We start from the raw sequence: 72,089 nt of genomic DNA, 5'->3' as shown, positions 1-72,089 counted from the left end.
CTGTTATAATCTTGGAACAAAAAGGAATACAGAAGAAAAGGAGAATTCTCCAGATATTGGGATAAATCTACAAGACCAAGATAATTAGGACAAAATCTGAACCAAAAAATAATGTTCAGGATTAGCAATCATTTACAATTGACATAATTTATAATGAATTACCTTAAATCCCCAGTTTTTCATATTTAGAAATTGCTTTAATTTTATCATAAGCAGATAAATGTTTGGCCAAATGAACATGAATCCAATAGGACATTTATCTGCTGATTGCACATAAACAGGATTAACTCCCCACTAACTAGACACTGAAAGATGTTTCTCTTGCACATACTGGATGAGCCTACGAGTGAATATATATATAAACATACACTCCTAAAATAAATGAAGTATTGGAATTGTAGCTAAACAGGAATGACAGAATAAAGCATATTTGTGACATTAATCAAGCCACAGAAAGATAGTTAATTCTTGAGGATGTATTTAGCAATTTATGTCCCAGTTCAGCCAAGCTATTTAAGCATGAGAGCAATCACGTTGAACCATATCCCAATTTTTATTTCAAGGACAGGGCCACAACAGGTTAACCCTCAGAAGCAGGCAACTGGTCATGGCTCTCTGACTGTCCCCTTCAGCCCATGCACTGGTTGGATCTCAGCACAAGAAACAATTTGGGACAAAGTAATGATTTATAAACTGGGGCCCTGATCCTGCACAGCACTTAAGCAATTTTAATTTTGCTCCCATGAATAATGTCATTGAAGTCGATGAGGGGCACTCTATGAGCAAAGCTGTCTATGTCCTCAAGTGCTTTGTAGGATTAGGGCCTAAATGACTGATGTTTGTACCAATTTGTTATATTTCCTACTATAGAGGTAAACACTGTTCACGTAATGAGGCCAGTTATAGGTCGCAGTCTGGCAGAGGGATACGTACAGGGATCCATAAACGCCAATGTGACTCCAAACAAGCATGAAGAATCACCAGCACAGACTCCACTGCAGAGCCTGGTCCATTGTCCATTTCCCACTGCGATGTGTGTGAAATGAGTTGGTGGGCTCAGGGTTGTTGCTAGTGGGTAGTTGTCCACATCACAAAAAGCACCATCACCACTGATGAGAAACTGTGGGCCAGCTCCTTGGCTGGCATAAATTCAAATAGTTTGACTGATGTCAGTGGCGCTATGCCGATGGACACCAGCTAAGGATCTGGCCCTGTGTTTGGTACCTTTGCTTTGTGGTCGGCCTCAGCATAGGACTGAATGACTTTCTCCCTTTCCTGCAGAACAAGGTTAAGACACATCGGCGGAGTAAGGAAGCGTGTGTTACTCTCCCTGCTCTGTGGATCAAAAGGGGTTTACAGCACTGGTGCTCGAACAGACTTCAAAGGCATAAAATTGTACTTAAAAAAGCAAGCAACCAACCAACCAACCTAAAAGATACATGTTTAGTATCTCAAATCACAGTCAGGCATGAAGTCCCCGAATTACCTTTCCCCCATTCTCATGGTGGCTGCTCCCTCTCTGCTGCGTTTTCTCCCAGCTGTTAGGCTCAAGGTTGATTCAGCATTCAGGTTAGATAAACCTCAGACACTCTCCTTTGGAGGCCTCATGTTTTATTTACATGTATTGTTCTTTGTACAGTGCGCATCCTATTTTCCTGAGTAAAAAAGCTGCGATTGTCACACCCTTAGAGAGCATTCAAAAAAATAAGATGAGCAATATCTGTTGTTGTAAATGAGGATTTTCCTCAATTGTGGCAATCAGGAGTGTGGGTTAGAATTCTTGCTTCATCAGTGAACACAAATATCTCCATACACATGGAAAGCCACTTCCTGTAATGCATTTTCTTTGCCAGATAGACTTTGACTTTGGCCCGGATGACAGCACCCTTTAGACACACAAGGTTGTCCCAGGTACACTACTGTACCAGAAAGAAGCATTATGTCAATAAGGCAGGTTCCACCATTACAATAAATGACCGAGCACCTGGCCCAGTGCTTAGTGGAGATCAGGGCACAGAGGAGAGCAAGCTGCCCCAGGCTCAGTTCAGAGAAGGTTGGGGGGTGATGGTGGGCTGGGAGATGTCCCACCCAGGTTCTGGCTGCATTATGTCTGCCCCCATGATTGAGGATGTGCTCAGAATTTAAAGGTCCAGTTGGACTAAAATCTCCTTAGCAGTAGCAAATAACTGCTTCTCACCAGGGCAGCATTCTTCCATCTATGTTGTGGCCTTTCATGGGGCCACATCATATGTCTATTACTAGGTTGGAACTGCTGCAGAAAGCGGCTGCCCACCAGGTGCTAGGAAGCTCATGACATATTGGAAGCTCATGACATCTGTGCTCTTTATTGGTTGCCTATTAGCTTCTGGGTTGAATTAAAAGATGGTGGCTTTAACCTTATCAAGCCCTAACTAGCTTGAGATCTGCCTCTTTCCCTGTGCTGTTTTGCCGTCTGTGATGGGGTGGTATACAAACCCCACTCTGGACAAGAAAGAGTTAAGGAGCAGCTCAGAGCTAAGCTAGCTCCACCCTGCCACACCTGCAAGACGTGCACAGGCTGGAGGAGAAGCTTAAAAGGGGAGCGGAGCAGCTCACTTGTTGGCAGATCAGGGAAGAAAACAGACCTTCAACTCCTGAGGAAAGGCAGGAGACAACTGTGGCCTGAAGGCCCCTCCCTGAGTAGTAAAGAACCTGTGCTTGTGGACCATGGAAGGAAGATAGTGATTTTCTTCACCTCTCTTTTAGCTCTATAAGTTTCCATGCCAATGAACATGTATGGTGGGACTTCAGTATTGGTCTCATTCTCAGCGGTTACTTTTAGGCCAATGCTGGGCACTTCTGAAAATCCCGCCCATAATTTTCACCTGTATTGTGCTTCCTTTTCAGGTCAGTCTTGTCCCCAACATTTTAAAAGTTGGCCACTTGTAGGTTTAGGAGTAATAGCTTTCTGTGGCAAAAAAAGATGCTTGATATTTATTATGGGCCACCTTCTGCTACTGTTATCATGGGAAGGCTTCCCAGTGAAGTCAGTCAGAGGGTTGTACAAATATAAAAGCAGGATAGATGGCCCAGTGTTGTTTGTTATCGTATTGATCCTTAACTCAAACCCAAAGGGTGAGGGCGCAGGGGTTGGGGGTGGGAGGGGGGAAGGCATTTTCCACAGTGGTTATATGAGAATTATTCAAGTTTGAATTTATAAAATCTTAAGATCAACAGAGGCAGCAGGATGGAATGAATAAATCATAGGCCACCAGCTTATAGAGCTGCCAGGAACAGTTTGCCAAAAATGTGAAAAGCACTATCATAGATCTAATCTTCTTACTTTTTAGAAACCTATAACCCCATAACCTGACAACCTTCTAACCTTCACGGGGAATCAGTCCTGAATAATTCCTCATATCTGTCTGAACAAGTTTCACTCAGACTATTGTGTCCGTGTGTGTGGAATAGTGAGGAGGCATTGAGGTGGGGCGGGGGGGGGGCGGGAGGAATGTTGTTGTTTTGCTAAGGAGCTTTTTCTGCTGGGCTGCTATATACCCTGCTCCTTGCTTGCCCCCCATAAGGACCAAGCTCTCTGCTCTGGGGACTATTCCATCCCAATTCCTTTTAGGCATAGAGTGCTCCAACAAGCGCAAAGAAGGGTCAGAGCTGTGGCCCCAGGCCTTTATACACCCGGGAGTGTCTCCCACAATAAAAGGTAGGAACGTAGGAATTGCCAGAGTAGTTCAGACTGGAGGGACTCCAGCTACTCTATTATCCTGTCTCTGACAGAGGCCAGTACCTCATGCATCAAGGGCTGTTAAGAATCCTGCAACAACTAGAAGTGAGAACATCTGTGCCCCTGATTCGGTCCCATCCTGACCTCTAATTAAGATTGGCTTAAACCCTGAAGCATGAAGGTTTAATATTCCTAAATAACTCTGGATAGTCTTGTTATCCATATAAATGGCCAAGTGTGTGTGTGTGTTCCTTTCTTCTCTCCCAGGACCATGCACTGGGACCCTCTCTTGTTTGCTACTGTATGCTAGCAGTGCTGTAGTCTATGTTAAACACGCTGGTGTGTGTCTCTCAGGCCAGTTTCAGCGGGTGTGTTCACATCACAAAACCTGCATTGCAATTGGTAGTGACTGTCCTCCTAAGGCCAGACTTTTACTTGCATGTCACATGCAAAACTACTATGTACAAACATCATGGAGCATCTTGTACTGAAGTCAGGGGTAGAGTACAGCAGTTTGGTTGGCACTCTCAGCAGCGAGGTCGGTGACTGGAGGTGTAAATTATTCTCTTATCCAGAGCTTGGCCTTTCTGGGCAGGCTTGGAGCAGGGTAAAGTGGGGAATCTTGTGTCACCACTACGTATGAGGTCCGTAGAATTATTATGTGTATTAGAGTCCCCAACTAATATCAGGTCCCCTGAAATGTCCGAGGCACTGTATATGCGCACAGAAAGAGACAGCCTCTTCGTTGAAGACAGACAAAGGGTGGGAGGGGAAACAGATGGATAGAAGTTGAAGTGGTTGGCCCAGGCGGTAGAGGAACAGGCCAGTGATAAAGCCAGCAGTAGAACTCAGCTCTCCTGACTCTCAGTCCAGTGCCCTGTCCACTGGACCTTTTCGGTAATGCCTCTCCCAGCATCAATCACAAGCACTACGTACACTGTAAAAGACCCGTTTAAAAACAGGGGGAAATGAAAATAATTGCTCACACTGTTTAAAAACAGCCATGGAAAAATGGGCCCAATTCACCCGTACACTCCAGCTGCTTTGTGCTACGTCGGTGATGCAAAGCAGCTGTAAACTAGATAATTAAGCCACATTTATAGATGCTTCGCATATCCAGAGGGATGTAAAGCAGCCAGGGTGAACCTGACCCTTTGCCCCCACCAATGAAATTGTAAGTAGAACTTACTCTTTCAAGAACTACAGTACCTCCACTATCTCCTCCCTCAGGAAAGCAGACAGCATATATAGTACTGAAGATATAAAGTACTATAAAAATAGTTCAAATGTTTCACCATGTTGCCATTTGCAAATTCACAGTGGCAATGGATATAAAACTTAGATCCTTCTCCAAAATCAAAGAGTTCTACTATCTGAGCTAAAAGAGAATCTCCAGTAGCTGCCATCCATAAAGGGCATATGACATACTACTGAGCAATTCTGATTCCAAACACTAAAGGACACACATAAGCACAGGCTAGTTCATTACCACACCACATCAGAATTGTTTCTCAGAAGAAGCACAGAGTGATTAATGTGCAGTCCACAGATATTGCAGCTTGCTAACTATTTAAGTTGCTTTCAAATAGTGTGTGACACATATATAATTTTCCAGCTAGCCCCAGTGCTGCTAAATTATAGATTATTTCTAGTTAATTCAAAGTGTTCTCACTTCAAAAGTGTGGCAATGCCACAGGCCAACCTGCAGGGATTGTAATGTCAAATGAGAAAATTACTTCGTTATAACCACGATCATGAGGGTGGGCACTCAGTTGGTCTCTACCCCCTGAATGCTATTGTATTAGCTTTGATGGACACTTCTCTTTGACTCCTAGTCCCTATAAGCAAGACTACACGCGTGAACTTCTGCCATTATATTTCACTAGACATATGCAAATAATTTCTTCATTTTAAAATCAGGTTTTTTTTCATAGGTAGTGCTGATAAAGGGGCATGTTTTGCAGAAAGGTGACCTTCCTTTCCTGGAGGTAATTCAATCGCGGGCCTAAACTGGAGTAGCTGCAACACTAATGATCAGTTTGCGCTTGCTAACGCTACAGTGAGGTTAAATAACTTTCCCAAATTCACATAGCAAGTCAGTAGCACAACCCACAATAACATTTGGGTGGTCTGATTCCCATACAGGTAACCGGAACTGCAAATAATCAGGCTTCGGACCTCAATCCGTTTGCTGGGTGGAAAAATTCAGGCACAAATCTTGCAGGCATACATTGCGGCCATAAGCAATTCGGACAGACCAGTCTACCTGAAAATATAAGAAGCCTTATGACCTAATGATAAATAAGAGACAGGGGAGTCAAGACACAAGATTTCTATTCTGGGCTGTACTATTGACTTGTCATATGACCTCGGGCAAGTTATTTGCCTCTCCATGCCTCAGTTTCTTCATCCGCTAAAGGGATTATAAAATATGCGTCTATCTCACAGACAAGTTCGAGACTTAGTTACTCTGTTTTGCATTCCCTGGATAAAAAGTGCCATGTAAATGCAAACTATTTGTGTATCTCAGTCCTGCAGCCAAACTTTTCACTTGCCTAGTGGGAACAGAGTTTCATTCTTTCTTAACAGGGACTCTGTGTTAGTCGATGAAATTCCCTCCACAAGGTAGGAAATTCCCTCCAGGACAGGTGAAATTTTAGGAGTCCAGGACTGTGTGTATGAGTGTAGAGGTGACTATCTCCTGTACAATTTATCACTGATCCATCTAGCACCAGGATTATTTCCAATTCTGAATTAAAAACTCTCTGAGCCGTAAAAACAGATGGCTTTTTTTTTGCAATGAATTTTCTCCCTTCTTCTCTTAAAATATGGAATTTACTCTCAAAATGCCCTGAGATGCAAGTCGGCCAGCAGTCAGTCCTGCAGTAGGGGCAGGCTTCTATCTTGTGACAATGTAAGGCAAGAACTGAGACCTTCAAACCCTTGGAAAGAGGAAGATTCCAAACTTTCCAGAGGGGTCTGGGGCACGGGTGCTACAATCTCCCAAGATAACAGACCGTAAAATCCTGACATTATTTGTGTAGGGAAAAGCTATTTTAAATAATTGTCAGAGGTCCAGAAAAAATGAACAAAGAGAGCACAGCCCAGTGGTTGGAATACTTGAGTATGATTAAGGGGACCTGGAGTCTGTTTCCACCGTTGCTACAGGCCCATTGTATGGTCTTAGAGAAGTCGTACCTCACCATGCCTCCGTTTCCATTTCTACCCTTTTGCTGCTTTGGCTATTTAGACTATAAACTATTCAGGGCAGGGGTTTTCTCTTACTATGTGTTTCTACATCACCTATCACAGTGGAGTCCTGACCTCAACAGGGACCCGTGATCCTGTAATACAAATGATAATTTATTTCTCCTTCCAAATCCTATACACCTGGATTCCTGGTACTAAAGGAGGCTGGGTTTAGAGGTGGAGGCATAAAAGAAATAGTCCCAATCATATTTTTAAGGCAACTTTTCTGTAAACTGTGTTCCGAATGCCTGATATTGTGGTGACGTATAAAGGTTTTATTAGCATCATCGGCGTATCTCAGTTATTTCTTTGTCGCCATCCCAAGTTCATGCTGATGAGATCGTTATTTCACACCGTCATTCATGCTCTCTTTGCTTGGCATATCCATGGATGTCTGTATATAAACTGTAGATGAGTCTATGGTAGCCATGTTCCATAAAATGGCCCCAAACTACTCTGACATTTCATAAGTGATTACAAAAATTCTGCCCCATGCCGACAGATTTGTGAACCCTAATGAAATTGGCAGTGTTTCTCGAGCTACTTACATGGTGAAGAGATTCATTTCATGCCATGAAACTTTTGCCCAGCTTTCCGAAGCACAATAGCCTCTGTTTGCTAGCTACTGGCACAGTTCATTTAATTTGTTATCTCGGCACGTCATTTGGAAGATTGAAATCCTTCTCCTGCCGTCATCCCCAGTGATTTCTCCACTTTAATTAATTGAAAGCCTGCTGGCCCATTAGAGAAGTGGGTAATGACCTCTAGATTCAAGTCACATTTGGCTAACACAGCTATTCTATAACATTTGCCAGACAAAGCATGAAGTAGGAGTGCCCTTAATCATAATGAAAACTGCACTCATCCCAAACAAATTTTATTAAAGCAGGAAATTAGATTTCAACAGTTAAAAAAAAAAGGGGGGGGGGACACAGAAACTACCCCTGAACTTGCAGCTTCCTGTTTTCAAAAGACTCAATGTTTCACAAAGATCAATTTTTATTATTAGCTGCATTAAAATAGAACCTAGAGACCTCAACTGAGATTGGAGCCCTTTGATCCAGGCACAGTACAAACACCTAGTCAGAGACAGCACCTGTCGCCAACAGTTTATAATGTAAATAGGTTAATCAAGGGTGGGATGGGGATAGAGGCCCAGAGAGGTAAAGTTACTTGACAAAGGTCACACTGCACATGAGTGGCATAGCCAAGAATAAAACTCCAGTCTCACGACTCCCAGCCCAAGGCTCTGTCTACTAGACAACGCTGCCTGCTTAAATTAAATATTTGTTTATTGGTAACAATGCTGGTTGCCTAATCCAATAAAAGGGAGATCAGTTAAAGAATCTCATGAGTCTGGAATCTATCACTTCATTGGCCAGTCCCCTGCTCCCATAAAAGTTGATGCAAATGTTGCCATTAACTTTCTACAGGGCAGGAGTGGACAACAAATTGGAAAGTACAAGACCAGTGGGCAAGTGTGGGCTGTCCTCTACCCCTTGGTGTCAATACCACTAGATTCATTTTGCTGAAATTATAAACACTTCTTTAAAAGAAGTGGAAAAACACTGGGTGAAATCTTTGCCCCACTGAAGACAATGGTAAAACCACTGGGGTGAAGATTACATCCGTTATGGTTTTAAGTTTGATTGATTGGTTTGGTTTAGTAGCTTTAGTAATTTACTCCACAAATTATCCAGTGTATTTCAACGGGACTGCCCAAAAAAGTAAGTTACTATTCAATGGGTGTAAAGGTGTGAGAATCTGGCCCCACATATGCATAATGGAAAGTTAGCTTTTCAGAGAGTGATTGCATTTGAATTCTCTGTTTCTTACAGATGAATGCAAAGCTATATTCAGAACTCAGTCAAAGTCATTCCTTAATCAATTCAGTTTTATAATGCCAAATAACTCACAATAATTATAATTAGGTCTCAGGTACTGTCTATTGATGAAGGCTCACAGTGAGTGCAAACTGTAAAATGAATAATCAAGGCTAGCTACATGGGGACTATTTTTTTATTATATTATATAAAGTTTTATTGTCTTGCTTAATTAACAAGTAAATCAGCTGCTCAAAAAGCCATCTCCAATAGGTGCTGAGCACCACCTTCAACTCAGTGGGGTGTTGAGGGTGCTCAGCTCTTCATGAGGAAGTGCTTGGGATTGTGTAGGATCTGGCTCACAAGTAGCGCTGGGCAGGAAATGGTTTTTCCCATCTCAAATCAAGACAAAAAGTCAAAATCTCAAAAAATTATGCAACCCAACAATCCATTTTTTTTTCAATTCCAGTCAATTGAAACACTGCATTTTGATTTCTACCTTTTGTATTTTTGATTTTTTGTCAATCATTAGTTCAAATTTAGAAACAAATAGTCTTTTCAAGACAAAAAATGGAATTTGTCTTTCAGAAAATATGGAAATGGAAGTTCTGACATTTTTTAAACCTTTTTTCCACATTTTTTTCCAAAATGAGAAATGAATTGAAATCAACCCTTCCCTATGAACAGTTTTGATTCTGACAAATTGTATTTTTCTGATGAAAATACCTGTAGTCAAAAAATTCCTAAACAGCTGTATTCATATACCCAATTACAGATGCTGTGTTGATGCAAAATTTTTGTACAGTTATACAAGCTGTACAAACTATACAGCTTGGATCAAATAACACATCCAAATGGCTTTGGACCAAGCTGAGGGATTGCCCCTCCACCATGCATGCCATACAGCCACAGCTGTGGTCAGCAGAAATGCTTGAGCTCGATCCCTATAGTTATAAGAGAGAGGGGTTTGCTGGCAGGGCATTCTCTGTGAGGACTCTGGGCCTTATTTTCTCCCTTGTTCCAAAATAGGCTGCATTTTGTGACTTTCCAGACACACTGCAAAAGATGTCTGTTTGAGAGGGTTTTTAGAGGGGGTTATATCATAGAATCATAGATGTATGCTTCCCAAGGATGAAGGGGGTGGCTAGCTGGTCAGCCAAATTCCTGGGGAATTGATTATTTCAGTGCTGCTCAAATTTAATGGCCTGACATTTTTCGCCAATTTTTAATTAAAATAAATAAATAAAAGGACATAGGAGGAAAAGGCGAGTGGTCTTTTCTCTGCTTGAGCTCTGAGTTAGACACTGACTAGCATCCCCCTGTGCAAATAGTTTTGGGGCACACCATTTGACACAATTGGCAGTAGAGATGGTTGGAACATTTTTTAAACATTTATTCATCGATAGGGCTGTGTTGTTGAAACATATCCCTTTAAACAAAGTTTTTGATGGCAAGAATTCTGAGGTCTCGGGTGCACTCTCCAGTCACAGACAGAGAGACAGACAGACAGACTGAAAACTTGATTTAATCATCTGAAAATGGATATTTGGACACAATTCAATTCCTCAGACATTCAACAAATTTCATTTTCACCTCAATGCAGAACAAAACAAATTTTGAAACCTCAAAAGTGGTTGTGAAATGGAATTGTCATTCTCCAGCCAGCTCTGATTGGCAGTCTCTATTCAAAGGAGATAATGCTGAATTGGGGGGATTGAAGTCAGGAGGCTGGTGCATTGGCAGAATTCTGTGGTAAATTTTGCTCTGTCGCCTGCTTGTTATTGTCAGCATTCTGCTCACTCCCCAGTTTCATTTATTAAATAAAGGAATGAGTAGTTTTGCCAGATGGGTTTTTGCGTGAGAAGATCCTCTTCTAGCACTGCTATCCTTTATTGGTAATAATCCAGGCGTAAAATGTTGCCTACAGACAGGTTTGAAATAATAATTCTATAAGGCTTATAAATCAAGCTATAAAAATAAGAGACAAGTGCCTCACCATAATAAAATATAAAGAAAAAACACCCTAGGAATCGTAATTAAATTGTGTGGCAATAATAGACTTAGAAGGCCATGTTGTTCAAGCCTGGGTACAATTCTCTAGGTGTACGTTTTGGTGTGGACAACATCCAGCATCTAAGACTCTCATCCTGCAAAGATTCATACGTGTGCTTAACCATATGTAAGAGTCTTTCTATGTGACTACAGTGGGTCAGCTCATACTCCAGAAGGCTGGGAACTACCCAGCGTGCATAAAGCTGAGCATGTGTATAGTCTTTGCAGGGTTGCGGCCATTAGCTTTTACTTGCACAAAAGCAAAAAAGGAAGAAAAGAAACCTATGCAAACTGTGCATGTAAAAACTTAGATAATACCTCAATTCATACATCTGGAGACCTGACTGAGCTCTTTTTAAACATATGGTCTAGAATGTAAATCTCCAGTAAACCTCACAAAGTTATTTATATTTTCTCCATAGAATTAATTTTCAGAAACATAATAAAAATTCCTATTCTGCAGGTTAGTTCTGGATAGTCGTGTGATTGGGGAACATGCCAACAGAGATGATTTGCTGGTCCATATTTTCCCCACAACACAGGGTTGCCTACTCGCAAGAACTCACCCTCCCATACCTTTCTGGAATTAGCCCTTTAAATTTGGCAGAGCCAAACTACTGCTGCCTAAGGTGGCCATTTTGTAATTGACTGTTGTTGCTAGCTGCAGGTTCCACTCTTCTAGCTTGTAAGTATCTTTAACTTCTATTACAATTCTTCCTAGCTTTCCCTTTTTTAAAAAAAACAATCTTGTCAGCATGGTATGTTTTCAAAAGTGAGAAGTCTGATTTTGCTTAAAAGGCCATTCCAAAGCTCAGTGTTTGTTTGTATCAACAAGCAATAGAGAAGACCTGGTATGCTCAGAGGAGGTTTGTGTAACAATATAAGTTTTGCTCAACGTATTCATAATGAGCAGAGTCACTTTTGTTTGTTGTCAGGAATACAGGCTGTTTATCTCTGACCACTCTGAAGTTAATGATGGAAGTACTATATATGGTCTACCTTGTTAGAAATTGAGGATGGTTTCATTTGAGTTGTGATCAAAACATATACTCTGCTCATCCTTCCTTTCACAAAAGCAGGAGGAGGAATACATGCTGGATTGTGGTGCTCTGTGGTGCATATGGTAAGCTGATATTTATAGGGCCCAATCCTACTGGTATTCCACACAAGCAACTTGTATTGACTTCATTGGGGGTTTTGTGCTCAGAGGCTCTGGAGCATTTGACCCTAACAATGTAGGTAACCACTATTTTTTTCCTTTTTGTAAAACTATTTAGTTATGTATGTATTTATAATTCTTCCTCTTTTATTTTCCCATCATTCTCCTTTGTAGGCATTAGGGAGGTTTCTGGGTATTTTCCCCACTTTTGTTACATTTCATTTCAGTTTATTTGTACAGCACTTAAACACTAGTTCAATAAAATTTTTCATTTAAACCCATTGGACAGGGATAAACCTTTCTGGACTTGATTCTGCCTTCACTTTGTTGTAAATGAGTAGTAATTCCATTGAAGTCAGTGGAGTGACACTGTGGTGTGAGACCAGTATGAGTCATCGTGTTTAAATATGGACAGGAAATGTCCCTGTAAATTTGGATTTTAAGAAAAAAAAATTTATATCAGATTGAGGGTATAATTAAGAGGATTTGGTTGACCTTCCCCCCCCCCCCAAAAAAAATAGATCAGGCTGGAGATTGTAACCTTTGTTTGAATGACAACTGAGGCTACAATGGTGAATATTTATATAGAAAATCTGAATTATTCATGTACTTTTCAAGATAGCAGAGTTTAACCTAGTAGCTTCTTGTCTATTTGTTACACTGTAAAATAGAGGGTGATACAGTAGCTGATTTTAGACAATTCCTGTTTGACATAAAGAGTGCAGTATATATGGGGAGAGCAGCTTTATGTCTGAGTTTGTATCTGGAACAGGTGCAAAGGCTAACAAATGCAAGCTGTTCTGAATAAAGAACATTCAAGTGCGTATAAATCACTGATCTAACTTTATTATGATACGATGGTGAATTATGTTGGTTTTGCCTCTGCAATTAGATGGTGCAACAGATGGTGAAGATTTACAAAAATTGTAACATTCTTGGCAAAGCGAGTTTAACAAATTTGTAGCTAAGTAGTCTCAAAACGGATGAGAATATTTGCGCACAGAGACAAAATAGGTGATTTCTTTTTTGGTGCTTGTCCAGTTCCACTTTAAAAGCCGAACTTGAGGTATTTACCTAAAGAGTGGTACTCTTAGATTACACCAGTATTTTCCATTCATACGTGCACTGCTTTGGTGGAAACTGGCATGGTAAAAGAACGAGTACGCCTGTTTCCAAAGGGGACATGCACAGCTGAGAGGAGTTTTATGTGTGAGCATGTGGTGTGTTAGGAATATGAGGGAGAGCAAGCAGCTGGTAGCATGATAAGTTTCTGTATTACTTATAAAGCCAATCTGCATCTAAAGAGAGGTGAAAAAGAGAAACTAGTCTATACATAGCCCATTCATATTTTCTCATTCTACTAATTTATTACTGTTTACAGTAACACTTTATAATACAGTGACTGTAATTACACTGTAGTTACATTGCAGTTACAGTGGAATTACACTGGTTTTGCTTTTCAGTACATAACTGATATAGCTGAAAAGTTAACTACATAACTAAATAACTCCAAAGGAGTTATTCATAATACTTACACTATTAAAATCCAACTGCATTGTACTTACACTATAATTATGTTCTGTCATGTAGTGAACTTTCCAGTCCTGGGAATCAGTGATAATTATAGGAATCAAGAAGCATAACCATAGTGTAATTTCACAGTAATTGCTATGTAACCATGGTATAATTACAGCAAGTTGTATTATAAAGCATGACCAAATCTATACTTACTAGTACTATAATTGTACTGCTGTCTTCAAAGCATTTGTGTGACCTCTCAATCTGTAGAATCCCACTTTCCATCCACTGTGAACAGACATACTGCAAAATCATTAGGAAAGGTTTTTGAGGGAGAGCCCTTCACCACATTCAGAGCAGTGAGTTTGAGTAGGTCACATGCTCCCTGTAACCAGCCACTTACTCAGATTACACTAGAGGAATTGAGTTAAACTATAACATTTCTCATTGCCTCAGAACTAGTCACTTTCCCCTGTGCCCGCTATGAATTGTGTCTGTGGCTTGTTTCCTTTGAATTCTGGCAGTAAGACTCATGAGGGGTTGGGAGGAACCCGAAGGTAAAACAGATTTTTGTGTGTCTCTCTTCCAATTCCTCGTTGTCAAGAAGAAAGAGAAATAGACATTTTTACAGTGTTTTTCTCTCGGCTCCTGCATGCAAAACAGCTTTGTCAGCTTCACGAGGTGGTACAATCCATGCCTGCCTAGCTGTCAATAATCGGCCACTCCCTTGAGGCTAAAATGTGTAAAATCTTAGGACTAGATTCAGAAAAGGATTTAGGTGCCTAAATCCCAGAACTGGGCCCCACTGGCATTCCCAAACCCTGATCAGCTGGCACGGAGTCCTGTAGGCACCTAAACTCATCCCACGCCTACGTTTTGCAGTACAAATTCCCTAGGTGGAATTGCTTGTTTCCACCTTTGGACATGCACTGTGCAGCCTCACTCTAGGTCTCCTGATGCCGAAGCCCCAGAGCAATGTGCGAGCTGGAGAAAGATGATTCCTTTGTGAATCTACCCCTTCATGACTAAGGGATAGATTGACAAAAGGATTTAGGCGCCTAACTGCCACTTCAGTAGCATTATTATTAGAATGGGTGATAATTATATTTATGGAGTGAAGCGATTAAGGCAGTCTCGTTATTGTGATCGCTGATACAATGAAATGTTCCTTATGGATAAAGTTTCTCATTTTCTCTGCGATCACTACAAGGGCAGAGTGAAGATAGTTGGATGTCTGCTTTGTGAACTGCAACCTTAGCTTGCATTTCATGGTTTTCTAATTTAAAAAAACAAAACAAAACAAAAAAATCCACCTGTAACATTCCTGGAGGGTAACACTCACTCCGACCACTGATCTGTCTCTGCAGCCGTAACATTAAATGTGTTTTTTGTGGGGGACGTGCACACATTTTGAAGACGTGTGGGTATCCAAGCAACTCAGACATTTCAGTCCTTGCCCTTCCCTAAGAGCCAGGCAAAATGCCTCTTGAGGATTTCTATGTAACTTTCTCATCAAGAAGAACAAGAGTACTTGTGGCACCTTAGAGACTAACAAATTTATTTGAGCATAAGCTTTCATGAGCTACAGCTCACTTCATTGGATGCATGTAGTGGAAAATACAGTGGGGAGATTTATATACATAGAGAACATGAAACAGTGGGTGTTACCATACACACTGTAATGAGAGTGATCAGGTAAGGTGAGCTATTACCAGCAGGAGAGCGGGGGGGAGAGGGGAGACCTTTTGTCATGATAATCAAGGTGGGCCATTTCCAGCAGTTGACAAGAACTAAAACTTCTCCAACGCATCATCAAGGATCTACAACCCATCCTGAAGGATGACCCATCACTCTCACAGATCTTGGGAGACAGGCCAGTCCTTGCTTACAGACAGCCCCCCAACCTGAAGCAAATACTCACCAGCAACCACAAAACAGAACCACTAACCCAGGAACCTATCCTTGCAACAAAGCCCGTTGCCAACTGTGTCCACATATCTATTCAGGGGACACCATCATAGAGCCTAATCACATCAGCCACACTATCAGAGGCTCGTTCACCTGCACATCTACCAATGTGACATATGCCATCATGTGCCAGCAATGCCCCTCTGCCATGTACATTGGCCAAACTGGACAGTCTCTACGTAAAAGAATAAATGGACACAAATCAGACGTCAAGAATTATAACATTCAAAAATCAGTCAGAGAACACTTCAATCTCTTTGGTCACTCGGTTGCAGACCTAAAAGTGGCAGTTCTTCAACAAAGAAACTTCAAAAACAGACTCCAATGAGAGACTGCTGAATTGGAATTAATTTGCAAACTGGATACAATTAACTTAGGCTTGAATAGAGACTGGGAGTGGATGGGTCATTACACAAAGTAAAACTATTTCCCCAAGTTTATTTCCCCCCCACCCCACTGTTCCTCAGACGTTCTTGTTAATTGCTGGAAATGGCCCACCTTGATTATCACTACAAAAAGTTTTTTCCCCCTCGCTCTCCTGCTGGTAATAGCTCACCTTACCTGATCACTCTCCTTACAGTGTGTATGGTAACACCCACTGTTTCATGTTCTCTGTGTATATAGATCTCCCCACTGTATTTTCCACTACATGCATCCGATGAAGTGAACTGTAGCTCACGAAAGCTTATGCTCAAATAAATTTGTTAGCCTCTAAGGTGCCGCAAGTCCTCCTTTTCTTTTTGTGGATACAGACTAACACGGCTGCTACTCTGAAATTTCTCCTCAAGCATAAACTTTTGCCAGCACTGCTACTGAGACAAGAGTGACATGAAGTTTTCTATAGCATCAATCTAGCTACAGAATTGGCATCACTGCATCACTGGCACCAGTTTTCAGGTCTCTGATGTTCTCTTTAATAGATTTTTCCATCTGCTATTCTGTCCTTTTATTGGTGTATAACTATATTACCTTATGTAACTGTCTAGTGAATCAGCGTGCAAAGGGTCTCCAGCCACAGTCTGACAGTATAATTGAGTTAGAAAACTGCCATTTTCAATCTCAAATATCCTTTCTTGTTTATTTCACACAATAAACTCCAGTGAAATGGTGCTGCTATCAAACTGCAAAATGCGCCGATATCAAAGGAGCAGTCTGTCTGAAAGCGGGAAATATCCAAAGTACATATGTAGTGTCCGTAGTGGAAAACGAATAGATTACGCAATCGGACGCAGACTTGGTTGGACCAGGGAGAGTGTGTGTGTGTGTTTATTTTAGAGCTCTGCTACTTGCTTTACGTGAGTGGGAGAGACACATCCATTACTGCTGCAGTACTGGTTGACTGCTCCAGGGATAACAACCCAAGAGATATTTTCAAATGAAATCCCTTTAGGTCAGATCCTGTCATCCTTACTCTATAGGTAGTGCTATTGCAAGTAATGTCCTTATGTGAATAAGGGGAAGCCGAGCCTAAACAAGGTGTTCCCATATTGATAAACAGTGATGAGCACTTTCCAAAGCTATTCAGAGGTTTGTTTTTAACATTGCTTATGCTGCGGGTAAGTCTCCTTGATATGATCTACGTTTGCTTTTAACGCTGGTGAGGCAGGTAGGGTGAGTATTTGTCTTCTTAACTTGATCTGAATGTGTCCCCAGTTAGAGAGACTACAATCATTTCAGGCTTTAAAAATAAACCCAACATTTTCTATGTAAAAGTTCATCTTACATATTTTTTTTTATTTTAAACTTTCAAAATATATTGCTCCTTTACAGCTGATCTCTCTATGCTCAGTCTACAGAAAATTCAGCTGATTGCATCGTTACGTGTGCTTCAAAGGAAGAACAAAAAGCAACAAGTCTTTCTTTTATTTGTTGCAAGAATAACTTGAGTTGAGTTTTACAGTAGTTGGCCTTACAGCAGAAAGTTTCTAAAGTTCAGACTCCATTACCTGGATATAATATGATCCAGGGGAATCTTTTTTTAGAGAAAACCTGCTGTCCAGATTCCCCTTTTTGTGCTTTTATTACTATCTTGCTGTGTAAGGTTTTTCTTAACAAAGTAGCATATTTTCCCCTAGCTAATATAGATAATAATACTTGTCATACTCATAGGTACATATGTAATAAGGAATGCACTCCAAATACAAAGTCATACAGAGTTCAACTATTTACCCATGTCATGCCCTGAACAAATGTACAGCTGAATTATCTCAGACTGTGTATTTTAGTTCATTTTAGATCTCCCAGAAATGTTCAGTACAAGAATTAATTTGTGCTTCTATTTGGACTGAGAAAAATTGAATCTACAAACTGCAGTTATCCATATTAACAAATAGTGACATTTCCTTGTGATAAAATCATTTTAGAAGAAGCTGATCAAGCTATTCACCTGCAAAAGTTGATTGGTCCAAATTTATTCCTATAGTAGGCTGAGTGAAACCACTAGAATTACACCAGGCATTAAGTTGGCCCATTTTTTCCAGCTTGACACCTGTGAGCAGCTGACTTAAAGGGGTTACAGAGGGAAATAGCCCTCTTGCTACTTTCCCAGGACGGTTAAGAGAATCATCGGGTAAGAAATGGATGCTATGTTGCTTATACAAAGGTCTTGTGATTCTCTCTCACGCGCCATCCTCAGATAGGAGGGTACAGAGAGACAAGAGATTTCTAGTTCTTCGTTCATAACTGTGTATGTAATTGTCTGGGTAACTGGTAGAATTCTGAACTTAAACGTTCTCTCTTCTTCTTCTTTTTTTCTTTTTTTTTTTTAATTAGGACTGATAGGCTTTAATTTTCCCTAATGTGACTCTACAACAAATGTAAGTTGCATGAGAATGAGTTTGTTAAAATAGTGGAAATTGCTACTTTTAATCCAATGGAACTTCATTTACTGCTGCATATGAGATCAGAAGATACATTTCCTCACATCATGGCAAGACCTCCCATTTTGGACTCCCATTTACCAACAAGGGCTCAGTTACTGATTTTGAGTTTAAAAAAAGTTCCTGTCTTCATGATTTTTAAATTAACAATCATAATTATCTGTGTTGTATTTTTTTTCAGCACTGTAAACAAACTTTAATCCTTAATTTGTGTGGTATTTACTGGATAGGGAGGGTGTTGGGGAGATAAAGGGGGATGTGCAGCCTGGTTATACCCCAAATGCCGCGAAGGAAGGCTGAGCCCTGTAAATGAAGCAGGTCCTGCTCCCCTGTGTCAGAGCAAGTACTCCCATTTGGCCAAGAGGGTATGGTAGCACCTGGGGCTATGAATGGGCAGTGAGACAGAGTCAGTCAGGAGACAGGAGGAGGTCTCTAGGGCCAAGCTGCAGAGACCAGAAAGCTCTCTGCAGGCCCTCCCTGGAAAGAGGGAGGAATGTAAGGTTGGAACAAGGTTGAAGGTAGGAGAGCAGCAAGAGGGCTGGCTGACATCCCCAAACCAGAGAGCCAGTGTCGGAGAGGGCTGAAGACAGGCAGAGCAGCAGAGGGAGTAGTCTGCTGACTCTAAACTAGAGCCAAAGGCCAGAAAGGGCTGAAAGCAAGGCAGCAGTGGAGTAACTTACCCACTGACACCTCAGAGAGCTGGACCTAGAGGAACCAAGGGAAGGCCAAGGGAAGTGATAGATGGTTCCCTGGCAAGGATACTCCCAGCAGAGGGGCTGTGGGGGTTCTTGCTGGGAACCGCAGCTTGCACTCCAGTTGGAAGGCCTGGGGTGATTGTCCTGATACAAGGACAGGAGAGGGCTGCGCTGGAGAGCTGGGGTGTGATGAAGGATGCCGGGCTATGCCAGGGCCTGGTGAGAGAGGTCAGGCTGTAAGTTACATGTATTATGTGGACTATGCTGGGGGGAATTCTGGGTATGGCTGTGGGACTTTTGTTACTATTTATGTGCATGGGACACTTTTTTTTTTTTTTTAATAAAACAGCCACCACACAAGGGCCATTTGCACTAAGACTGACCTGGGGGACTCTGAAAGAGGAAAGTGAGGCAGGTGCATCTGTCATGCTGAGGCCTACTGCAGGGGAGCGCTCCAGGTGGAGTCACTCTATGATAGACCTTGGTCAGCCAGTTGCAAATTAGAGCAGCCTCAGGACTGCCCTAACCAGCACTGGGAACTGAATAGTTCCCTGGATTCTGAAAAGGTATGGGCAGGTGGAATGCATGTCACTTCCACTCTGTTGCTGTGCTGGGCTCTGGAATGGTGCATGGATGAATAAAGGCCAGAGAACCATCAGCACTCATTTAAGTGCCTGGAAGTTGAAGGCACTGAGTAACTGTAGCTGGAAAAGCTAGATATAAAGTAGGACAATACTGTCTGATTATTCACATAACAGGAAAGGAATAAACCTGATGTAAATGGGTAAATATCTTGAAATGAACTCCTCAGGAGGGATAAACTAATAAAAATGTCCAGGCCAAGAAGGAACACTTAGGAATGTTGTGGCTGAAATGTTAGCCATGCTTTAAAAGCCTGGAATGTTTCAAACTACATTTAGACTAAACTGTCTGAGATATGATATGAGAACGCAACTCCCATCTACCTCACAAATTAAGTCCACGCTCTGAAATATACAGAGTATTTAGTTTTGGCGTTGGGTCTTGTTAGGTCAATAATTGGATAATATCTTCATATCTTTCTTCATGTTTCAGAATAATTATGTGTATAAGCATAAATATTAATATCCATTCAATATGTCTGCAGTCCCTAGGTGTGAATAGCAATATCTAGTTACATGAGCCAGGGTATTCCTTAAGTGTCTTTGGATAATCTTTAACTAAGTGTATTAAGATTCAAGTGTGCACATGCAGGTGGGTATTCTGTGAAGGCACTAAAGGATTTTGTAAGTTACTGGCAGAAGCTTTTCTATAGAGGGAGCAATCAGTCAGAATGTATGAGTATTAGCATAAAGGAGGAAAAACAAAAAGGGCTTTGTAGCAACAAAAACCTTCATGCATTCATATGTGGATGCCAGGGAAGTAGAATTAGTTATAGGAAATGCATTTATTAGTGATGACACACACAACCTTAAAAATGCCCTCTCCCCAACCCCCCCTCTCCCAATTTCATACCTCAGGTATTCGTTTAAAAGCAGGACAGGCATCTCCCAGGATATAAGAGTTCCCAGGGGGAATGAAGCCTAGGGTAGGCTCTCGTGCAGGGGAGACATGGAGGCACTCCAATCAGAAGCCTATGGCCTAGTAGGGGAACCCAATTGTAGACAAACTAGGATGAAACGTCTGTGTCTGTTCATTCCTCTCCCAGCAAAGAATTAACACATTACATCAAAACCTTTATGATGGCTGGGAGATACCACAATAGTGTGGTACTGGCTCCTCTGTTTGTTTACATATGCTAAATAAAGAAATACACTGACGTAATTAATAGAAATACTGTGTGTTTTGTCTGTCTCTGTCTCTGTCTCTCTCTCTCTCTCTGCTTATTGAAGCTCCGCTTCCTGCATGCTGTCTTACGATGGCTGAAAACACATGAAGAATAGCATGAAACAAGCCACTTTATAACCTCGCTTTACAGACTATGAAAACATTGTCTGAACGACAGCAGGAAACCTGCCTGAACCAAGTGAACTTCTAACATCTTCACTTGCACTCTTTGCTCAAGTGAGTTAACTCTTGGGACAGCAGAGAGCTGTACGTGACTAAGTAATAACTACAGGACGCGCAAAACGAAGGCTATCCTGACCTTCAGTGTGGGAATGCAATAGCCAACTCTAGTTACCCATTTTCCTACCCTACTGAAGTCATGCATGACAATGCGGCTGATGCACCTTTAAGACAGATACATTCATGTGTCTTTTATGTGTATTCCTTCTTGGAAGAAATTTAAAATACAAGAAAGAAAAGACTCCTATGCTTAACACATTACAATTTTCTGTAGGTGGCAGAAGAGAGAGAATATTTTAAGGCAAAATGAATATGGTTCAGAGAATGTCAAGAGATCAGAATGTTTTTTATTCTTTTCCCTTCCTCAAGAATAAGCTAAGAACAAGAGTTTTCTGAATCAGAATCAAGGCATATTACCAGAACTACGTGAATTATTAATTGTGAATAATAGTCAAGTAATTTAGCCTTTTTTTCTGTTCACAGACAGCATTGGATTTTTTCTGCTAATCTTTTTGCTTTTTGTTAATATCAAATGAACAAGTCTGTGAGAACAAATTTCAATCTATAGTGTGTTAGTAAGTTTCTTTCTTTGCCTATTTGCTACTTATGTGTTATCAGGTAGGATTTCTAACCTAGGTCACATGATATTGTCTCTATTACCTGACTGGATGACTGAAACTTTTTAAACAAGAGAATAATAGACAGTTAGTAGCAAACGTCACTTTTGTTCCCTCAGGAATATTCTTGTTTGCATGAGAATATATACTCACAAGACTAGCCGCTTCCCAACCATTTGTGCAAATAAAAACATGTTCATTTGAATATTCATGAACAAGAAGGGGCATAAACATGGTTGAACCAAAGAGGTGTTCAGAATTCATGTGAATGTTTGTAAACACTGTTTTGCAGAATTTTTCCAGTCTGTATACTAATTCAACACAGACTCGCAAAACAGCTGGAATGCTGATGGGGGGAAAAAACCTTCATCAGCAATAAAATTACGTGTATGTTAATCTTATTGAGTAGAGAGAGCAACATCAGTAGCAAGCCCAATTCAATCTGTATCTTTGACAATAAAATATCTGAGGATGTTACACTTAGCTTCTTAGGACCTTTCCCATGTTATTCAGTTCCCTCCCTTCACTGTCCATCCAGGTATTTCCTTTCTTCGTTTTCCTGTTTCTGTTCTGCACCTTTTGAGTTTTGCAACCAATGAAAACTGGTCTTGGGAAAGGGAGAGGAGAGCAGTCACTGGCGGATGCGGGGGTGACCCCTCCCCTTCCAGAGGCTCTATCCATTCATTGGCCAGGTGTGGGAGGAAGGGGGCTGATTGGTCTCTCGATATCCCTTTCTTTAATGGCAACACTAGTCCAGGCTGTGTGGAGGCTTTCACTGCTGTTTCAGCAGTCTTGTCCCCATTCTCTAACTATAGTTTCAGAGCTGTGTTTTGGAGACACTGTGGGTCTGACCAAACACCTGGAATGGGGTCAGGAACGAATATTTTCTCCCTATTGGGGCTACACCAGCATAAGTTTTTTGTTTTTGTTTTTGTTTGTTTGTTTTTTTTTGGTGGGAGGGGGGTTCTCCTTTCTCACAGCATCCTGGAGGTACAGCTAGGTTAAACAGGAATAGGGTTTAGTAATTCATGGTAGTACTTGGTGCAGATTTTAGTTCATTGAAACTTGCACCCAGTGCGGCTAGAAGGGATGGTTCCCAGAAGTACAAGGCCACCTGGGTTTTACTGATGGGCCTTGTGCTCGTGAGATGGGGAGAGGCCTTGTGTCCTTATGGGCCAAGGTCCTCCCAATTTTAGTGGCGGGGAGATTTCTGAGTCCTATGCGTAGACTGAGGAGACTCTATTCAGAGTTATGGGTTATATGGTAGGAGCCTTGAATGCCACACTGGTACCACTTAAAATGTTTGTGTCAGGTTGATAAAATATTTTTTAATTTCAACTTTAAAAATATATATATTATATTTTAATAGATGATAGAAATAAAGAAATTGAAATGAAAAGCTGTTTCGAAATGAAATCCAGAAATATTTCATTTTGAAAATGTTAATGGGACGTTTTGCATTGTTTGAGCTTTTTCTCCAGTTTTCTTCTGAAACAAAATTCCCGCAAAATCCACACGATTTTGCAAAGCATTTTGATTTTGACTATCCATTGTCATTGTGAATGGCTATGAATTGGTTCTGTGAATGACAACGGACAGTCATTGGGCCAGGGAAAGAGAGTAAGAATGACTTGATTGCCTGGTAGGTAGGGCCTCACCTGGGATGTGGGGAGACCCAAGTTCAAGTCCCTGCTCCAGCGGATGTTTAGTTATTTACGCAAAGTTGAACAGCTTCAAGAGGAGAGATTGAGAAATATATTTCGGTAAATCAGTGGACCAGTGAATGTAGTTTACCAGAATGCTCCATAGCCCAGTGGTCAGGGATACTTTCCTGCTTCATGGGACACCTCTATTAAAATCCCTTCTCCATCAGGCATAGGGGACAACTGAACCTGGATCTACCGTGTCCCAGCTGAGTGTTCTACCTAGTGGACTAAAGCATATAAGAGAGCTCCCATTGCCACCCTCACCACTGTGTCCTCCTGCAGACGGTTTGGGAACTATCTCCTTGGCAGTCTGGAAAAATGTCTGGAAGTGTAAGGCAAAAGTTTTTGGTCAAAAAATAAACATTTCATTTTGACATTACCAAAATGATGATTTTTTTTCAGTTCAGTCTATACTGTTTGGCAAATTTGACAGACATTTGTTAATAGTTTCAGGTGACCCACAATACCTTCTTCTTCCCCCCCCACTCCCCCCCCCTTTTTTTTTTTGAATCAGCTCTTTGTCTGAAAAATTGCACCCAACCCAGCTCTAATGCAATGCTGGGAATGCTCTACCTTGTGTACCTTAAGTCTCCTCCTGAGAAATAATATGCCAGCTGTGCTGCTCTGCTGGAGTTCCCAAACATTGTGACAACAAGGAATTTAGTGGCAGCTTGCAAGAATCCCCAGGGTCAGACATAATTTATCAGAGACGGCCAGAATGTCTTGAACCAAAGCCTGTTATAAAACCTAGATTCCAGATTAAATATAAAGGCATCCTTCGTCACTTCCATCTTAAAGTTACTTCTTTCAATAACTCTTGCAGAAAGCAGTTTAATACTAGCACGGCAGGCACTGCTAATATTATACACACTTTGAAGTGGGTTATTTAGTTAAACTGGGATTCCAGATCAAAAATTGCTATTTACATATGCCATGCCAGCTTTTGTTGACAGCCCTGAAAGATTAGATGTATATGATCTGAGTCGAGTAATCTAAATGCAATAGTTTTGAAGGCAGTTCTGGAGGAGGCTATTACAAGAGAGTAAAAAAAAGTATGTATCCATATTCCTACTATCCATAGTGTATTTCCAGATGCCCAAATGATCTCAGCTAGCAAAAATGGAACTCATTTGCTGAGGTTTCCCATTTGGTGAACGTGCTTAACCAGGCACTTGAGACTTTAGTTTCCATTTTTACAATGAAAATCAGTTGGAATAATGCAAAACTGTTCTTGTCTCCTTTCTGGGGGCTTCTAATTCTTCGCTGACATCAGGTTGTTTAGCTGTCTTCACCATATATTTCAGGCTGTGAACTGAAGTTCTTAAATTCTTGCAGAAGAAATAGTATCTGAAGGAATCAAGATTTTATGAATATTGTATGTAAGGCAGGGAATCTTTCACAGTTACCCACATTACATGTGCCAGATCCTCACTTTTAGGATGGTGTTAGTGCTGTTTGCATTTCTTGCCTCTCCTATATCTTTGGGCTGACCTAATATCGCCTCTGAGAAATGTGGTCCCGAAAACAATGATATTTTTCTTCAAAGGATTCTACAAACAGGAACTGATTAATAATTACACAAGATGGAAGACATGAGGCACAGGGCTGGATCCTCAGCAAGTCTGGAGTCAATGAATGCTGATTTTTAGACGAGCTGAGGATCCTGGAATATGACCTTGATGATGCAGTCCTTATTCACAGCGTGTTCTTAATGAAGTGGTCATCAGGGAGCTTTGTGTAAGTAGAGTAGACCGGATCTGCCCCTGATTTTGGCCAAGGACACCGAAGGTATTGGTTACAGAGTTAGAACTTGGGTATGAGGCTCTTGGCACTGGCCTCCAGTCACCTGAACATACCTTAGTCTCTAGCTGTAGACAATCTTTGGTAACTTCCCCTTTTATCCGCTACAGAAGCATCTAACAATTTTGCTGCTACTACACGTAAAACTACTGTATTCTATTTCTTTCAGCCAATCTGAAGATCAACTTTCTGGTACCACCACAAAAGACAGAGCAGGTACGTGGCTCAAGGGTGGGCATGCTGTTACTCTTGTATTTTCTGATTTTTAAAGAAAATACATAAAGTACCACTTTCTTCCTCCATGCGATTTCAAATACAGTGAAATACGGTGGGCCTGATTCTTCTTTCAGCTACAGCAGTGTGAACTGGAGGTAATTACATTAAAGTTAATGGAGCTATACTACTGTAAAGCTGTTGCCAGTGAGAATTAGCTCAGTCTCTCCCAAAACTTAAAATAAATGACTAAGTCAAATTCATAAAATCCATAGTAGGGCTAGGCAGTTAAATACCCTGATGTCCACAGGTGCTGATCATCTGAAGGACCTTTGGACTTAAGTGAGAAACATAAGTTCCCAGCACCTGTGAAAAATCAGATACTTGGTTCTTAGATTTTAGGTAACTGCATTTGAATATTTTTGGGGTGGAGTATTCAAAGGGATCTAGGGAGGTAAGTGTCCAACTCCCATTGAAAGCCAGATGAAGTTCAACACCTAATTCCCTTGAGCCCCTTCGAAAATCCTGGCCTGTATGTCTTAGTTTTATTTTAGGTTCATGAAATCATATGCTCACTAAGACAGGTGCTAGGTGTAACAGAGTGAAATCTCCAGGAGGTAATATTTGTGTGTGTGTGCATACAGGGTTGTGTGTGTGTGTGTGTATGTATGTATATGTGTGTGTGTATACATATATACACGTATGTATGTATAAATTGGAGTAGTGGGAAGATGGATGGTACCTGATTGTCTCTTAATCCCCTGTAGACTGTACACTCGTATCTTCCAAAAATGCACCTTCATAACCCAATCCGTGTGCATTGTGCATCCTGGATTCTTTGGGAAATAAAAATTATTTCCCCATCCCACCTCAAGAATGAAGACTGGAGAGATGACTGACATGCCAGGAAGCAAAGCTAGAGTTACTGTTTACATAGCTTACTACAGGGATTGAAACAAAAGGTGCACACATATTTGGGGGCTTTTAAGTAGTGCTAGATGAATGGCTCAATGATGGAATCTGATTATGGTCTGTATATTAAAGAGGTTAATTGCAGTTCAGAAATAATGCATATTTTATATGAACAAGGTTCATATTTGTTCATTTAAATGTTTAGAAAGTCTTACTCTTAGCACAGTTATCTTGCATGCAAAGAAGCAGACTGTGGAAAAGAGACGTTGAGACAAATGGAGCTCTTTGTTACACTAGTAATAAACCTGGCCTCACTAAGGATTGAGGGGAAAAATAGAATTCATTTTGCCCAAAATGTATTGGCATGCTAAATCACGTCATATGTGGATGCCCAGAAAGCTAAAGCTGGTTGCCAGTATGTACACTGCCAGATATTGTGCAGACTGCTTTCCAGGTTGCCCTGAAACTGGCCTGCTATAAAACTGATCTAAGATGAGGAGGAGTGCTATATCCAGATACTACTTTCCTTATCATCGGCCTTCTTGGTCTTCTCGCAAATGGCTTAGTGTTATATCACAGTGTTATGGGAAGTTGGTTTAGCGTGACACAAAGGATGTGCCACAGAATGTTGATCTCTAAAGTTTCATTGAGATAATGGAGGTTTATAAGTCTGGGGCTTTCAAAAAGGCCTAAGGAAGCAAGCTACCCAACTCCCAATGCTGGGCATCTAAATGTCTCCACCGTAAGTGCTACTATGGCACTGCTACACCAACGGAAGGGGGTTTCCCATCAAATTAACTTAATCCACCTCTCTAAACGACTGTCATTAGGTCATCAGAAGATTTTCTCCATTGACCTCGCTGCATCTACACTTGGGAGTTGGTTGACCTAACTATGTCACACAGGGCATATCATTTTTCACAGTCTTGAGTGATGTAGCCTCGTCGACCTACATTTTTAGGGGTATACCAGGCCTTAAACTCCTTTAGGTCCTCTTGAAAGTCCCAGTCTAAAAGTATATGCCTCTTCTTAACATGCCTTTAGTCAGGCTGAAAGCATATTTGTCTTCATGTTGCTTAGGGTGACTGTTGGATCAACCAAATAAATGTGTGAAAATTCTTGTTTATTGGAACCTAACTATATAACGTGGCTATTGTGTTTTTAATAGTTAACATAAAATGCAATGTTTGTTCTGCTATTTTCTGAAGGGGATCTGTTGCAGGAGGATTGTCCATTTGATTAAATGAACACCTATTTTAAATGTTAATTTTCAGTAGCTGCTATTGACCGGAGAGCACAACAGCTGGTGTGGTGCTTTCTGACTATATCCTTGCCACCACTATTACACAGGCTGCTGTAAATACTTGAAAAACACACCAGCTCAGCAAAGATATCAGCACAACTCCTGTTCACTGGACTAATATCAGATAGCTCCTGTGGAATGGCTTACTAAGCAAGTTTATTGGGGCTGAAAAGATGTGAATAATAAGAGGAATCATTTAATGGCATGCCTAGAGGGCTGGGATGAGCTACAATGGATCTTTACATTCCACTAACATTAGGCTTGAGGGAGGAGATCAATGAGCTGTTAGTACTAAAAAGGGCACGGACGCAAGTGAACCTTTCCAGTGGGTGTTTTTGTAGACCGTCAAAGATGCTACTAATGAGCACTTTGTGTTATAGTCATCTGTTTCTCCCCTGCAAATTTTGCAAAGCAAAACAGTTACATGTTTGTATTGGGTCTTATGTTATAATACTTAGTCCTGCCATGAATGCAGGGGACTGGAGTAGATGATCTCTCAAGGTCCCTGCCAGTCCTATGATTCTATGATAAAAAGGGTCACTTTTTATAAATGAATAATATCTTGCTCTTGTATAGCACTTTTTATTGGTAGATTTCAAAGTGCTTTATTACGGAGGTCAGGATCATTATCCCCAGTTTAGAGATGGGGAAACTGAGGCACAGAGGTTAAAGTGACTTGCATAAGGTCACTCAGCAGGCCAGAGCCAGGAATTGAACCAAGCTCTCCTGATAGTCAATCCACTTCTCTGCCCATTATGCAATGCTGCATTTTTTATAAATAGGGTTGGAAAGATTAAAGTTTTATTTAGTAAATGGCAGTAAATGTCCATTCCAGTGTACACACACAAACTGATGACACAATATTTCCACTGAGGATAATCAAAATCTACAGATAGGCAAAGTAAGAAAAATGCTGATTAAGAACTTATTAGAGTTGGATTTAAGGTTATTTACTTTGCATATTTTGACATCTGATGTTGAGAATTTGTTTTAATTGTTATAAAGCTTTAAATTTTTGAATCCCAAAATTTATTGTCATTAAATAATTCTGATTGCTCCCTATTGACTGACTTCCCTGCCATAAATTTATGCAACTGTAAGAGTTTAAATCAACAAGTGAAAAATGCTTTCAAATAAACATTGATATTATTCATTGAAACTTATTTTAAAAAAATCTGTATTCTGCCAAGACTACTTGTGAAAGAGTTTATAAAGGGTTAACACATGCTCTAAGCATGTTAAGGGCATGAGGTGTATGTGTTCCAAATGGTTTTAAAACCATCAGTAGGTGTTAAATATGGTATAAGTCATGCTATAACAATTGGGAACCCATTGTTAAAACATCTATACTTGATTAACCATGTCTAACCTATTTGTAAATAAAACCTTAATATAAAGTATGACCATGGAAACTCAGTCATTGGCTGGATCTTTAGATAGGTCATCTCTACTGCTTCTGTCAGTGGAAGCAACTCACGGCTTGTCTTCACAAGGACAGTCAGAAAAATTAATCTGAATTAACTAAATGTCTGAATTTAAAATGGATTAGTAAAACCACATTGAATCACTGTGTGGATGCTCTCATTCAAAATTAAAGTGGCCCTTATTCAGTTTATATTAATTCAATTAATTAATTCAGCTAAATCAAACTAAGGCCACTTTCATTCTGCATGAGTGTTCACAGACGTTTAATATGGTTTAACTAACCCACTTTAGAAGTTAACCTGAATTAACTTTCCTGAATGTCCCCATGTAGAGAAGCTCTCAGATGAGAGACAAGGACGTAGGGAATGCTGCCTCCATAACATCTTACCCATCTTCAGTCTCCTCAATTTTACAACAGACCCTCAATAGGCACTACTGTGGGGGTTGTAGGGCAAAGGGGGTTATGTTGAAGAAATCCACCATTCTTTGCATCATTATCCCCACACCATATCCTTGAGGGGGCACACAGAAGCAAGTGGTATGTACCCCTTTTGCAGTGTGCATCCACTTTCAAAGGAATGTAGAATTGGTTCCAGCCAGAAGAATCCATGCCAAAGTATGGTTGGCAGAACTGGGCCCTAAATGACTTTTCCATAATATCTGCAGTATTCTAGGACTATAAGCATAGGGAAGTTTGGGTAGTACTGCAAATACAGAGGAATAGATTTATAAAAGTAAAGTATCCAAAAAACGAAGGCTCCCATAATTAGTGGACATGCATTAAAACCAGGGCATAAATTGCCTTGGATGAAATTGTTAGGCGAACTTCCACTTAGTTTAACTGGTATTATCTTGAGTGAGGATCTAAAACGTGACCCCTTAGTTGAGTATAACTAGCAAACAAAGAACTCTGACTTGTTTGAAACCTTGACACCACAGTGTGGATATTTTTCCTACTTTCTGTTCTTCTGCTTGTTGCCTGACGCATCTATATACAGATGCTTGACTTCTGCCACATATATCTCCTGTCGTTCTCTGCAGTCATCCAGTCCTAGGCAAAGATTACTTAGAAATAAAACTTTTTAGCAGAAAGAATAAATCACAATTGAAGCCTATTGCTTCTTTGTCGCTGGCAACCCATGGAGTTGTTCTTAGAGCTCTCTAACATGACTCCTGTGTATGTATGATACTGTTTGACACATTGTAAGGAGAGTGATCACTTTACGTAAGCTATTACCAGCAGGAGAGTGGGGTGGGGGGAGAGAAAACCTTTTGAAGTGATAAACACTCATTTTTTCATGGTTTGTGTGTATAAAACATCCTCACTGCATTTTCCACTTTATGCATCCGATGAAGTGAGCTGTAGCTCACGAAAGCTTATGCTCGAATAAATTGGTTAGTCTCTAAGGTGCCACAAGTACTCCTTTTCTGTTTGATCCATTGTTAATCATATGCAAACTAAAAAACTTAGGGTTCAAAGACCTAGTGTGCAGATAATGTATTCCGTCTGTTCTTCAAAATGCTGGCTGCCAAAAAAAGAAACAGATGGACAACAACACAATCTCCCTCGTACCCCGCCTCTGCATACACTGATAATGTGATGTGTAACACCTACGTCTGAAAATTTTCATTTGCGTTTGTGCAAGCTGACTTCTCTCTTGCCATTCCTGTCTACACCTCTGCAGCTGCATGTTTGGCAGTGTCTAGCTACATGTCTGTACATGTTTTCAGCCATCCTCCCTCTCTTTTTAGTTTGGAATAAGTCTTGCTTTCTCTCTCCTCTCCCTCCAGAAGCACCCTTGCTGCTATTTAGTTGTGATATTTATCTGGTTCAGTTAAATGATAGCAATATAGCTTAGGAAAGAGATCTACTAGTAATATTGATCTTTGGCTTCTTCACCTGTCATTCTCAGGAGTGCAGAGTTGCAGCAAAATGAATTGCTAATTCATAATCATCCCCTCAAAGCATCACTGCCTTTGTGTGAAAACTGTGTGAAGAGTCTTTCGTATCTATATCTATAGAAGTCAGGGTAAAATCAGTTACTTATGAGCCTAAATTCAATGGGATTATCACTGTCTTTTGAAAATTTCACTCGGTATTGTCATTGTTCTTTAGATTATTTAAATTGTGCCTCTCAAGGTTTATGTACATTTCACTTTTAAATTGCATGCCAAAACTAAAAACAAAAAAAATCACCATTGGACATTGATTTTTTTTGTAATCCTAATTTGATTTGAAAATTCTACCTCTAACCAGCCTTCCCAATCCATTACCATCAGCTCACTCACTGAGGGAAAGTTTGAGTAAATAGATACACGCATTCCCTGAAAGAGAAAAGACACAGGCTCTGGTGTCCAGACAGGGAGAATAATTTTCAGACTCAAGGGGTCTTCACTGAAAATGCTCTGGCTGCAATCTCCTCCTCCAATATAAATTGTGGGAATAGTTATCCTGAGTGCCTTTGCTGATACCAATGTAAGGAAAGGAGGGTGTGTCCCTGACATAGCACCATCTTGTGGACCGAGCCAGTAAGCAACAGGAAGTAGGCAAGAAAGAGTGACAGAGTTGAGGGGTTTTCTGATTAAGCTACTGAATCTGGTTTTATCTGTCATATTTATGTAATCTATTTATGTACATATGTATGAAATCTGAGGTTCCTGGCTTCTTGAGAATTCACAATTACACCTGCACAGTGTACATAATATTTTGCTGCTTTCTTCAAAAATCAGTGCTTCCCCAAGAACTGAATTCCCTTCCCATTGCAAACATTCAAATATCACCAATCAGACTTCCCCTACAAAAAAATGAGATTTAAAATAATTGTGCTTTTTATTTTTTACTTTTATTTATCCTTCTGGGATTTGAACCTTAGCTAATTCTCAGGTCATGTTTACAAGCTGCCCTGCACACGCTGTCTTTCCCCCATTTTTCGGTGTGTTGTCAGTACTCCTACATCTATTATCCATTGTTAGCTCGTTGTTTTAGATGTCTGTAAAGTACAATGCAAATGCAATAATGATATTTTATAAATAATAGGATCTATGTCTATTTATTTCAAGTGTTAATTTGTGTACTTCTTGCCATTGTTGATATGAATGAGAGAAGCGGTGCCCTATAGTAGATAACGGAATGTATTCTAAACATGGCTCTTCACTGTTTCATTTCTGCACAGTGTTTCGTTTCCGAGTGTTGGATAGAACTCATGCTCTGGTCACCCATTATAACTGCATTGCTCCACAGACTTCAGTTCCTCCTGACTCCCAGGAGGATAAGTGAAAGCAGAATCAGATCCAGTATTTCTTAGAAACTTCTGAACAGTTATTCAGGGCAGGAAAAGTCTCTTACCTGGTGACATCTTCCCTCAAACATGAACTGTATTCTCAGGGAGCATGGGAACTCCCTGAACACAGCAACCTTGTGGAGCTTCATAAGCTTGTGGCAATATTCACATAGGGCACCCCTTAGAGAAGGATTATATTTGTGCCGGGTATATGAGTATTCCTGATAAATATGGTGCAAAGTCAGCTCTATATTCCTTTTCCATTTTCAGTTTAGAAAACTGAATCCAGACTAAAGATGTTTATCAGTGCTGTAATTCCCATCATCAGTGACCCATTATAGAGAAGGCTGGGTACCTCTTGCACTTTCGGACACTGCATTATTCTAAGCCCATTTTTGGTTGGTACCTATATCTAACTGAAACTGGCATTCTCTAATGTGAATAGGCAATATGTCATGTCCAGCAGATGGGCCTGAGTGAACACATGCCAGGGAACTATCGTGTACTGGGCTTCAGTGTATGGCATCAGTTTCCCAAACCAGAAGGTAAAAACTGCTATCTCTGAAAGACTTTTGCAGCTACAGTTAACATGATATGCCATCAGTATTATAATTCAGAGCTTGGTTTCCAGCTGAATAGTTCACTGTTTTAGTTAGGTGCTAAATTGAGAGCTAGGACCTTGTGAGGTTTAGGATGCCCCTGCCCCTTTGTAATTTCTGCTAAATAGTTACACTGCAGGATACTAAGAGGTCATGCATCATGTAGGTCCAGGCACTTGAAATTGTTTACAAGGTGCTAAGTAAATGAAATACTAGATAAAGATCTGCAGACATTTGGAGAGAGGGATGTACTTCAGATTTAAAGCTGACTTAAGTGGTCAGGTGAACATTCTCCTTATGTGTGGGAATCTGTGACAGGACCAGTTATCATAATTAGCCCTCTGCCACCGTTTCCCTCGGTGTAGAGGTGGTGTCGGGTATTAAAAGGCCTGGTTGCAGTGCTGCTCAGGTCTCGTTATCCCCAGCCCTTTGGAAATTTTTTACTTGGCCATAACTTAGTGTTTCTCTGAAAGTCAAAACAGCCAACTCCAGGATCCCGGGGGGCACAATGGTTTCATAAGACCATCTTAACCTTCCCATCCCTGCCTCCTCTGACATGCACAGCTCAGCTAGGCCTGACCACTGAGCCTTTAGGTCTGGTTCTGTGCTCCCTGCAAACATTTAAACCTGTGAGTAACTTTGCACGTACAAGTACTCCCACTTAACTTAGTGGTGCTCTATTCAGATATAGAAATATCTTCATGATCTAGCCCTCAAATGGGTTTTAACTTGAGAGACATTATCGATTTAACAGGAGTTGCTCCTAATTTCCAATATTATAAGCACAGAATTGAGTTCAGAGTTGAATAGCCTGTACAATTGTGTATCAATTTTCAGCATGCAGCAACAATTTGACTCATTCTAACCTTGTGAAAGACCGTGTTTATTATGGAAGCAACAGGCAATTAATTATAGTGGTTTTAACTGGTACTACTAAATAAATTTATTCTATACTGTACTTCCTGTTAAGCATAGTAGATTTTTACTGCATTTTTTTTAGGATCATACCAAAACCAAAGAAATATCCACTCTTCTTTTGTTCAGCGGGAGCAAGCATCCTAAGCATCAATAAATACTAAAATAATTAAATGAAATCCATGAGTTTCACTCATCTTAATTTCCTCATTCATCTATTTGTAGTGAACACTTTATGTTTATTCTGTTGGGAGGAAAGAACAGTCACCTATTATGTGTCTGAGTCTCTTTGAGGATATAGCTCTATGAATTTAGTTTTGTAAATGAGGTACTGGATTTAATAGCGACAGAGTTGAGCGAAAACTGATTTTTCTATTTAGAAGGGTACATTTTAGGTGTTTTTTTTTTTAAACCTTTTATTATTAAATCCAGCTAAATTTCTACACAAAACATTTTTCAATGAAAACTCAAAACATTTCATTTTGAAAATGTTGAAATGCTTCATTTAGACATTTAAAAAAAATCATTTTTGACTGAAATTATTCATTGAATATACCCTGAATTCAGGATTAGTTTCGGTGAACCAGAAACTGCATTTTTCAGTGAAGAAAGGATTTGTCTGAATAATTTTTCCTGGTTCTAATGACAGTGTAGTTTGTTAGTTTCTGGTCTCATGTTCCCCATCCCTCTTCATGAGCAATTGTTCAACAGGGTGCAGATCAATGGATTATATTACTGCTAGAGTTGGCTGTAAATCTGCCAATGAAATATTTTCTCACTGAAAAATTTCATTTAGTTGAAAATTGAAATTTTTTGAAAAGTTTCAAAGGTCTAGGTTTTGTACCAATGCATAATGGAAAATATTGTGAAATCTCAGATTGTAATGGGATGGGCTAACCTGTCTGCTTACTGTGGCCAGTCTTCCTCCTTAGAAAAGAATCTCTGTGTAATGCAACTTTCAAATGATATATAGGAAATTCGTATTAAAAATTCTTAGCTCAATATTGGTGATAGGAAGAAATAAAGCATAGGAAATCCTTTCAATAGCTAAAATGACAGACATCCTTATAAATCAGAATCAAGCAGTTCGAACGAAATGAATACACACTTGATAAGTTGACCAAACACACATGGGTCTTTTAGATGTAACGAATACAGGCTATTAATAGGATTTGTTAATATGTATATGGAAAGTTCTTGTATGTTAATGAGTACTTGTGGCACCTTAGAGACTAACCAATTTATTTGAGCATAAGCTTTCGTGAGCTACACCTCACTTCAAAGTGAGGTGTAGCTCACGAAAGCTTATGCTCAAATAAATTGGTTAGTCTCTAAGGTGCCACAAGTACTCCTTTTCTTTTTGCGAATACAGACTAACACGGCTGTTACTCTGAAACCTGTATGTTAATGATAAAATAAAAAGTTAAAAATTAAAACTCATTAGCTCAAAAGACTGATTTAGTATATTTCGGTATGTACTACAGATATTTCCATTCCAAAGATTAAAATCTGCCAAATCTGGTTGCATAGATTAAGTATAACATTCACATTCCTTTCAAGGAGACTAGCTATATTTCTTTATAAAGTGGGCTGAACAGATCCTTAACTGCAATTGGCTGAACAAGTCACTTGACTATGATTGAGGGTCGAGGCTCAAAATTTCTTTTTGGATATGGTAGGTGATCCTTATCCCAATCTTCACTTGTGATTCCCTGTCTGGTAATAGAACATCAGTGGATTAACATTTGGTGCTCTGGAATGTCACTTTATTTGAGGTGGTCTGTCATTGGCTGAAATTAAAACCCAGGAGGTTGGTTTATGAAGTTATTTCTTCAGTGAAAGGGCTGCTTTCCTCACACCCTTTGGGTGAGGGGGGTGTGTGTGTGTGTATCTCCCTTAGATAAAATATGTCCTTCACAAAAATACTGTTTGCTGTAAACTTGAAATGTAGTCAATTTCAAAATGAATTTTAAAAAGTAGTTTCAGGTACTTCATGTGCTCCTGAGATCCCCTGACAATCTGTGTGGGTGTACAGACATATTTTCCTATTCTTAAAAATGTTTTTTTTTCTTCTCTCTGGCTGCTCTATGAAAGACTAGAGCTGGGCAAAATGTATCAGATGAATAGGTGACTCCGAAAAATGCAGTTGTGGGTCAATTTAAACTGTACGTGAATTCAGTCTGAATTCAACTAATAATTTCATTTTGGGATAAAAAAGGAAAAAACTTTCAAAAGTCAAAACATTTCATTTTGATATTTTCTAAATGACAGGTTTTGACTTCATTTGGAATGACATTGTGTTAAGAAATTTCACTAGATTTATTTAAAAGTAAAGTAGGCACAAAGAGTTGTCTCCATGATCCTTTGCTTTAGTCTTTGGAAATAAAATGGAGAGTTATTTCCCAATCAGTTCATGACCAGGGTCTTTAAGCTTCACAGAAATAGGGGTCCTTTCCCCCGCTTTTTTTAGGAAGCAACAATTTCTTGAAGTCCTCATTTTCTTTCTCTCTCTCTCTTTTTTTTTTTTCCTTTCCCTAAGACATTCCCAGCTGTTTCCCTTATTCTCTAATGTTGTGGCATATTGAGGAATACCTGAAAGCTAGGCTCCAAATGAAACAGTTGCTTTTAACAGACAGAAAGGAAGTGGTTTCCTTGGCAACAGAACCCGCATGAAAGGTCCCAGAACAGCACTTCCACCTGACAGATTTCTTTTCAATTTAGTAGCTTGCACACAGGCTTTGCTTGGAGGACTGATTTCTGTCCTAGGGCTTTATTCATAACAGGAATTATGAATAAAGTTGCTTACAGGAACTATACAATTTTTGCATACAAATTTTATGCTCAGGACTGACTGGTTCAAAAAGAAAGATTGCTGATTTAGACAGTGATGCTATATACTGCACTAGCTTGTAGTGGGATTCAGGTAAGCAACTCAGTGTTTACATTAAAAAATTAGACAGTGTAGGGGGAAAAACATTCTTTTTTCTGTAAAGAATTAACTTGATCATATGTCCTCAATAGAGATTAAGAGATTGGTGAAAGAGTATAATCCACCACTGCTCCTGAGTGCACCAGCTCTGACTACTCACCTTTGGGTTTCATTCAGATTTGTTGACTTTTAAATACAAATAGCAAATCAGAGAAGAGGTAAAATGTTTTTTTGTAGAAAAGTATAAACAGTACTTTGAGAATTGCCCATTTATTTGTATTATTGCAATGCATGGGAGCCTCCATTCAGATCAAGGCTCTATTGTCCTGATTGCTCTACAAAATCAGATAGCCCAGTCCCCAAAGAACCTATGATGTAAACGTTATACTTAATAATAACTCTCTCTTATATAGTGCTTTTCATGGTAGGTCTCAAAGTGTTTACAAAGGACGTCAGTATCTCTGTCCTAATTTTACAGATGGGGACACTGAGGCACAGAGGGGAAAACGGGGGAAGTGACTTGCCCAAGGTCACTGAGTAGGTCAGTGGCAAAGCTAGCAATAAACACCAGGTCTCCTGAGCAGCAGTCCAGTGTTCTACCCACTAGGCTATACCAGAGATGACCTTCACCTGGAGAATTCTCTACTGGTGATTGGTGGCTGGATTATGGCCCCTTTCTGTCACCTGAGTGGTGCATAGGGGCTGTAACCCATCCTAAGAATCTGGCTGTGCACATCCTAAACTATTCTGTACTGTGGTCAGCCTTAATGTTCCATGTGTGCCTTTGTTACTAGATAGTACTTCCCTGAAATTTGTGGAATCTGTTAAATGTCTCAAGGCTTAACAAAGGGAATAACTAGAAAATACTGTGGAAATGGCCATGATATACAGAGCCTGATCCTCATGTGACGAATCATTAATATTTATTCTGGTTTTGTTTGGGGACAGAAGGCAGGAAATCTCCTGATCAGCTATTGGCTATCAAATACTATCAGTACCATCTCAGTTTGATAGAAATTGACTCACTTTAATGTCCCAGCCAGCAGTGGTGTCCTGGAAACACAACAGTGTCTCTTTAAGAATCCTGGTGACATCATTTACCCTCAACTCCCATGTTGCAAAGCATGAGTGAATGGTGAACAGCATCAGCAAAAGAAGCTGGAAGAAATATCTGACCTCAATGAGAAAAGGCCAATGAAATAACCTTTGAACCTACAACATAGCCTACAGCAAAGCATCAACTTTATGGATAGCAAAGCCTGTGTGTATGATGTTCTACCATGTTTGCAAGCCAGATCTAGAGACCAAAGACCATTTTAATTGTGATGAATATTTGTCTTATGGAGGGACAAAGTTCATTGTCACTCTTTCCTATTTTATCTTATGATCCTTGTCCTCACATAAAAGCCTTTCTGTGTCTCTCATCAATTTGATCACATACTGTAACCTGGGATACCTATTCCTGCTCTAGTTTTGTTTTCCGACGGGCTGACTCCAGTTTAGCACAGTGTTTCATGTGAGCCATACCATCCATGTATAATATTTGTACTATTTTCCATCCACTTTTTCTACATCCTAACTGGAGCTGTGTGAATAATTGACTTGTCAGTTTGCTGGCAGTTTAAAAAAAAAAATCAGTTCAGCCTGAACTGAAATTGAAATTGTTTTGAATTTTCAGCTAATTGAGAAGGTTGAGGAAATTTGTTTTATGCCAAATGGTTCCCCTTGACCCAAAATGAAACCTTTTGTCTGGGGTATTTGTAACCTTTTTTTTAACAAAATCCAAGGAAATGAAGGCCTAGATTCACAACAATGATAGTGGTCAGGGTTCCCCGACCCTCCCGCTAGTAGGCCAGTGGTTAGGGAGCTCCCTAAGGATGCGGGACATCTAGGTTCAAATCTTTCTGGAGCAGGGACTTGAATGTAGGTGTCTCCCCACCCTGGTGAATGTCCTAACCACTGAGATATTGGGTATTCTGGGTCTCTCTCTCTCTCTTTCCTGTTGAAGCCTCTCTGCTTTGTATAAAATATTCGAATAGTCACTGTGGGGGGAGAGCATGACTCTGTAGCCCAGTGGTTAGGGCCTGCACCTTGAACACCTTGGTCCACTGTACTATAGGTATAAGGCACCTGTCTGGTTTTGTAAATGGAGCCTAAGCACTCTTGTGAATCTAGCCCCCAAATTGAAACATTTCATTCAACTTTCTGAATGCTTTTTTTTTTTCATTTTGACTGAAATAATTGACCAGAATCTGCATTTTTTTTCCCCTGTAAAAAAATGCTTTGCCCGCTCTAACGCTAACATTTTGTTTGCTTAAAGTGTATGTCTTTGGCATTGGACAGAGGTTCTCATTGGGCTGGCCACAATGATGTGCGCAGACCCCTTCTCAGGGCAGTTATAGTTATTTAGAACCTATGAGTTTATTCCACCCAATGTACATTTCCCTGTTATGTGTGAACACTGAATTTTGTGGATCATAATCTTCCCCTCATAGCTGCTGCAAGAAGCATGTCTTTATATTTTTTTTATAGCACCTAGTATTGGGTTCCTGATCCTGAGTGAGACCTTTTGCCACTGCCACATTACAAATCAATAATAATAATGATTGATAATCATATTCTGCTTATAAAATCATACTCAATATGTTAGCCAGAAAGTATAGGCTGTACATTTCTAATCTCTCTCTAATACCTCACCTTTTTTAAGGAATTGGACCTTAAGTGCCCAATTCATATTCAACGCACGAACTGCAGTGATGAGGCTCAGGAAAGGAGTATGCATTACTGCACTTAAGAACTTTTCCCCCTCTCCATGTTTGCTGCTATGCTAATTATTTCAATGCCTTTCTAGCCGAGCTCTTTTAATGTGACTTATTTTTTTTATACATGGAAAAGCAGAGTCCCTTTAGTATGGAGCTACAGTTGCTATTGTCAGAGATCTTGTGACCTTGAGTCTATTATCATCAAAATAATTAGCATGCAGCTTGCTTGGTATTGTTTCACAAATACAGCTGATTTTGCTGTGATGAAAATCAAACCTAGAAGCAGATTTCCAAAGCCATTAGGTTTAAGGTGGCAACAGGGGAAAGGCTCGTAAAAAAGAAAATATTCTTACTTTTGCCAAGCCTGTGCTCAGAGAGGATGACTCTGAGACCCAATGGAAATGCTCTGTCAACAGCGAAAGATTAATGAGAAGGCAAAGTCTGCAGGTATACCAGGAGTCAAAGCTCTGTCAGTGTTCCGAAGCAGTAGTTTGATTAGCCTCTCAGATTCTGGGCACTTCTGCTACCTGCTAAGATTTCATACAACCCTTCAGTGAAGCTAGCAAGTCCTCCAGTTAAATAAAGGCATTTGTGGTACCCATACATTAATGTTTCCAACTGATTTACATGTTCCTAAAATAATTTCTATTGCAAACCTTGTTTGTTGCCAGGCTATATATACGAGAGGTGATAAAGTGAAGGAAATAGACTGTATGACGACAGCATAATGAGCAAGTAGGTATAAAGGAATTCAATGCCTCTCTAATGGGATGGGTCTAAAGTGCAGCATGATATATAAAAGTGAGAGCAAAAAGTCTGTTAGTGGAAAACTAATAGCCATGCCTACCCCATTCCTTTACCAGCTGTGCAACTCCACAGCTGAGGTATGATAGACTGAGTGGAGGACTGGGTAGCCTGTGTTCCATTCCTCCCTCTACTAAAGGTGAGTAATCTGTTTGAGCTCAGGTGCTAAGCTCCTCTGACAATCGGGCTGTGGACTGCTCTGTGTGTCATTTATTCCAGCTAAAATAATAGGGATAGCAAAGTTTAAACTTATGAGGAAGAACGGTCCAGTGGATAGGGCACTAGTGTGGGGTATGGGAGACCTCAGTTCATTTCCCTTTGTGACAATGGGTAAGTGACTTAGTCCCTCTATGCCTCCATTACCCCTCCATAAAATAAGGATAATAGCAATGCCCTATTTGCTTGGGTGTTGTTTTTCCTCACGTGTTAAAGATTGTGAGTATGCTCAAATACTACAAGTAGCTGAGATAACTAGACATATGTGATGCATGATGATAAAAAAAATTGAATTGGTAACGGGGGCTATATATAAGTACCTAAGATCAGTTTTGTTAAAGAATGTGGAGATATCCATATGGAAAGCTTTGTGTAGCACTTCGCTCTGCTGGTAATCCTGGTGAAAATCAATGAGCTTATTTGTAGAACAAGGTACTACTCAGTATGAGCAAGGCGGGCCGAACTGGGACCTAAAATAAGGAATTGTAGGTTTTCAAAGTGGGGCGGGGGGAGGAGTGTTGTCTCAGTGTCAGGAGCTGAGACTGGAGCGTCTCTTATCCAGGATTATCAATTAAATTGGGTCCAACTGAATGAAGTTGCATGCATTGGGGGGTAGGCATCAAAAATCTCCAAGGCTAGAATCTCTGGATTTGCTGAAATGATGGGAGAATCATCTGAAGAATAAAACAGCAAATACAGTAAGGGCAGGCCATCTGTTTGAATAACACGAGAAGCAACTGAAAGCTTTGCTCAGAACAGAAATCCAACCCAAACCCTGAGGTTTGAAAAACTACAATTCCTTATTTAAGGTCCCAGTTCGGCCAACCTTGCTCATACTGAGCAGTACCTTGTTCTACAAATAAGCTCATTCATTTCACCAGGATTATCAGCAGAGCAAAGTACCACACAAAGCAAGGGAGGCTTGCAGAACTGGGAGCTTAGTGTTTTAATATTCATACTGCACTTTCTGGCTTGGAGCAGAAATAACTCTCATAAAATCCAGTGGTGCCAGGCTACCAGTGAGATGTGGCATGAAGGTTGAAGGGGCCAGTGCCTCAACCCAGATTACTCTCAACTCCTGCAGATACAGAACATCTAACAGGAGCATAGAGGTGGCCTACTGCTAATAGGTCTCTTCTGTTTGCATTTTTAAAATCTACGTACTCTGTACTCTTTTTTTTTATTATTATTATTATTATTATTTATTATTACTGTCTGCCTTTGAGATGTGGCAGGGCGAGATCCGACAAGCATATGTGTAGACAATTATGCACCTGATAATCTTTTCTGGTCAAAGGGCACACCCACTTTTTCTCAGTTAAATCAATCTCCTTGCCCCGTCCCTCCGAGAGCTGAATCAGCGTTGTCCTGCAGGATGCTGAAGAGCAGCTTGGCTGCAGAAGAAGTCAGACAAAGGCCTGAGTTTAAAAGGCATCCCGAGTGAATGAAAAACATAGAACAGAGGAAGGAACAAAGGAAAGGAAGAGAAGAAAAGTTCTTTGCTTCCTCTTCCTTATAAACCAACCTCAGGTTGGTTTCCATTGCTGGAGTGGCACCAAAGTAGCCCTAGAAAAAGCCGCTAGAATTTAATTGAGAATGATGGATTGGAGTCTCTGACCTGCTTTGCCCCTTTTGTGCTGTTACAGAGACTGGCTGTTCAGAGAGAATTCTCAGCAGGCATTGAGCTGGCATAGCCAATTCGTGACACAGCTTGCAGCATGCCATGGGGTGGTGCATGGTCAGAGCAAGGTGCAATTCAGCTACTCCCAGCTGGCCAGTTGTCTCTTAGGAACTATTGCCACCTGGTAGAAGTTGGAAGAGTCTCCAGATTGCTCTAAACTGTATTGGGTCTGAGAACCAGGGAGCTGTTACAGACTCGTGTCCTTCACTTCCTACAACCCCAGCAAAGGTGGCGAGGAGCAGAAACTAAGCACAGAAGAGACTATGGGCCAACAACTAATCAATACCCATTCTTCATCATCCTATAGAACTGAATTGAGAATTATGTCTCATCATTGGAATTATGGGACATTAAATTATGACACTCACAGGTGGTTATTAATAGCTATTAAATTCTATTTTTTCAGGATAACTTTAGAAATACAATAGGGTTCTAATTAGTATAGTATCTTCTCAATTCGCTAGGACCTTTCTGCAAATATCCTCTTATGTCTGTTTCCATCTCTAATGGGAAATCAGGTGGGAATGAGAGTTAGGAGTGTATAAAGTTCCCTCGTAAATTCCTAGCTTCCCAATAATTTGATCATTTTAAATATACAAATGAATTCTGAACTTTCAAGGATAAGGTTTTATATTTTGTTTCAAAAGGGTAAACAGGCAGTTAGAAATTGTCAGCTACCTCCCTGTGGACACCGCAAGACAGGCAATGTTGACTGTGCCATCGATTGAAGGTTCTCTTTGCTTTAAGTCAGTTACCTTATGTCATGGTTCCTCCCCCACTCTGAACTCTAGGGTACAGATGTGGGGACCTGCATGAAAAACCTCCTAAGCTTATCTTTACCAGCTTAGGTCAAAACTTCCCCAAGGTACAAAATATTACTCCCGTTATCCTTGGACTGGCCGCTACCACCACCAAACTAATACTGGTTACTGGGGAAGAGCTGTTTGGACGCGTCCTTCCCCCCAAAATACTTCCCAAAACCTTGCACCCCACTTCCTGGACAAGGTTTGGTAAAAAGCCTCACCAATTTGCTTAGGTGACTACAGACCCAGACCCTTGGATCTTAAGAACAATGAACAATCCTCCCAACACTTGCACCCCCCCTTTCCTGGGAAATGTTGGATAAAAAGCCTCACCAATTTGCATAGGTGACCACAGACCCAAACCCTTGGATCTGAGAACAATGAAAAAGCATTCAGTGTTTTACAAGAAGACTTTTAATAAAAAATAGAAGTAAATAGAAATAAAGAAATCCCCCCTGTAAAATCAGGATGGTAGATATCTTACAGGGTAATTAGATTCAAAAACATAGAGAACCCCTCTAGGCAAAACCTTAAGTTACAAAAAAGATACACAGACAGAAATAGTTATTCTATTCAGCACAATTCTTTTCTCAGCCATTTAAAGAAATCATAATCTAACACATACCTAGCTAGATTACTTACTAAAAGTCCTAAGACTCCATTCCTGTTCTGTCCCTGGCCAAGACGACTACAGACAGACACAGACCCTTTGTTTCTCTCCCTCCTCCCAGCTTTTGAAAGTATCTTGTCTCCTCATTGGTCATTTTGGTCAGGTGCCAGCGAGGTTACCTTTAGCTTCTTAACCCTTTACAGGTGAGAGGAGCTTTCCCCTGGCCAGGAGGGATTTCAAAGGGGTTTACCCTTCCCTTTATATTTATGACACCTTAAGACATTGTTATGGAAATGTTTCTGTTCCAAGTTATGTGGGACTCCTACACAACCATAAAATATGCCAGGCAATGATTATGAAGAATAGCAAACTAGGATAGAATAGCAAACTAGGCACGGTAATAACCATGGCAGCAGCTTGACTGGGTTAATGATATCTATGTTATAGCAGAAAAAAACCTGACAAAAGTGGGTTTTTCATTTGATTCACTGAATCCATTTAATATGAGGTGTAATATGAGAGAAAATTACAGGTAGTTTACCAATTTTCTGCACCATTTGTTGTAGACTGTTTTTATTACAGGAGAGTCTAGAGGCGCCAACAAATACTGTGCCCCCAATGTACTCCAACACAGTGTTACAGTCTGTGTCCCAAACGGCTTACAGTCTAAGTAGAGAAAAAAGACAAAGGGTAGGAGAAAGTATTATCCCTATTTTACGGATAGGGAATGGAGTCCTCAGAGAGATTGTTTAGAGAATTTCAATTTTGTTTCCAAAAGTGGCATCTTCCCAGTGATGGAATAGGCAGACCCATCACCTCTAAGTTAGCAAGCACCTCCATAGCAGGGAAGCCTGAAGTTTTGGAGATCTGTTTCAACCCTGACTAAACCACCGTTCCCCCTTTTGACCTGAGTGGCTAGTCAAAGTTCAGGGGCCTCAGGTTGTTCTAGTTGGGAGTAAAAATCAATGATGGAGTCCGTTTTCTTTCACGCAATCTTGCTTATTTACAAGGTATATAGAAAGTCTTGCTTCCCTGAATGCAGGAGAAACCCAAAACGGGAGGCAGCTTCCTTCCTTGCAACACCAGCTCTTTCCACCAGGCTACTGAGGCTATGCATGTTTGGCTTTCCTTCTGCTTCTCTTTGTCATGCCTCACCTTGTCCTGTGGTGCTTCAGCTTCTGTTGTGTCTCTCTTGCGTGCAAACCCAGACCAAAAACCGTTCCACCGAACAGAGCCCTAGTACCTACATTTGAAACCCCTTTGGCCACTTGATTGAGCTTCTATTGAGCTTTTCCATGTGCCTGTGTTTTGGGATGCTACTGTTATTGTTTGAGCCACCTGATTAGAATGGCTTCTTTCCATTTATTCTGAATGTGAGGCGGCAGCCAGGCCTGACCCATAACGGCAAGGTTTAATATCACCTCATAACCCTCTACCCCATTTCTAATCCAAATTTTCCTGCAGAGATGGATGACAGCATCTAGATACTACAGTGATGGCCAAGATAACTAGAAAAGTAGCTGCACCATGGCAAAAAGTTCATCCAGAGTCCTCTCCAAGTTGTATAAATCAGGGAACTTTTCGGTTAAAATAGAAATTGCACTGGAAAGCCAAAGACTGACATAGAATGGAAATGAAGGGATTGACAACAAGAAAATTATAATGTAAAAGGTCATCGCTACCTGCCTGGTAAGATTTTTTTAAATACCACACAGCTCATTTATATAGTTGATGGCTGGTATTTAATCTCATTTGAATTGATTGGTATATATTTCCTCTATTTCCACTTTCAAGACACACATAAAGGAGTCTGTTTCCTGTTATCAATAGATCATTATTAAATTACTATTTTGTCTCCTCCATTCCTTATGCATTTCAGTGCATAATCCAAATGGAGATTCCCAATTACCTGCTGTGGCCAAGGATAATACAATACAACTCAAGGAGAGTGAGGTTTATGAGCTCTTTGTACTCTCCCAATCCTGGGATGATTGCATTTTGGGCTGGTTTCTCGGTGTACGGTAAAAAAGCCTGAAGGTGGCTCTAAATTATGTCAGATGGTGGTGTCCCCAAGAGGTCATCATGACAGGTAGCGATCTGCAGGCTATGGGTGGTGGCCCCATACCCCTTATGAAAGCATCATAAGGGTGGCATAGGAACATTATACTGCTGTGACCCTCTTGGGCCTGGCTACCAAGTCTGAGATCTACTTTGCGCGGGCAGTGTGACACGATGTAGTACTAGCACAAGGGAGAATGTGGGCCCAGTGTGTTTTTCTTCAGATTTCAACAAGATTAAAAGACATCATGCACTCTTGAGTCCACCTATGAGAAGAGGAAAGAACTGCCATGGCTAGGATATTAGCTTGGGGCAAGGGAGATCCAAGTTCAACTCCCTGCTCTGCTACAAACTCCTTCTGTGATCTTGGACATGTCAATTTGTCTCTCTGTCCCTCAGTTCTCCATCCATAAAATGGGGACACTGGTACTTCCTGACCTCAGAAAGTATCTGAGCATCTCATAATCTTTAATTCCTAACAGGGGTACCTAAAAGTAGTTAAGTTAGTAGGAAAAATAACGATTTCTGCCCTTTAAGATTCTGATTTTGAAGGCAAATCAATACTAAATGGAAATTGGCTTTTCTATGGTGCTCCTCACCATGGTGATTGAGCATCTCCCATGCATTAATGACTCTATCCAGACAACGTCCCTGTGAGGTAGGGAAATACTGTCCCCATTTTACAGATTGGGAACTGAGGCACAAAGATCACCCAGGAAGACTGTAGTGGAGCTGGGAAGGAACCAACGTCACGGTTTAGAATACCTTAACCCCCGACCATCCTTTGTCTCTCTATAAGGACTGCATAAAAGAAATATTGAAAATCTTCGAAAAGCAATTTTATTTTCATACCATATATTCTCTACTCACTTGGGGGTGTTCTGTTGTGAAAATATGAGATTGTTGAAGTATATTTTTAAGCAACTAATAATAGTGTTGTTGAAGTATTAAAATAGAGCCTGGGAAAACAAATCTTTGCTGTATAAAATTAAAAGACTTTAAATCAAAAATATACTACTCTGTTCAGCAAATCCTATACATCCTGTGCTGATACCAAGATAAACATTGGTTAAAATAAATACATGAAAACTGCAATAAAAAAGGGTGATGAACTGATCAGTGAATCTACCTGGAATAGCTGTGTCTTGCAACAGCATTGCAAGTGCATTGTATCTTGGCAACAGTCTACCGCTTCTGAACGGATGATCTTCAAATGAAAGCAAAATGGATTCAGTGAAGGATAACCAGGGGTCAGATTGCACCATCACATGGCTAAGAGGAAGAAAACTGCACCAGATTTGAACATCCTGTCAGCCTCCAAGTAATAGGCCTTTGGACCTAACCCTAAATTTTATATGTAGGATGCCAGGACCACTTGAATGGAGGATCTATACCTCTGAGATGGCTCTGGGCCCCTGGCAGGTCCCTGCTATCATGAAGCCAGGGGCCCATGGACTCCTCTGACCTCCGATACCTCTACTATCCCCTTTAAAGGGGCTCCCTGTCATGGGGATGAGGAGGGTGGCTCTAGGAGGGTGGGAGTGGTAGGGGATGTGCTCCCCTGATTCCACCCCTTCCCTGCCCATTTTCCTCCCACTCTCCTGTCCTCCCCCCCCCCCCCCCGCCCCCAAGCAAAAAGGCCTCAAGGAAGGGGGCAGATGGTACGTTAGAGGAGGATTTAAGCACTGGCAGTGTCCTCAATTCCTGATGCCCCATATTGCCTGAATTTCTCTGATGTGTTAATAAATATGTGTCTTGTAACTTGAAACAATTTTAATCCTGACTAATAACTTTTAAAATGCCATTCAAAGTAAAATGAAACCAAAGTGTCGTGTTGGAACCTGGTCCCAACGGGGGTCCTTATTTTAAATATCAGAGGTGGGATAGAATGACTCTCTGTCTAAGTACTCATGCTGTTTCCATTAAAGCACTACAGTATTGTAGCTTCAGCAAAAATACACACACAAACATGTAACAGCTGGAGCCAACATTACCATGAAATTTAGGAACAGGGACTGGAAGAGAAATGAGGTGATACCAGCTTAAGAGGGAAGAAAGTGGTTAAGGAGAGGATCTGCCCTATGATCAAAATTTTGGGTAAGGTGTGGATGAGCTTCTGAACAAATGCATACTTCTCCATTCCAACTTCACAATACTACTGAGATCTCTGATCTCTTGCAATCACTTATCCATTGCTCAGTAGCCACACAGCAATTAGTTTAATTTAATGCAAGGAACATGCCTATAAAAATGAATGCTTGGCCAATAATTCAGTCCTCTTATTTATGGAAGTGAGCATGTATAATGTAATGGAGTTCACAAACAACTATAAAAATGACCAGGGGTCTCTGATACCTTTGTTTTATAACAGTGAAATGAGAAAAGCTGTTCCACATAAATCAGGAAAGGAAGTTTAATTAGTAAAAATCCAACTAGTAGCAAATTACTCCAATGAATATATTTTAGATTTCTTACTTAGAGACATCAACTATCATTGAAATTACATGAAACATGACTAGTTTAATTATTTTGTCCTTGGTGGAAGAGTGCTAATTAATTTGGTAATGATAAATATGAGTCTGAATGTCATTTTGAAGTCCCTACAGGTCCTAATTATTCTTAAAGTCTGAAGTATAGGCTTTAAAATAAAAAAGATTACTAGAGGAAAGATTCTTCAAAGGTACAGATGAATTCAGAGGTGCATAGTAAAAGAAGTTCTCTTCTTAATGACTGTGCAGTTCTTGATCAATGGTAAAAATATGAAGAGAAAATAGAGAGTCTCAGTCCAGAGCTTGTAATAATCTGTAGAAAGCAATCCAATAGCTGCAAACTGTTGTACGAACTGTGAGAATGGGCAGAATCAAAATGGAGGAGTAGAGATTACAACAGAAATCATTCAAAACTACTGCCACATGTCTCTTATTGTGATTTCAGAGACCTAGCGCTCCCTGGGTGTGAACTTGGTCTGTGAGTGCACTAATCCATGAGGATGAATTAAAGATAAACCAGCTTTCTGAGAGTTGTTCAAAAAGGTTGGTTTTAAGCTGTTATCAGGTTTTATATCCTGCAACTTTTTTTAGAGTGGGCATTTTGCTGTTAAGAAATACACGGCTGCTGGTCTAGCTGGGTTTTTGCAGTACGCACTTTGGCTCCCGTCCAGGTTTAATTATAAAATTAAAGAAGGTGCATTCTTTGAAAGAAGTGGAAGGTCAAGGTGTGCTAATTAATAATGGAGTCAATTTGATTTTACAAAGGTATGTTTTGTAGATCTTTTATTGTTGAAATCAATTCATGTCAGGGTACATTCCTTCCCAAGCCTTGACCCTGTCAGCTACTCAAACAAAAACATGCATGTCTACTAATAAGCAAAATAATTTCCCTAGTGGATACAATATGTTCCTCTATATCTTAGATAAACATCTATGCAATTATGTAGATAGTGAGTGCCCTTGAAGTTTGTGAAACACACCTGGGAATCCTGAGATATTGTGGTAATCGATATTTTAAACATTGTGACTTGGCCAGTCCAATGAATCAGAACAACGATTGTTAAACTTCCTTTTATTCAGAATTAATAGTGGTACTTTACAAGAATTGTAGGGTCAGTACAAAAAAAAAAAAAGTCTTTTCCCACCAGTGTGGTCAGAAAATATTTTCCATCCCAGGGTTGGGGATAATTCTAAGTGGAAAAATATAATATGAGCCTGATTTTGTCAGTGATATATTACTAGAGCCTCTTAAACTTGCAATAATACAAGGGACATGAAAGCAAAAGGGATATAAGTGCCTCAACTTACAATGATAATGAATACAACAGTTTGCCGGAGTAGCTGTAAATCAAATGTACTGTAGCCATAAAAAAACCCATAAGACATTTGGATGTGATCCTGGACTGCTGTTGCAATATAGAAGCTGTGCATACAAATGAGAAGCCATCCATATTGTATTATGGAGAGGACTCTCTTACTGAAGCAGGAAAGATGATGATAAGAAGTTGTTTTTGGAAAACTACTGAAGCTCAGCTTCATCTTGTTGAAGCCAGTGTAGGGCAATTACATTTGGGACAACATCAATATCCGTTAAATAGAGGAAATGTAATAAGGAAGAAATGTGTGATCATTATGGGTATACATTAAATTCTACGGATTAGAAGACTCGGTGCTTTAACCTCATTTTCAGTTTGGTTTTATTTCTCCGGAATTATTTATTTCTCTTTATGCTTTAGTGCTTTTAACTTTTTTTGTAATGGATTGCTAGTGCATATTGTACCTACGTCCAGCATACTGAGCCTAATGGAATTCAGAAAACAAAGAAAGCCCCCACGATAGACATTTCAAATCAAAGTACTGTGTATAACACAAGGCTAAAAATGAAGGAAGATAGATACTGCTGGGACCAAATGGACTGCTGGAAACACAATGAAAAATAAAATCTGTAGGAAGGGTGGGCCCCGTTGTTAATGCACTGAACTAGGCTGCACACCTGGTTTCAATCCTTGGCTCTGTCACAGATTGTGTGTGACCATGGGCAAGTCACTTAATCTTTCTGTGTTTCAGTTCCCTGGTGTAAAGTGAAGCGAATGCTCCTTTTCTCTCTTCCTTTAGTCTCTTTTGGTCTCTTTAAACTGTAAACGCTGTAGGGTGAGGATTCTCTCTCACCTTGCGTTTGTGCACTGCTTATCCCAACAGTGCCACAATCTCACTTGGAGCCTTCAGGTGTGTTACAGTAATACAAGTGGTATTAGAACTTCTCAGTACTAAATCCCATCCCCGGTGTCAGTTAAGCTAATACAAATGGATATTCTCACCAGCCCACCAAGGATCCAAGTGGGATTACATGCCCAAATAAGATGACAGCGGGGTTCAGTCCTTAAGGACTTAGTTACCAAAATGCAACACAAATTATGTAATAGATTTAGAGCAGGGCTGCTGGAATATTTTCTGCAATAGTTTGCTGCAAAAATTTTCCTGCTTTGTTTTGGCCAGTTGGAACTCTGGGGAATATAGAAAGTAAGTGAGGCCTAGTGGGAAAAGCTCATGACTGGGAGCATAGAGAGCTGGTTTCTATTCCTGTCGTTGTCTCAGGCTCCCTGTGTAACCATGGCCAGGCATGTCCCCTCTCTGTGACAGTTTCCCCATTTGTAAGAGGGGGTAATAATACTTCTCAGGTGTGTTGTGAAGCTTCATTGTTTGCAAAGCACTTTGTGAGTCTTGGATAGGGTTGCCAACTTTCTACTCACACAAAACCAAACACCCTTGCCCCGTCCGCTGTGCTGCCCCTCCTCCAAGGTACTGCCCATGCCCTGCCCCTTCTCCAAGGCCCCGCCCCTGCTCACTCTATGGAAACACACTCCCTCTATCCCTCACTCTCCCCCCCCACACACACACACCCTCATTTTCACCATGGGAGGGGGCCAGGGTGTGGGAGGGAGTGAGGACTCCAGCTGGGGGTGCGGGCTCTGGGATGGGGAGAGAAATTAGGAGTTCAGAGTGCAGGAGGGGGCTCCAGGTTGAGGCAGTGGGTTGGGATACGAGAGGGAATGAGGGCTCGGGATGGGACCAGGAGCCCAGGGATGGGGCCAGAAATGATGGGTTTACGATACAGGAGGGGGCTCCAGGCTGGGTGGGTGGAGCCAAGGGTTCGGAGTATGGGAGGGGGTTCTGGGCTGAGGCGGGGGTTTACATAAGAATGGCCATAGTGAGTCAGGCCAAAGGTCCAACTAGCTCAGTATCCTGTCTTACAACAGTGGCCAATACCAGGTGCCCCAGAGGGAATGAATAGAACAGGTAATCATCAAGTGATCCATTCCCTGTCGCCCATTCCCAGCTTCTGGCAAACACAGGCTGGAGACACCATCCCTACCCATCCTGGCCAATAGCCATTGATGGACCTATCCTCCATGAATTTATCTAGTTCTTTTTGAACACTGTTATAGTCTTGGCCTTCACAACATCAAAGTTGTTGGGTTGGAGTGTGGGAGGAGGTACAGGGGCTAGGTGTGCAGGTTCCAGGGTGGGGCCAGAAATGAGGGGTTCAGGGTGTGGGAGGGGTCTCTGGGCTGGGGCAGGAGGTTGGGGTACTGGGCCGGGGGTGAGAGTTCTGGCTGGGGGTGCAGACTCTGGGGCTGAATGGTTTGGGGTGTAGGAGAGTGTTCCGGGCTGGGACTGAGGGGTTTGGAGGGTGGGAGGGGAATGAGTATTGGGGGATCAGGATTAGGGCATGGGGGGTGAGGTCTCCAGCTTGGAGTGCGGGCTCTGAGGTGGGGCTGGGGATGAGGGATATGGGGTGCACACGGGTGCTCCAGGCTGGGTTTGAGGGGATTGGAGGTGGGAGGGGGCCTCAGGGGTGCAGGCTCTGGGCAGTGCCTTCAAGCAGCTCCCAGAAGCGGCAGCAGCATTGTCCCCCCTCCAGCTCCTATGCAGAGGCATGGCCCGGTGACTCTGCACACTGCTCCTTCTGGAGGCGCCACCACCACAGCTCCCCTTGACTGCGGTTCCTGGCCAATGGGAGCTGCAGTGGCAGCACTTGGGGTGGGGGCAGAGTGCAGAGCCCTCTGGCAGCCCCTACACATAGGAGCCAGAGGAGGGACATACCCGGGAGCCGTGTGGCGCAGAGGCTAGCAGGGAGCCTGCCAGCCCCGCTGCATGGAGCCACCAAGTGGACAGTCAACGGCCCGGTCAGCAGTGCTGACCAGAGCCACCAGGATGCCTTTTTGACCAGGTGTTCTGGTCGAAAACCAAACACCTGGTCACCCTAGTCTTCAAAGGTGAGGGTGTTATACTTGCATACAATATTATAAATCAATAATATAACTGGCTTGCTGTCAGCTAACTTCTCTCTCGAAAGCTTATTAAGAGTCCAATACATGTATGTTTTGGTTTTCCTAGTCATGAAAAAATATCTGTTCAGGAAAGAGAGAGGTGTTTAGCAGCTGGGCAAAGGAAGTAAAGTTTAAATGCCGGTATCAAAATATTGCCCTGGATGTGTTATAAATTATTTAAACTTTGATAAATCATTCTAGTGGAGCAGACAGTCAGCATTCGCAGGCAGTACACATTTCATGCATTCTTTCTTTGCCAACGCAGAGACTATTTATATAAACATTGTAACTGTTTCCTATTGAAGAGAGTAACGTATAAAATCCAAACTGTTGTGCATCCCTGCTGCTTAACTGATCTTTTCATGGGCAGGGCTGGTAACTGTGGTCAATATTTTAGATATTCACCCTAGAGGGCTACCAAGAATAGTGGAAATTTGAGGGGGAAACATGAGGGGCGAAGAGAGATGGGTGGGTAAGGAAAATTGTCACATCGTGTCACAGTTTCAGCAAACGTTTATGTAGAATGCCACTGTTTCTCTGCCAACGGTGCTGACTACAGTACCCAGTATCTGCTGGCACACTGTGTCTGGAAGAGCAGATGCTGTGCATTTGCTAAAGCAGATGTGAAGGGTGAAAATAAAAATAAAAGGCAAGCCATACCCCTTGGCAGAAAAAAAATTCAGAGCCCTTGTGTATGATTTTGCATAATTTCTGCCTATTCTTTTGCTGTTGCTTTTAATCTGGTGAGAAAATATATTGGAGGCAATGAGTCTGATTCTCTTCTCGTGTACACAGGGGTAAATCAGTTGTTAGTGCCAGTTCAGAATCAATCTCAAAGGGAAAGAAATAACCGAGAAACATGGTAGATTTGATCTTTCAGATGGTCAAGATGTGGAACGTCCACTGCAATCAATGGGTGATGTGTGCATGGAATGGTTACAGAATCACAGACTGCTTTTGTCCTGGCATTTCCATGGGTTACTTCATCTCAGCCCTGATAATCCCTGCATTTTCCCCCCTCCATTTTAAAAGGCAATTTTTTTTCTGCAAACTGATATTTCTTCAAGGAAATGGTGAAAAGTCCTCTAGGAAAACTTGACAAAAAGTTGGACAGAACAGAGACATTACCTGCTAAGATCTGAGTTCACCTTTTCTTGAATGTTCCTGCCACAGGAGAACGTCTTAAGACTTCAATGTTGCAATCACATCCAAGCTTGCACATCCTTATACCTATGCATAGCCCCACTGAGATCAGTGGAGATCCATATGGGCCCAATTGCAGGATCAGGACCAAAAGTAGTCTTGGAGCAGACAGTTTTCTGCCAGGGAAAGTGGTGAGCTGTTTCGTTTATTTGTTTGTTTTTTATTTGGTGATAATGTGAAAACTAAAAATATCAGGAACTATAACAAAAAGGACTGCAAAATTTATATGAACAAATGGCAGCAGAATTCACAAAGAATAGCCTTGACAGGGAGAGAAAAAAGGAAAGCCAGGCACCACTTTTTCTTTTAATTTCTAACATTATTATTATTAGTTGTTATTATTTGCATTATGGTAATACTCTGAGGCTCCAGTCCCATTGTGTGAGGCTCTGTACATGTCTATTTTAACAACACTACCTGCCCTGAAGAGCGTATGATTTAAATAGACAAGTGATGGGAGGAGAAATAGAGGCACAGAGATGTGAAGTGACACTCCCAAGGTTACACAGCAGGTCAGTGGCCGAGCTGGGAATAGAATCACAGTGTCCTGACTCCCAATCCAGTACCCTATCTGTTAGGTTATGTCATTTATTTGTGGTTGGGCAGTTGCTTTAGATAAACATATGAATGTGAAGAGCTGCTGTGGGGTTTCTCTATGGGGTCAGTCCCATGAAATGCAGAGTAAACCTCAACTCTTTTGAACGGAGTGCTTGTTACTCCAGAGGATTAGGCCCCATTGTGTATCTCTAAGGCACAAAACAGAGTAGCACTGATTGGGCTAGTCTGTTGTTGGTGACCACGCCACTGTGCTGAGATTTGTCATTTCATACCTCATTTGCCACTTCCAGTGGTGATTTCCAAACCCCCATAACCTATCCTCTACCACTCCCATCCTTAACACAAACAACTGACTTCACAGCTTCTGGGTGCTTTGTCTGGGGACAGCTTTCTTGGAACACGAATGCAGGGAGCAATTGTGGTGACTGTTGGTCTTCTCTACAGATGGAGAAGTCAGTTTGGGTAACTTGGAGCTGGTGTGTAGTCCTGATGAGCCCACATATGTATATAGTTCGAAGATCAGGGCCTAAGACGTGAACAAAACCTTTATCCAATGCTTGAGACTGTATGTAACCATTTCTGAGATTCAAACAAGTATGTTAATTTTTTAAACTATATTTATGAAATAAATATATACATCTCTCTCTAGATATTTTAAAAGCTAACATATATTTGAATCTCAGAAATGCCTTACAGAATACACACACTTTTACTTTCATTCATGTCTGCGTTTCTTGGTTCCAGCCAGTAGCTAAAGGGAAGCACAAAAAAAAATCACAGGAGAGACCATTTGTGTGATATTCTAGCTCTAACCACAACTGGAAAGTATGCAAAAGCTTGTGCCCATGTGATTTCCCTTCTAGTTCTGTGGATTTGAGCATTACAGATAATCATTCAAACTCTCCCAGAGTTCTGTAGTGCAATTTGCTTACCGTCATTCCCCTCATTTGATGGAATCCTTAAGGCACTCAGTAAATGTTGCTGATTCATACATAAAGCTGCTGAATCCAGTTATGGTCAGTTACAGGTGGTATTCATTTGGGTGATGTGTAGGATGGAAGTCATGCCTGCCTACACACACACATACACAGTCACCATTCTGTTAGAAAGCTGATCAGCGCTCTCTCTAGACGCCTGAATCAATGCTTCAGCTTGAGTGGCACTGAAGGCCTAAGGACGATGTAAGTTACAAGCCCTCAGCACTTCTCTGGATCAGGTCCTTAGTGCAATATTTGATGCATTGACAAAATGGTTTGAGCCACATCTCAAGGGCAACATTTGAACCATATTTCTATGCTTTGCAGACAATGGACCTAGTCCTGATATTCTCTCTCACTTTGTATTCTATCCTCTTGATGTCAGCCAGAGTAAGGACTGTGTATACACTGGGGTGACCAGATGTCCCGATTTTATAGGGACAGTCCCAATATTTGGGGCTTTGTGTTATAGGTGCCTATTCTCCCCCCCCCCTCCACCCCCGTCCTGATTTTTCATACTTGCTGTCTGGTCACCCTAGTAAAAACTGTGGACCAGTTTATATTTATTTGCAGAAGGCATTTACCCTTCAAGCTCTAAGCACAAATACAAGGCATTTAAAGCAAATTATAAGGAATAAAAACCACTTAGAAGACTCCAGCCCCAGCATCAGCGCCATAACTTCCCTACAACTTTAGCCTCTCAGGCAAGTGTCCAAGTGATCAATGAGGTTTCCATTGTGCCTTGCAGGCTAAGAGATTTGGGTTCTGCAAAGGCTTTCATAGTCTTGTTTATCTCAACTCCTATCCTCCTCCTCCTACCCATCTCTTGTGTACATTCAATCGCAACATCATTTTTATAAGCTTGCTTTGGTTGGAATACATCTGATGAAGTGAGCTGTAGCTCACGAAAGCTTATGCTCAAATAAATTGGTTCGTCTCTAAGGTGCCACTAGTACTCCTTTTCTTTTTGCGAATACAGACTAACACGGCTGCTACTCTGAAATAAGCATCTCGGTTTTTCACATGGAGAAGATATTTGAGACTGATTCTTCCTTAGTCTGATGACAAAGGTTGTTCTGAAGGCAGAAAGGCCTGCTATCCATCCAGAAACCCACCCAACCTCAGCCATTATCTTCCCAGCACATGTAGCTAACTAAAACAAGCATTTAAAAATGATGTTGCAACTGAATGTACAATTCATTGATTAGTATGTCAAAAAGTAATTGCTGGAACGTGTACTAGTTGTATCAGGTAATGTGAGCCTAATTTGATTTAACCATTAAGCATCCCTTTTTCAGAAATGCTAGTTTCTGAATCTCTAACTTCTCACATTTGGAAAATGCCAACAGACAAAAGCTTGCTCTTTAGAACAGGGCATGTGAAAATATCAGACGTTATATGCAGGTGATAAATCTGTTAGGTTCTTTAACAGATTTATTTATTTTTGTCTGGTAATATTTGTGTGAAGAAGAGACATCTAATATAGCTGGCAATGATGTTACATGTAGTCCGAGTAGAAATAATCAGGAATTCCTAATTGGCAATAAGTATATTTATGTACCACGTTACATAGTTCAGATATTGTTCTCTTTATTATAATAGCATACTGAAATACTACAGTGTTTTCCCAAAGGCTGAGCATGATTTATTGGTATGTTTGCTCTGTTCATACACACAGCTCCTATTGTGATTAATGTGAGGTCTGCACATACGTTAACCCTTAAGAAACTAGCTAATTCCCAGGTGGATGAGATCCTGTAACTGGCTAATTTCAAAGAGCTAGATCCTGCCACTGTTACCCATGTTGAGCAATACCTTACTCTGCCAGCATTCCTATTGATTTCCTCCCACCGTGCACAGATAAAAGGAAGCATTCTTAGATTGCAGATGTTACCTGCATATTCAGGAGTAGCCCAGGGTTTAGTAACACACCTGAATTGTGCACCAGTGTGACAAACTCCCAAAAGCACCAATAGGATCTTCTCCAAGCTTTCCCATTTAATCAACATTAGCCCCATCTTGTCTGGATTGGACCACCATCAGCAAGTCTTCACTCAAGCCCCAAACTCCTATAAACCCTGTGATACATTTTCCAGCACAAAAGCCAAGTCAGATGTTACAGACCGAGATCTGAGTGTCAGTATACTGAATATTTCACAGTCCATCTCTTCCCCCCATGAGCCCTACCAGTGGCCTCTTGCATACTGAGCAAGAGAGGTGACGAAATAGACCCCCATGACATGTGAGAACCTTTGGGGAAGAAGAGCAATAGCCCACAGTTACCCCCTGGGTCTTCTCAGAAAGCTCAGAATGGAATCACCTAACAGCAATGCCATTCGCCTTTTCCAGGTGTGCCCAGGAACTCAATCAGATGATCATTGTCTGAGGTACCGAAAGCTGCTGACAGATCTAAAAGAATCAGCATTGACAAACAGAACAGTTCATGAACGTTCTATAGGGTGGAAACTATTTATTCATTCCAGCTATTCATAGTGAATAATGAATTTGCATCTGGGCACCATATCTGGGTGATCCCATGCTCTAGTACTAATTAGATACGATACTTGAATCTCCTCACAGCTGTGTGTGAGTTAGTTAGTTGGGTTGGTACCTGGCGATTTTCTTTTGCTGTCTTCCATACAAATGGCTGGCCATATATATATATATATTCCATAATGTATGTTACAGTGTTGCTGTATTCTCTGACTTTTTTGGCATCTCCCTTTATCCCTGAGGGCCTGATCATTGTCCTCCTAGCCCAAGAATCACCTGAGGCTATTTCCTTACTGAAAACTGGTATGAACTTTTCATTAGATTTCCTTTAATATTTGGATACCTCATTCATATGACATGCTGGAGGGGGGCCATCCAAATAACACTCAACAAACCAAAGGGATCCACATGTCACACTGCACAATGCTGCTGCAACAGAAAACCTCTAAGCCTTACACTTACATTTGATCAGTTATAACATCATTGCAAGCTGGTGGTCTTCCTTGGTTAATAAGGTCACAATCCTCTGGCCTGGAACAAAGGTGACTGTAAACCACCTTTACACCTCCCCCCCCCCCCAGTCTTGGGGTAGAGCTCGCTGTAAGGGCTGATCTAACTAATACTGGGTGCCTTTGGTCCCAAAATTGTGTTTTAGCAGCCAGGGGCTGTGAAGATGTAGGGATGCCCTAACCTACCCTTCTTTCATTGGCTTCTCCACCCACATCATGGGCTAGGCGGTGGGATGGAGCTGAAGTGAGGATCTGGCCCTAAATGTGGGTTGCAAAATATTTTCTTCTGTCCAAGCCTGCAGTGAGCCCATTATGTCTATTCAAGGCCCTAAGTGGAGAGGGAATTCTCCCTTGACACAACTGTATATTTCTCATTACTATCATATGAGTGTGGGCTTCTAAAGGAGACTGAACCCTAGTAATTAAATAAAATCGTTCTTCTTTTCAGTGTTCTGTCAATACACTTGAATTGACATGTACTTTTTAATTATGCATGAAAATATCATTCTCTATTCCAGGTTTCCAGTGGAGAGCCCAGTCATGTAAACCCACTCTACCAGGCTCTAGGGTGACCAGATGTCCTGATTTTATAGGGATGGTCCCGATATTTGGGGCTTTGTCTTATATAGGTGCCTATTACCCCCTCACCCCCACCCTGATTTTTCACACTTGCTGTCTGGTCACTCTACCAGGCTCATCCTTGCTACTAAGTGTAATCCCATTAAATGAATCGGTTATTGACTATTAATATTCTATTTGTATTGTGGTAGTGCCTAGGAGCTCCAGTAATGGCCCAGGACCCCATTGTGCTAGGTGTTGTACATACACAGAAGAACAAGATGGTTCCTACTCCAAAAAGTTTTCAATGTAAATTCTATTGGGTGCTGCGTAAGAGGGGGCAGGGTTAACATAACGACCTTGTCCTGCTTGGGACTTGCAGCATGTGCCACTTAATTAATAATGCACTAAAAAGAGGACTGGCTGTGGTGATCAGAGAAGCTCTAATTTGGGCTATGTTGCATCTGAACAGAATGCTTTCAAGCCTCAAGCCTAGTTCTGCTTAGTACAATATTTTCACCAAAGGCTTATCCATCCCTTTTGAAGCCATTTGATGTTATTTACTGCTTGAAATAGCATTAGTCTCCTGGGCCTCCTTACTTTCACGCTAGAGCTAGCTGGCAAGGATGGATACCTGTCTTGACTTAACACACGCAACAAAAGACAAAGATGGGAACTTTTCCATTTGTCGGTCACAGAAACTATTTAACACACAGCCACTTTCATGCACAATAAAAAAGATTCTCATCTTCCCAACCATGTAAAAGAAAGTCTGATTAGACAATTCTGAAACTGCATCTTATGCCATTGGCTTTTCTGAGAATGCTCAGAATGAAAGCCTGGTGTTGTTTCAGCACAAAGAATTCATATGTTCTGAGGGACAGAGTCCAAATATAGAAGGTGCCAGAATCTGATCTTGGTTACGCTGGTGTAAATCCAGGGTAACACCAGTTAAATCAGTAGAGCAGCTCTAAGCTTGCATTGGTATAATTGAGGTCGTAATATCACCCATTAATTCCATACGTGCTACAAATACTGATGTTTTTAATCTGTCTCTAAGTGTGCCCTGAAAAAAAAATTAGAAACATGAAGGGTGGTTTTATCCTAAAGCTGTGATTTAATATTCCTAATGATATATGACTGAGATCCTTTTCCTAGTTTGTAAAGAAGTCTTGGACTACTGCTCCCCTCTATGGAGCTTTTAGCTGATCCCAGCAAATTAAGGGAAAGAAAGGTTTGAAGCAGCAATATTAGCCACTTCATAATCCTCCACCAATAGCACAATTCACAGGGCCACATTTTCAGCCTGGCCTTTCCAGTTTTTCCCTGGTTTTGCCCCTTACAATAATTGTGAATGCAGTTTGGATCTGTCAGACAGTGAAGTACAGGATTGTGACTGCAAGTCAGGGAGGAGGAAATTTAAATGTCATAAATGGCATCTGCGCTTGTGTATGTTATCTGAGGCCACTCTCTGATCCCACTTGAAATTAAAACTAGGAGACCAGACCAAAAGTTGCATGTGGCTTTTATGTTGAGAGAGCTGCACAAGTATGCCTGAAGATAAATGTTGTCAAAATTAGGAGATGCAGTTCATATAGAGTAGGATTTTCAAAACAGCCTAAGTGATTTAGCAGCATAAATCGCTAAATCTCTTAGGCATTTTTGGAAATGCCACCCACAGTGTACAAAAGGCAGCATCCTGTTCACTTTACTCACAGGATATGACTCATTTATTTCAATGTGTCAGCTTGAAAGGCAATCAGGATTTGCCCTAAAGTCTTTCTAGTCTTAGTCCAACTCCCACTGGAATTCAAAAGAAGTCTTTCCACTGAATTTCCTTGGAGCTCAATGGGCCTCTGGTGGCAAATTAAAGCTATTTGTCCATAACCAAAGAGAGATGACAGCAAAATACTTAAATTTCATGGGTTATGTCTGATACCAGCAAGCAAAGGAGTGAAAACACAAAATACCAAACTCTGAGGACTCTGGTGAATTGATTATGGAGCAGAGGGTAAAAAACTTGTTGCAGCTGCAGCAGCACCCAGATTCCCAGATGATATATGCAGTGGATCTGGGTTCTGGGCCAGCTTCATCTGTAACACCATACAGGGAATTGAGTGTAGGGGAGGGCATGGCTAGTGGATCCACTACTACACAGATCTACTGGCTAACAGATCCTATGGAGCGGGGGGAAGCACAGGGATAGCAACTACTACTGCAACCCAGAGGCCGCTGTAGAAAGGGTGGAACTGTTTCTCTGGTCTACAGCAGGAGGATATAGGAATCTGTCTACAAGTTGGGGAGGGATAGCTCAGTGGTTTGAGCATTGGCCTGCTAAACCCAGGGTTGTGAGTTGAATCCTTGAGGAGGCCAGTTAGGGATCTGGGGCAAAAATTGGGAAGTGGTCCTGCTTTGAGCAGGGGGTTGAACTAGATGACCTCCTGAGGTCCCTTCTAACCCTGATATTCTTTTACCGGCAGAGAACTCCTGTGCAAAGCCCATTTTCCTGTACTGGACACCGTGTAGGAAGGATTGGTATAAAAATAACCAGTGACAGCCCAACTTTGGGACACGGCATTAGATAGAGTGCTCTGTGATGATGGGATTTGTGTTGATCTATGTCATCTCTTGTGTACTAGGTTTTATATTCCTGGCCAGCAGTGGTAGCATTTTTCATGTTTCCCAAGCAACAATGCCCCTTGTGTCTCAGGCACAGTGAGGAATCACCATGGGTGGAGGCACCAGGCATCGCAAAAAAGAACTCAGAATCCAATCCACGTGAGGAGAGGGGAGAAGCCACTCTAAGTAGCATGCATTAGGGAGGTGGCTTGAGCCCCACCTGAGGGGTGGGGTTCCATGTTCTTAATGTAAAGAGAACTCAGAGACCCAGATGGGACCAAACAATTCCAGACCATCCTTGAGGCTTAAAATTCCATCTCTCCTGCAGGGAGTTTCCTGCCTCGTAACATTAATTCCACCAAATAACGACGAGTTTTGGTAAATAAAATCTCCTTTTCTGCAGGACAGGTGAGATTTTTTTTTGTTTTGTTTCCAGCTTAAAGATTGTATGCCGAGGAGATTCTATTAAATTAAAGCCAATAAGAAAATGTGAGCATACAAATAAATAAGATACCTAAATATAACTCCCAGAGGATGATTTTTAGCTACAGGGTGAGTCTATTGACTCCTGCAGAAGAAGAATGTTACTTAGCAATGCCTCTGGCAGAGACAGAGAGTGAGGAAAGCATCACACCACTGGGAAAAGGGGGTGGGGGGAAGATTTAGCTTCATCAAGCAAAGAGTGAAATCCTCAGAAATTTACTATAGCTATGAACAAGGTGAATGAGGGAAGTGCAGGTGTTCACACCAAGGGGCACAATATGCCCGAGCTCTTAAGCTGTGATGATAAACCTGTATTCTCAAGTAGCACAGCAGTTGTTGGGGTGGTTTAGTTAGTTTTAGACGTGTTTATGAAAGTGTCAGGCCTCCAAAGGATTCTATTGGTATGAACCTGTCTGAGACAAAGGTGGATTGAACAGAGGAGAGAGAGCCATGGGAGGAAGAATAACACTTGAAGGTTGGTGCGGAGGGGGTGGGGGTGGAGGGGGAGGAAGGAGAATAAATGGCAAAACAGCGAAGTTCATAAAAACCGAGAGAATGGCAGCTAAAGAGAACACATTCCTGTGGTAAAACAGGGACAAGTTATGACTCAAATGGGGAAAAGGAGGAGACTTCATCTACTGCTCCAAAGACTGTGACAGATGGACCCATAAGCTCAAATTCAGGTGTGTCCCCATGCTATTTTCAAGAGCCCCATCTCATGCACTGCCTCTTTTTTCGTCTAAGATGCCCATCCTAATGCGTGCCACACAATTCCAAGTCTTTGGTGGCTCAGAACCTGCCATCTCTCCCTAGCAGTGTTTCTGCCCACTTTCCACTCTGTTTGTGTTGGCAGAACATGAAAACCTTGGGCAGACATTTAGCTGCCTCACTTTATATGTGCTAATGATCTTAACCTGAGGCAGAAGGTCACACTACAGAATAATTGTGATGTCTTCTGGTCTGCAAATCTATGAAATGTTGCTGCAAAGACTGGCTGCTCTAGGAACCCCTATATGAACCAGATGAGCAGATAATCATAGGAACCTCTGCAGAATTTCATTCCCATTTTTAGTGAACATTTTGTCTTCATTGCCTTTTTTGGACCAGGTCTGCTTGCCTAGTAAAAACGTTAAGGATCAGCTCACAAGTCATTCACAAATGGTGAAATGCACCCCGGATGGCTGGCCAGTACACCACTTTAGGCCTTTAAACTAGATCTTCAGTGGGTCATAAGTGGTGCATATGCTTTGGGCTGGCCCTTAGTACAGGGGTGGATTCACCCCAGCAAACAAGAGGTTTGTATTACTTAGTCATTTATTGCAAATAAATTCAACCAGCTCTGACCAATACAAAGCCTGATTTGATGCCTCTATTGATGTCAGCATTGATTTAGTCCAGCTGAGGATTTGGCCCAACATTCACATCTTGGTAGTGATGTCTTTTGAATGGACCACTGAACTGGAACTCAGGGGACCTGGTTCTATTCCTGGCTCTGCCATGGGAAGCTTGGGCAAGTCACTTCACCTCTCTGTGCCTCAATTTCCCTATCAGTAAAATGGGGATAATGATGCTTGCTTCCTTTGTAAAGTGCTTTGAGATCTATTAATGAAAAGTGCCGTCTAAGAGCTAGGTATCGTTATTATTAAAATCAATATAAAATATTCTACACACTCTTGAATACAAGTACTTATTGCTTTGACATACCTAAATTCAAATGAATCCAACTTAGCCAGTAAATTTGCCATTAAATGCACTGTTGCCGATCTTCCAAATCATTTTTATATCACCAGCGTAAATTCCTTCTTGCTCCTATGCAAACTCCATTGACTGTAATGGAGATATGTGAGGGATATGTCTTGGCAGAATTTGTCCCAGGGCTATTATTCCGCAGCTGAGAAAAAGACAGGAAAAATATGATGCGTTCCTCTAAAAATCTGTCTTTTTAGGGGTTGTATGAGAGTTATGCATAAATTATTTATCACTGAGAGACTCTGTAGGTGTTCTGTTCCCCCATCTCCCCTTACAACAGCTGATATACAGATAGTCCTGGGAATGTAAAATTGCTATATAACCTAAATCTGCTGAAGCTGAAGGCTTCAAATTTTTGAAAGAAAGTCATAGCGATATACCCAATGCCTGATGAATAAGGCAAACGTAATATAAAATGAGAATCTCAAATCTCAGCAAGGGAAAATTGAAAAAGAGGGGAAAAGGCAGTATTTATCCTAGATAATAAGCCATTTAGGCTGAAACATAGCTCTAAGAATCATTCTTCAGAGAGCCTGTTACACACAGTACGCAAATGTCCATACAAATAACTGATACACAGATTATGGGCAAATATCCACACGAAAAATTTAATTCAGCATTTCAGCTTCCTCCCTTATGGTAAACAAAATGCTGATGTGAACTAGAACATAAATCAAGAAGAAGCGTATGACAGAGAGATGCACAGACATGGTGTTTATCCAATAATACACTTGAAACCTGATGTTAGTACTGAACTCTTTACAAATTGCTGTTAGTAAAAACAAAAATGCCAAAGTTTGTCTTCATTGGTTTCAGACGTTAGGTGAAAGACACTGGAATTTTGTCTCATTTTTTTGCTAATAAGGAAATTCTTACGAGGTGAACTGCTTCATGCTTATTAATTTAAAATCTCCACATCCCAGCCAAGAGTGGGATGTGAAGGTGAAAGGGAGATTCCTCTCCGTGCTGCACACATAATGTGTGGGCTGGATCTAAGCTTTGCCATCAGCAGCATTCTTGGGGAAGAAACTCAATTGGGGACCACAAGAAAAAAAGCTTTTACTAATAATTTTAAAATTCTGTAGTTCGTTTGTATTTTTAAAAATGACCACCTAAATTGGATTTGGTTTTTCTGTATTTTTCTGTTGTGTTGTTCTGTTTTGTTATCTTTCAAACATAGGTCTCAAAGTGAAGAATTGCCGGTAAGGTAGATTTTGAATCTGCCACTCAACCCCCAGTGAATTGTTGATCGCTTGGAATCTTGAAATCAAGACTGGCTGTGTTTCTAACATGTCCTTCCCTTCAACACATGATTGGCTCTATGCAGGAATAATTGGGTGAAATTCTATGACCTGCATTATTATTTTAAAGCATCATAATGGTCTGTCTAGCTCTCTTGGGAAATTGTGTTTTCAATTACCACAGGCTGAGTGCCTCATGCTTTTTAAGGTCTTTATCCTGGCAACACCACTGTGAGATAGGGCAGGGCTGTTATCCTCCATTTACAGAGACTAAGGCTACAAATGAGTGTGAAATCAGTAGGTATTACTTGGCATGGCTAAGCCATGACTTTGCTGCTACTACTCATGCTACCGTGGCTACACTACTAATTATACTCACACTCACTTGATGAGGGCAAGTTGTGAGTATGTGTACATGAGCAGGAGAACCATGCCCCTAGCTCATACTGCAGATTTATCCTTAGTGACTTACCAAAGGTCACACAGAAAGCAGTAGAGTAGGTTCAATTTCCTATCTTTCCCTTCCTCTCTGTCACTTCTTTCCTTAATAACCATGCATATATGGTCACTGCAGCCCAGCCTCCAGCTAGACTACCAACATGTGAATGGGGAATTAAGAGCTTCCACCTATGGAGTTTATCCCAGTGGATGATCTCATTCATTAGGCTGGCATGATGTCCATGCATTGTTGTGACTCTGTGAGTCTTCTGTCATGGGGCTTGGCGGTATTTTTAAATCATTATGGTGCATCCCCAAATCATCATGCCCTGTCAGAATGTAACTGTGATATGATGCTGCATCTCTGCCTTCTCTTCATTAAAGCTGATGGAGTAGCTTTTGATTAATAAGAGATCTGGTTAATTTTGCTAGTCAACTGACTCACTGAATACATTTGAATATTAGTGATATTTCAACATTTTCTCTGAATATTTTTTCTAGTAGTTAATGAGCTCTAATATCTGTGTTCTGTTGAGGCATATGAAGGTCAGACTTATCTTGGAAACTTTGACACGTGTAACCCACACTAGAAGTGGCCTGTCCACTAGAGCGGTTAATGAGTTGGCTGTATATGTTAATACAAAGACCACTAAGATCCATGAGAGTCTTTTATTTTACTTCAATGGGTTTTGAATCAGGTCCTAGAAGATTAGGCCAGCCTATGATGGAGCTTCTAGGAGGACTGTGGTCTTAGTCTTATAGTAGAGGCTCTTGCTCTTAATTCTGCAGGTCCTAAGTTCAAACATCAGTCTCATTTTAGACAAGGCTGGCTACGTATGCCAATTGTATGCAGAACTCAGGATGTTATGCTTCAAAAATACAGCCCTCTACCATTAGCTGGCAAGAATACTAGGGATCATATCTGCCTTATATGCCAACTATTCAAAGGAAACCATCACGAACAGTATGAAGCCATTATCGTTGCACACTATGAAACACACACATACTCCATGTATTACAACAGTTCTTATATCTGTTATCACATTAGCTCTCCCGGGCATCTGATCTTTTCATTCAGTATTCAGTGCCAACATTTGCAGTGTTACTGGTGATTGGTTTGCAAGAAGCTCAAACTGTCTCTTTCACTTTTATGATTTTAAATTGTTCATGTGAATGTTTAATGAGCTCATTATAACTCTGAATAGTTTCCTTTGTTACCAGTAACTGATAAACCTGCAGAAACTACACCAAAACTATTAGGGCTATTTCTAGGATTGTGTTTTGTTCACTGTTGTGTACTGCAATATGCTATTGCCTTTGCTAATGAAGTTTTCCTTTAATGAACACAATTACAGCTGGGCAAACAGTTCAAAAATATTTTTCATGAATATGCAAAATCTTAAATTAATTTGCTTCAAGTACACCTGGACTTTTTTGCGGTCTTCTCTCTGTGAAAATGTCTGTAATCCGGTTTTAGTAGCTTCAATGATCAGTGGGGACTGTATGTTGAGCTTGTATGCTGGAATACTCATGGGAAGGAAATCTGAAATTCCATAAGCATTCACACCAGTTACTCATCCAGTCAGGGACCAGGGTTGATAACTTTTTGACTAATTACAGCGAGCCACACCCTGAATTTCAGATTTCAGTGTTTAAATGGTAAGACAGAAAAAAACGAAAATTGTGAGAAATTTCATCAAATAATCTTAGCTAAAGGGAAAATAAACAGTGATCTATGTCTGTAGCCATTTTCTGACGAGAAAAAGAAATTAAATTATAAATTATTTCAGTTCTAATTAAACTTATTGACATGTAAAGGGACCGTGGCGTCTCAGAGGGGTTGGCAATAGGCTATAGAGCCTTCCATATCTTAAGTTGCTACTACTGCAACTTAAGTCCAAAGGCTGTGACTTTGGTTGGAGAGTCCAAAGGTTGTGAGGCCACCTGAAGGGTGCTTGGTGGTCTACGAGAAATGAATCTGGTGATCTCAATCTAATTCCTTGTGACTGACGATCCATCATAGAAATCACAACCCTGACTGGAATTCTTGTTAGTACTATAGGTGCAAAGGGGTAGACAAGGACTAATGGAGGGTACATAGAGACCACAGAGATTTTCAGGGTCTGGACTGAGGCACATCATTTAGGTAAGGTCCCTCTGGTGTAAACTATTCCGTGGCTAAATCAGTAAATTCATACACAGTAAATAAAAGGATGAAATTTGTTTCTAGCGCATCGATCCACCACATTTCACAAGCACAGTTTAAAACAAAATACATACACACACCCCAATTCACAATTGACAACTGTCATTGGCCTGTTTTGAAATCTGAGTTTGGGGAGAAAAGCTTTCAACAAGAGAAACGTAAATAAAGTCGTCATCACCCTAAATACATGAAGCAGGGATCTCAGGGCTTTTGGGCATTAACGCTTAAACCTGTCTGACATATAAGTCAAATGTGTAAAAGCAGATTATGCATTTTATATAGAAATCTCCTGCAAGGTCTTTTCAAGCTATAAACAGTCATTTATATTTTCGGTCTGAAACAAAAAAGTTTCATTCCTCAAGTTAACAATCATCCACTAGGTGTGGCATCAGAAAAATATCTTATTTTTCATGGCAATGTAGCTGAAAAGAAACATGAGAGTCACATTGGGGCAAGGCTTGAGAGAGTTTGATTTCAAGGTCAACAAGGTAAACAGCTGCAGAAATCCTCTTATTGCACCGAAATTATTAAAATGAAATAGCCTTGAGAGCATTAAAAGGACACTCCTCTGTTTAACCACCAACCAATACCAGAATATTAAACTAAACTCATATATAAAGCTATACCATAGCGCACAAATCTCAAAGACTGATGTAATCACTCTTTTAAAATGTTATATACATTTGATCCTTGGCAAAGTGGACAAGCTGACTTAATATTAAAATCCATTGCATTAGGCTACCATCCACTAGCACTTGTAGATCACCCATTTGAAGTCTGTTCCAGTAGCATCTAGTTATGTCTGTTGCATCTGAATGTATTTCCTAGCTGCAGAGGGACAATATTTAATTTGTTACATTCTTTACATACATGGAACAGGCTCTTAAGGCTTGTTATGGCCACTTTGTGCAACTTGGGGTGCAAAAGACCTGTAAATCTAGTAGCAAATGCCCAGCAGAGAATTGCAATGGGAGATGCCATGCTGGGAACAGAAAGGGGTGTGTCATGGATGGTGTGTGTGGGGGGGGGGGTGGCAGTCCTCCACTGGTGTTGGGGCCATTAAGGACTCTGCATCAGTGGTGCAAGTTGAAGCGGCCCAGTAGAAACAAGTTAGGGGTGGCGTTGGCACAGGAGAATCAGGGAGCTAAAATTTGGCTCCAGGACCCGTCCCCAACCACTGCATCAAGTGGCGTCCCAGCAATGAAGAGAAATCATCCCCACATCTGCTGGGGAAAGGTAGAGGCTAGCTACACTAATATTAGCCTGCCAATAACTTGTAAACAAAGCATCAGTATTGCCATTTTTGGCACGTGGGAGTACAATCAGCAGATGTGAAGCCTGAGCCCCATGCTTACTGTAGTCTGGAGATGCTGGAAATGGTGAAAAATATTGATTGTCAAAATACACAAACCATTTCCTGAAACTGAATGGCAATAATCTCCTCCTCTGAGTTTACAGTTAATGAGCATTTCCAAGCACTTTTATTATAATTATTCAATCCACCTTCCCATAATTACTGTCCCTATAGGCGTTCTACATACGGTAGCTGTTTTAGAATATAAAATATGACTGAATTCTTACAGATCAAGAGTGGGGAACATCCCACCTGTCTATGAAATGCACATTCTCAATAAAGGGTTTGGAAGCATGTGAGTTTGATGCATGTTTAGAGAAATGGAAAGAGGAAAAGATTTATAATAGCCAGGAAAGAAAAGCTCCTAATTATGCTCTGGACTTTTTCTGTAATGGTTCCATTTCTCAACCCAGCTATATAGAGAAATGCAGAGGTGTTGTTTTCTGTTCATAAATTAGCAGTGTCACACAAAGTTTAGCTGTGCATATCTTCGTTCGCGCAGAGATGTTTCCATTTGTATTTGTAACATATGGGTGTTCATTCAGGCAAAGCACTTAAGCTTGCAAGTTAAGAAGCATGTGCTGAAGTATGATGGACTTAAAGTTAAGCATGAGCTTAAGAACTTTCCTGAATCAGGATCGTGGAGATTAAGGGAAAAACGTGTTGTCGCCAGTAAAAGAACAATCCACCACCAGAGCTGGTGCAGTGCCATTCTCCCTCCTCCCGTAATGACGGTCACTTTTAAGCTTTATTCATTCTCCTTCTGCTTATAATGGCTGGTGGCAAATTAAAGTAGGGAGACAAAACTGGCATAAAAATGCACCACTCTCTAACCTAATTTTCAGGTGCTGACAAAGATTCCACTCTACATTAGGCCTGTGGGGAAAATCATAATGATCCCTCACCCCAGCTGGTAAAGAGGTTGCCATTACAGTCTTTGCAGTTTTGCCTAATTAACATTACTGAAAAGCTGTGATATCCATGATCACAGTAATAATTGCTTTCAGTGGTATTTCTAAAGGTTTTGATGGCAATGACAATTTATTTTTTCTGCAAGTAAAGACAGCGCAAGTGCCCCTTTACTGCCAAAAATTCACGCTGAATCATATGCTTTCTTCCGTCCCTGTCTCTGGAACAGTCAACAAATCCAGTCCTAGACTCGCCTCAAACATACCAATCAATCCCCAAATCAGCACCTGCCCTAGTGATCTTGTTCTGAGCAGGGTTTGTTTGTTTTTTGTTGATGATGTTGTTGTTCCAGATGCACCAATTTAAGCTTAGAAGAGATTACATTGCAAAGAATCATCATTATGTATTTCCTACTAGCTCAGTGACTGCGTAAAAAAAAAACTTCAAAAGATTTGGATGCTTTCAGTTAGGTAACAACCCTAACATTTGGATGCTTACTCAGGCCTTTTCTAAACGATACGAATGTCTAATATTGACCATTTTGAAAATATACAGACTATTTATTACAGCAGCACCTCTAGAGTCCAACCTAGATCATGGCCTCAGTGTGCTAGATCCTGTACAAATACATACTAAGAGACCATCCCCGTCCCAAACAACCGGCAATCTAAATAGCAAGACAGAAAAAGGATTGGAGGAGAAACAGAGAGAGGTGAAATGACTTAACCAAGCTCACACAGTAGCTTGATAGCAGATCCAGGAATTGAACACAGGTTTTCTGCCTCCCAGTCCAGTGCGCCGTGCACTAGACCATGCTGCTAGTGAAGATGAACATAATTCTATAGGGACAACCTTAGTGCAATTCGAATAAATCGGTTTAAAAAATGCAAATACATTCTAATAAAAAATGCACCCACCAAAATACAGTTGGATACATTTCCTATCCAGACAGCATAGGTATTCTATCCAGGGGGGAAAAAATAGGGTACTTAGGAAACTTTGTATCTCTGGCCAGCTAATTTAAAAGTTAGGAAGAGAAGAATTTTTTGTACACTTGAAATCAATCGAATCTTCAGATGCCCGAATTCCCCGATGGTAACTGTAGAGGTGACTTTGAGAGTAAAAAAGTTACATGCCTCATCATCTGAGAAGATGTAATTCTTAGCTTCTGGAATAATGGACATAAAATAACAAACTATCATCTCAAAGAGAGTTAAATCTCAAACAGAGAAACCAGTATTTCTTGATCCAAATGCAGTCAAATAAACAGCCACAGATGCTGAGAAGTAATTTTCATTTTTATTTTTTAAATTATTTTCAAATTCTTTTGTACTTGCTAAGAAAATGAAATGTAAGTCAGGGTTCTAATCTGTAGGAGCACTCTTGTCTTAAGGTGGTACCTTTTGGGAGGAGAAGTGGGACAATTGAAACAAACTTTTGTAATAGCGTAAAAGAATCCTGTGGCGACTAATAGACGTATTGGAGCATAAGCTTTCGTGGGTGAATACTCACTTTGTTGGAGGCATGTAGTGGAAATTTCCAGAGGCAGGTATAAATATGAAAGCAAGAATCAAGCTAGGGATAACCAGGTTAGTTCAGTCAGGGAGGATGAAGCCCTCTTCTAGCAGTTGAGGTGTGAATACCAAAGGAGTAACTTTGTAATGACACTATAGGACTGAATTTCTCACCCAGCAATTCTTCTAATAACTTGGATTAAGTAAGGAGAGTATTGCATCTTCCTTCAAGCCTGTTACTCAGAGCTTGGACGCCCTGTATTTATTCTTTAGGATCTGCAACCTGTGATGTAATACAATGTTATCCTGCACCAGCACACTGTTATACTTTGTGGGGAACTATTTTATTCCACTGGTGTTTGATCTTGTTCCATAGTTGACTGACGCAGTCCTTACCCCACCATCTGTTCCACAAGAAGTCACAAGTGGCTGAATCTTGAGGTTAATAATATGGAACTTCAGAACTGTTTTCATAGGCGCTGATATAGGGTATTTAATGTTATATGTTAGATAGCATAGAAGCCAAACCAGTGGGCCTGATTTTCAGAGGTGCTGGTCTCCCGTAACTTCAACCAAAGTCAGTAGAGATGCAGGTGTTGGTCACCTCTGAAAATCAGGCCCTAAATCTGCACTAGCAGGGGTGTAAAACTTCCAGGGGTGATGTATCCTCTGAGCAGTCCACTCTATCTCAGCCACTTCAGAGTGCATAACTTCATC

Source organism: Lepidochelys olivacea (assembly GCF_965140295.1).
Source record: "Lepidochelys olivacea isolate rLepOli2 genome assembly, chromosome: 14".
NCBI classification, from domain to species: Eukaryota; Metazoa; Chordata; order Testudines; family Cheloniidae; genus Lepidochelys; species Lepidochelys olivacea.
Note: the sequence above shows the minus strand (reverse complement) of the source record.